Raw genomic sequence first — 71,747 nt, 5'->3', positions numbered from 1 at the left:
ATAGGGAGTATACATATACCTTCCAATCAAGCCCATGTGAAGCCCAACAAATCCAGACTAAAGCCCAAATACTCAAACAGTATATAATCCAGCTAGAAACGGGATTACATGCAAAGAAGCATCAAACTGCCGAAGCTCATATCTCTTGAACCAGGACTCCGAATGCGACAAGTGAGCTACTCAGACGATCAGTGCGACGAACTCTACGCATTGGCAGGAAGTTGCAAAATTGCCAAAAGACCGAACCTCCACTGGACACAACACAAGGACCCACCATGTGAGCCCACAAGATTTGATGAGTCATCATGCAAGACAAAATAATTGGTACAAATAATTGGTGCAAATTTGACACCTTGCATAAATTTAATGAAGTTGGTTGGTTTAGGTGATGATTATCTAGAAAATGAAAGGTGTAAAATGGGGGTTTAGTTTGGATAAGAGAATAATAAATGAGGGGGGAGTGTTTCACGTGGGAGAATAGAAGAAAAAACTTTCTTATGTAAAGGGGAGAAGGCTAGCATTTACTTCCTTGACTTTTATTTTCTTTTTACATTCTTTGTCTTTACTTTTTGGTTTTTAGCTTTTGTGGTTTTTAGAGAAAAGCTTGTAACTCTTTAATGGTGGACAACACTTCTAGTTCTAAATAAAAACTTCTGTTTTCCTTAGGTAATTGGTTGGTTTTTGTATTCATTTCTTCTTTCTATCTCTTTTTACTTATATATATTGTAACCTTCATTTCAACCCATGATCATGAGCTAGACTCTCCCTTTGTGGAGGGTCGTTAATGATGCTCATGTGAGGAATAACCCTTTTAATTTAATTCTAGTAGTTGTTTAGAAACATAAGTTAGACTCTACATCCTACCCCAAAATGGTAGTTGGTGTGGAGTTTAGTTAGGAACTAAGGTGATGATGATAAGCACCCAAAACTGTAATATGAAATCCCATTGAGACATATAAATTTGGTTAATTATGTGTTTAATAATCATGAAATAAATATATTTTTGTACTTTTGTAGGTATTCGCAGTAAACATGAAAATATTGGTTAAACCTGCGTTAAAGCACAGGGAACGACATATATATGAATTCTTCCAAATCAGCCATGTAAAGCCCAACAAATCCGCACAGAAGCATCAAACTTCCGAAGCTCCTACCTCTTGAACAAGGACTCTAAATGCGACAAGTGAGCTGCTCAGACAATCAGGGCGATGAACTTTACGCATAGGTGGGAAGTTGTAAAATTGCCAAAAGATCGAATCACATCGGATCGCATGTGGACCCACTATCTTGGGCCATAAGATTTGATGAGTCATCAATCATGGAGCATCTCAAGACACAAATGCCAAATTATTGGTGCAAAGTTGACACCTTGCATGTAATTAATTAGATTAAGTGTTAATAGTGAAAAAAAAATGCAAGGTGTCACTTTGTTTTAATGTGGTGGGTAAAAATGAAGTAAATGTGGTTTAGTGTTTCACATGGGAGGAAATGAGATTTCTCTCAAATGAAGAAGAAAATAAAACAAGAGGGGGACTATCCATTTACTCCCTTGACTTATTTTCCTTTATCTTGTATTATTTTAGTTCCTTAGTTTTGGATAGTTTTTAGTTTTGGTTTTGGGAACAAAAGCTTGTATAGTTTTAATGGAGGAAACTTTGTTTTCTTCTAGTGGAAATAAAATCTAAATTCAAGTGAGTTTTTATAGTTAGTTTTCTCTTTTTGTTCTCTCCCCCTCTTTTTACATTCTACATTAGTCATCTTTTAGCCCAAGGACCATGAGCTAAACCTCCCTTTGTGGGGAGTTAATAATACTCATGTGAGGGAAAATCTTTGTTATTTGGTTTAGTGAGTTGTTTTGGAAGAACAACTAGACCTACATCCTATCCCAAAATGATAGTTGGTGTAGTGTCTAGTTAGGGATCAAAGTGATGAGCTTAGAGATAAGTCATTGCTTTGGTTCTACATACTAGCATGTATGAGCTTAGAGATGAGTCATATATGTTAGGGACCAAGTTTTCTTTTATTAGGACTTGTCTAAGAGTTCTAGGAAGATTAGATGCACTTACTAAAATCAAATAACAAAAGTTATCTTCACAAGAAGAGAATTAACTCTTCACTTTTGTTTTATTAAAATTTTATCTTGTCTTAGTTGCATGTTTACGTAACTTAATATTTTAAATTTTTGTGTAGTCAAGAAACCAAGTATTTAGTATTTATAAAATCATAGCTATACTTACTCATTAGTTTCCTAAAAGAGTAAAACCAAGTTGTAAGTGGTCCTAGAATTTAGGTTGGTTCGAATCCTTACTCCAAACAATATGCACACGCGCGAAGATCGTGAGTAAGGAAAAATATCTTTGAATTCGCACTTTGGCCAAAGAAGAGATTCAAATCTCTAATATAGCAAAAAGGTGGATATCAGATGACTTAGAGATAAGTCATTGTTTTAGTTTCTCATGCTAGCAACATAATCTTAGAGATGAGTTATGTTGTTAGGGATCAAAATATAATCTGATTTAAAATTTGTCTAAGAATTTTAAGGAAGATTAATATGTAATAACTAGAGTCAAGCAAGAAGGGTGTTTCAAAACATGAGTGGATTTACTCCCTCCATACTTTTATAAATCGATTTTCATTTTATTGTAGTTTGCATGTTAAGTAGACTTAAAAACCTAGAAGGAAACCAAGTAGTTTAGTATAACCAACCATGTTTGTCATAAAGTAAAATAAGAAACTTACTCACTATGTTTCCGAGCTTAGGGTATTAGAAATTTGTATGTTGTCTTTGAACTTAGATTGGTTCGAAACCCTTATTTAAACTATATGCACGAATATGTGAGTAAAGATTTGAAGTCTACACCAAGCGGAATCGAGTTATTCTTATCTCAAGACCGTAGAAGTGTATAGATCACAAACCATAGCAGACTTTGAGGAGGGTGAGAAGCTACAGGCTTTCACCAATGATCTTGTTGATTCAGAACTAGAAGGTCCTACTGTGGAACGTGCAGAAGGCATTGAGAATGCAGAGAACTATGAGTTTGAAGCTCATGATGAGAATCCTATTGCTCATGATGGGATAGAACCTATTGGTATAGAAGATGCATATCAAATGCATGAACCGCCACCAAAGCAAGCAGAAGTGCATCCTCTTGAGGCACCAGCAGATGGGGCAAGGAGGTCAAACAGAGAGAGACTAGCTTCAACCAGGTATCCACCACATATGTATGTTTTACTATTTGATGGTGGGGAACCTATGTACTATCAAGAGGCACTTGAAGATACAGACAAAGAGAAGTGGTTGAAGGCCATGCATGACGAGATGAATTCTTTGCATAAGAATCACACTTATGAGTTAGTTGAGAAACCGACAGGAAGAAAAGTTTTCAAGAATAAGTGGATTTACAAAGTGAAGCATGAGGAGAATAATCCACACCCAAGGCACAAAGCTCGCCTTGTTGTGAAGGGATTCGGTCAAAGGAAAGGAATTGATTTTGATGAGATTTTCTCTCCTGTAGTGAAGATGACTTCTATCCAGGTGGTATTGGGTATGACCGCAAGTGTGAACCTAGAGGTTGAGCAGCTAGATGTTAAGACAACTTTTCTTCATGGAGACCTTGAAAAAGATGTCTACATGGACCAGCCAGAGGGGTTTGAGATCAAAGGCAAGGAGCACCTAGTATGCAAATTGATAAAGAGCTTGTATGGGTTGAAGTAAGCACCGAGACAGTGGTACATAAAGTTTGATTCCTTTATGGCGAAGCAAGGATACAAAAAGTCTACTTCCGATCATTGTGTATTTGTTCAAAGATTTCCATATAGGGATTTCATAGTGCTCTTGTTGTATGTGGATGATATGTTGATAGTTGGCCCAAACATCAACAAGATATCCAAGCTGAAGAAAGACTTGAGTAAGTCCTTTGAGATGAAGGATTTGGGTAAAGCAAAGCAGATACTTGGGATGCAGATCACTCGTGACAGAAAGAGTGAGAAGTTGTGGCTTTCTCAAGAAAGCTACATTGAGAAGATGTTGAAGAGATTCAACATGGATCGCTGCCGGTCGGTTGTCCGTTTTGTTTGGGGCCCGCATGACCAAAGAGATGTGTCCAAATGGTGAGCATGAGCAGAGTCAAATGGAAAAGATTCCTTATGCATCCGCAGTAGGCAGCTTGATGTATGTAATGGTGTGTACAAGACCGGATATTGCTTTCGTCGTTGGTGTTGTAAGCTGATTTCTGTCAAATCCGGGGAAAGAACATTGGGAAGGTGTTAAGTGGATATTGAGATATCTCAAGGACACTTCCAAATCGTGTTTGTGTTTTGGTGGAAGTAAGCCCTTACTTGAAGGCTACATTGATGCAGACATGGCAGGTGATGTTGACTCGATGAAGTCCACCTCCGGTTATCTGGTTACTTTTGCAGGGGGAGCAGTTTCTTGACAATCTAAGTTGCAAAAGTGTGTTGCCTTCTCCATTACAGAAGCCGAGTATATTGCAGCCACTGAGTGTTGCAAAGAGATGTTATGGATGAAGAGGTTCTTTGACGAACTAGGGCTAAAGCAGAAACAGTTTGTAGTTCTATGTGACAGTCAGAGCGCCATCCATTTGAGAAAGAATCCGAGTTTTCATTCTAGATCCAAGCACATACATGTGCGTTATCATTGGATTAGAGAAGTACTCGAAGACAAGTATTTGTGTATCGAGAAGATCCATACCGACAAGAACGGGTCGGATATGATGACCAAAGTCTTAATGGAAGGTAAGTTTGATGTTTGTTGTGCTACTGCCGGAATGGTAGCAGACTCCTCCTGGTGATTTGGACACACTGTTTGGGAGGGGGAGATTGTTGAAGTTATCCCTCACATGAGGAGAAAAGGATTTCTGCTTGCGTACAGAAGCCTGAGCACGACTCGCGCTCATGCCTATTTTTCGGAGAATTCTATTTTTGTGGACTGCGAGTTTGCAATAAAGGTTGGGGTTTTTGGCAAAACGTAATACACGGGAGACAACACAGAAGTAAGAGAAAACCCAATCTTGGAAGCTATCAAGATTGAGAGATAACATTTACAAAAAGACAAGCTTGTAAAGAGAGAGGAGTGATCTAGTAAGGTGAGAGACTGCAAAGAGTGATTGTAATCTTCCTTCCCACTTTATAAAAAGATTAGCTCTTGTAGAAGTAGGCACCATTGGCCGAACCACGGTATATCTTTGTGTTGTGGTTTGCTTTTACTGTTTTACATTATTATATGTTGTTAATAGTTGTTTAACGAGTTGGGCATGTTAGTTTGGTTGTAGGGAATATTTAGATTGCTGTCTAGAGTTGTTATTATTCAAATACAAATTATCTGTGTAGTGGGAAATCGATTGGTATCGGTGTATAACCCCAACACCTTTGGCTTGTAGTATGCATCATTGGGTGGAAGCTTGAGTTCAGTTACCGGCCCGTCAACTTTATTGGTTACAACTACAACAGGAAGACGCTCTTAAATTTCATGGCGTATAGCCCTCTCTGGCGTTACTCCTTCTGCAGCATAAACAACCAAAACCGCTCCATCAGCAAGCAGTCAAGCAGCAGTTATCTCGTTCAAAGATTAACGTGACCAGGAGTACACATAATGTTGCAGCAATAGGACTTAGCATTACACTCTTCCAAAGACATATGCACTGCCTAAACCTTAATAGAAATTCTCCCCTCTTGTTCATCAATCCGAGCACCATGTACCTCATGTGTTTCGCTCCATTCGAATCAAAAGTCGATACATGATGTTTGTTAACTTGCAAAATCATGAATTGTGCTACTATAATTAAGTTTTGGCACAATTCATGATTTAACACAACTAACATATCCATGAAAAATATTTTTCCATGCTGGAAGTGTCCCACAAGACTACAAGAGCTACGTTCCTAACCAAAGTAGGATTCCACATAAGACCAGTAAAAAATCCGTTGAAACATAGTTGACGAATCTTTAACCCCAAGCTTAATATTTCCAACAGGTTTAAAAATTGGTCGTTCACGTGGTAATTCATCTTCATCCATAACAAGTGGTTTTAATATCTTCACCATAAACTTCTTCGGCAGTTGGGTAGTATTTTTTTTTAGGATTAACCAATATTACCCCCACTAGATGAGCCAATTAGGATTTTCCCTATCTGGAATTAACCGAAATTTTTGTGTGTATATTTAGGGGGGAGATCCTAATTTCCCATCTAGTGGGGAAATCCTAATTGGCTCATCTAGTAGGGGGTAACACTAGTTCACCCTTTTTTTTATCTTCAACAATAACTATTGGGTTAGCCATTTCCTATGCAGTAATGCACCCATTCAATGCTGCCTCTTCCATAGTTCCATGGTTTTCGGAGAAACATCATCTTTGTTCATTGTTGTCGACGTCACTTTCTTGATCTCTCATCGCCATAAACTATCATCTGTAGCTGCTTTGAATCCGCTGAATGCGTCTGACAAGTGAGAAGAAGAGAGTTTAAAGTGGCGTTCTAGTGCTCTGCTTATAGAACATGGATCGCTAAAGACATTACAAACACTGCTTTACCACACTGCACGTGCATAATGATGGCCCCGTTTAATTATCGTTTTAGTTTAATTCTGCAACAGCTCCATCTCATTAACAGTCATTCTTCTGTCTTTTGTCGTTGTAGCACTCATTTCTACTCCATTTGGTCTTGTAGTCTGTTACTGTCTACACACACTGAAACCCAGAAAAGATTCTTCGCAGGGAGAATACGGACACGAATGTCTGTACGTTTTTGTAGCAAACGTGTAGAGGAGACCCCAAGTTTTTGCAGGCATAACAACTTGCATGATTTGTATCATCAAATACAAAAAGAAGGAATGAAGTTCATCTGATTTTTCCTCACTAACCTAACAGTACCATAATAAACAATTCTCAGATGAACAAATACGACCCACATCAATACATATAGAATAAACAGAACAAACGAAAAAGGTGCTCTGCTGTCTTACCCTTCGTACTCCCCTTCGTACTCCCCTCTACATACATAATAAATAGACAACAGAACATAAATAACTTGGACCAGCGAAGTGGTGCAATGTCAAGTTATATACACAAGGGCAAGCTACATTGGGAAAAGACGACTTCAAAAAGAATGGCTTTTGAGGGAACTAGCAGTTGATACCACATTGACTGTTGGAAGCTGCTTTTTGAGTATCTGAAGTAAAGGGGTCGATGCGCACCCACAGTAATGAAAAGATTGAAGCAAGGAGGAGCGACCAGACAATGACAATCGTGGGAGTACGGTTTTGCCTACCCAACAAACCCTTCAAGAAAGGATACAGATGCACAATGACCCATATAGCAAAGAAAAGCTTTCCAAAGAGAGGGCCCCATGATTGGTACCCACTGTTTATTGCATACGAAACACCTGCTACAATACCAACCATATTCACAATAAGAACAGTGGTTGGAGGAATCAGCAACGCTGTCCATTTGAACACATATAACTCGGCAAAGTCCCCATCCTCATCAGATGCCTTCGATGTGACAGTGAAGTTGGTGTCAATACCAGCAAGCACCTTCAGCAGCCCCTGGAAGACAGCAAAGAGATGTGCTGATGTACCACCAATGACCCAGAACTGTTCGTTTCTCCACCAGTCATCAATCCCAACTCCACTCCACCGGAGCTCCAAAATTCCAGTTGCAAAGATGGAACAGAAGAGCAGAATGAACCACATGCTAGCAAAGTTACTTATCTGCATAGTTAAGGATAAGCTTTCTAAGTCTCATGCTTTTTTAAGGAAGATGGAAAAAGAAACAGACTAGATGCTCACCAATCAATACTGAGTGAGATACTAATTTCACACATGACAGTAACATGCAGGCGCATATCTTACACGTGTACAAAAAAAAAGATAGAATTGATGTAAAGATTCATCAGATGAATTTTCTCTAACCTCGGGAATTATAAATTTTCCAGTGAGAAGGCAGACAGCTGGAAGTATACAGTAGGCAAGCAGCGGAATGGAGGTGAGTGGGTAAACAATGGTGTTAATGTAGGCCAGTCTCTCCAGCAGCTTAAGTCTTCCACTATAACCATACCATATGGGACAATGCCTACTCAGAAGAATCTCAACTGATCCTAGGGCCCATCGAAGAACCTGATTCAGACGATCTGAAAGATTGATAGGTGCAGATCCTTTAAATGCAGGGCGAGGCGGCATGCAATAGATAGATTGCCATCCTCGAGCATGCATCTTAAATCCAGTTAGAATATCCTCAGTCACAGAACCATATATCCACCCAATCTGATTGCAGTGAAAAGAAAGGCATTAGTCAAATTTGTTTCACACAGGTTACAGTGAGTAACAAGACAGGTAACACTCGGTGCTATTTCAGCTCACCTCTTTGCCCCATTCAGACTTGTCCTCATAACCACAGCTAATAACATGGATTGCTTCTTTCAATAGAGAAGCAGGATTGGTTGATTGTGGAATACCTCCTTGCTCCATGAAGGTGGACGCAATAAAAACTGGAGACTGGCCAAATCTCTTTTCTAAGCTTTTCTGAGACATAAGTAGTGATCTCTCCTCATCATAGCCTGTAAAACATTGTGAATATCATGAACAATTTATCTTGGGTGCGGTAAACATGGTCTAAAACAACATTTTATTCGTAGTTATGTGGGAGATTATTTTCACTAGAAAACTGCAAAATCTGAAAACTCTACCCAACCAGCTCTATATCCAACCTAATGCTGAAGTCAATGGTCCAGACTGTCATAACTTCTAGTCGACTCTTCATAGGGACGTTATAGTATTGGCAAATTTTTGCTGCAGATAATTTCCATGAAGAATGCATAATTATTGTCAGCACACAACCTAAGGTGTTGGTCAAACCACCCACTACTGCCACAGCACATTGCACTAGGACTGCATTGACCAAATATTGGTAGAGTTACATTTCAAATACCAGAACAGCAGTTAATTATAGGCTGCAATATTACAGCATTATTCTCATCAATTTTTTGGACCCATGCTTTTTTCATTCTTTTTTAAAAGAAATGCCTGCATGCAGCAAAGTTTTGTCCAGGGACATATCTGAATAAATCAAATCAACGTTTAAAGAATGCCTTTAAGATGCGAGGAGTAAGGCTCCTTGAAGCTCAAGGCTAACCTTAGAGGTAAGCCTCGGAACTTTTAAAAAATGGAAAAATTCTACAAGAAAATGAAGTTAAATCAAGTAAAGTTACAAACAAAATGTCTTGTGAACAAAGAATAGAACGGAAGATTGAATGTTCTTTTTATCAAAGTCACATGAACACTTCTAATTCTTAGAAAAATTAGTGTCGGACACACAGACACACGGACAGCATACCATTTAAAACCCGGGTTTATTCTATACCCTGAAAGACTAAGAAAATAATATATTAACACAGTTACAACCTCATGATATACCACTTTCATATTTACTTGTTTGTAAGGAACCACTTTGTAAGGTCTTATAAGCCCAAGAATTAGTTGTGTAACTAAATAATAGTAATAGTCATCTTTTTTTTAATTAGTCGTGTCTCCGTGTAATACTTCATATAGGTCATGTGTTGGACACTCCGTATCCGCGTTGGACACCGACACGCGAATCTGCGTCAATGTGACGGCTTTTTATGAAGCAAAGTCGGGGAAACTTATCTACATCAGTGGGTAATTCAGAGGGTCTGGGTTCCCCCATGTCAGAATCTGTTGTTATCCAATTTTTTTACGGTTTTATAGGATAGGGAAAATCTAAATTTATGAACATGAAAAGGTACATATTGTTCTGAAAACCTACCCTCCACACCCTCATCAATGTCTTCCATGTTGAAAATTGGGACAGTGGACTCAGTCCTTCTCATTGCACGCTTCTTACTATCAATGTACTTCTTATTTCCACCTTTCTTCTTTCTTCCTCCACAACAACTCTTCACAATGATGTTTGGTTCCAAGTCGGCCTCAGTTAACACCGGATCATACCCATATAAAGCTTGCCTGTTGAAACAACATCCTGTTCCCACATAAACTGGACCCTGAATGCCATCCAAACCTTTCAAATTGATCTGCGAAAATAAAAAAATAACGCCAATTAGGGGGAAGAAAAAATATACCAAATCGCACGCATGAAAGCGGAGATGAATATGTTTAGATTGAAAGATCGTACATCAAAGAAAACAATGTTGCGATTAGCATATCGATCATGAAGATCAATGCCATCAAATCGTTGTGGGAACTGGACATAGCAGGTTTTCCTTCCCAATGCAGGATCCATCATGAAACACATAGCTTCTCGAATGGCTTTGCTGTTGTTGAAGTAGTGATCACAATCCACATTCAAAAGATAGGCGCCATTGGTAAGAACAGCTGACACTCGAATCTGGATAATAAAGACCAATTTAATCATTTCATGAATAGCTTAGTACAGACGGAATTGAAAGTATTAACACTCCAGTGGAACCTCATCTACACCCAACAACAGTGCATGAATCAATAATCAATGCCCTGATAGTGATGTGGAAATATGGGTTGACCTATTATTAGGGTCAGGTCATTGCTCATCCAAGTGCTACCTCATGGGTAATTTGCAGATATTATGGGGAAGGGTGTAACTGTTGATACTAGCTACCATCAACTTAAAAGTTGGTAAAATGGAAAAAAGTTTTCGAGAACACAATTCACAAACCAATGCATTCATTGCTCCAGCTTTCTTGTGGTGCTGAAAGCCAGGACGCTTTTCACGAGAAACATATACAAGTCGAGGAAGCTCGTTACCATCCATATCAAGCCCTCCACTGTGGCCTAAGAAAACCTGCATAACACAAGCATAAGCATATAACAACAAAGATTAACATACAGAACGACCTAATACTAAAGAATCATAATCTAGTCTTAATACCTGGATCATGCCAGGGTGATCCCTGGGATTATTTCCAGGCCAAGGAGTACCATCTTGCATAGTCCAACCTTCTTCAGGCATTTTCTGAGCTTTGGCTACAAGGGCATTAATTCGTACCTTAAATTCTTCATATTCCCGCTGCAATGGCATCCTTACATTCTATGAGTTGTGAAATTCAATGTGGAGAAATATACTAATAATATAGCATAGATAAATAAACTGAGAAGTGCATTCTAATCGTATTGCAGTCTCAACCTTTTGAAAGAACAATTTTGATTGAATCCGAAGTTGGGTTGTCAAATGATGCTTGTAAAATAGTGAGATCATCTACGGTAAGCAGGATTTTTATTCTGTCGCAAATCAAGTGGTTCCAATTTTATTTTATTGTTTGCTATTTCTCTTTTCAATCTTATCTGGTAAAATAAAGTGGGGAGTTGCTGGTTTTATTGACTTGACACTTTGACAGTTTATGGCTTACCTTCATTGCTCTGCGCTCTTTCACAAAAGAAGGTTGTATTTTATCCTTCAAGTAATCTATCTTTTGGGCAAAGTAGAACTCAGGGGCTCTAGGTTCAATACTGTGCTTCTTGCAGAATGGCACCCACTTCCTTGCGAATTCTGAGGTTTCAGATAGGGCTTCAAATGTCAACATTGCTGATCCATCATCTGAAACATAGCATGAGACTTTGTCCACAGGGTAATCCACAGCAAGTATGGACAACACTGTATTGGCTGTAACAAGCGGAGGCTCTTTAAGTGGGTCAACTGTACTAACAAAGACATCAACTGGAGCTAATTGTGAAGGTTCCCCTTCCCGATCAAACCTGTCAGATTGAAACGTAGTATAAGGAAAAATATATTCTACAAGTAACATAGCACATACAGAACTACAAACAATGAAAAGCATTGTCACATGTTCAAGTTATCTAACCTCAGAGCGAGCCTGTCAAGGTACGTTTCACGATTGACAGGAGACCATTTTGGAAACTGATCGAGAAGCCACGACAAAGCAAACCAAATCTCACAAATAACTGATGTCAGCCACAATGGGTAAGCATCCTTGACAGGGTGGGTTGTACGGTATTGCATGAAGAAACCCAAGATAATAAGCCGAAGTATGATTACTACACGATAAGGTGTGATGTGGGCAGAAGGAATAGGCACCACTCGGCTCATGGGTTGACGAGCATCATCAGCTCTGCAGCGCAGGGAAATAAACACAATGATCAATATAATGGTCATTCATGCAATACATTTGATAATCTTGGCATAATTGAAAATTATCCTCACTCACATTTGCATATCTTCACCATTTGAACCAGTGCCTTCCAGATCTCCCTTTCCATCAGTGTATCTGTTGGTCATTTGCATCATGTTTTTCTCCTGTTTGAGTTTCCATCCTTCAACTCTTTCTTTCCAGTCAACATTCCCAAGGCCATACGAATTCAAGTCCTTAGTAGGGTCAACTATTCTAACTGGAACTGGTTACCAGACACAATAAACAGAATTAGGAAAAGAGTATTCTATAAGAAGCAAAGAACAACTCTTTCTTCTATTCTTTTTAGTTAATATCAGAAACTTCAGCTATTTGAGAACCCACGCCCCAACAATACCTGGTGTGCTTGGATCAATATAAGGAAGTGAATGAACACGCTTTTCACCAGAACCCAAAGGACCTGAGTGTGTAGTTCTAACAGATTGGTTGTCAGGTGTGACGGGCATTTCCCCAGAGAGCTGAAAAGGTAGGATTTCTGGGTAAGTAAAGAGGTGTTTACTTGCATAAATTTGAAGTTAATATCGGAGTATGAAATTTAACACTTCATTTATTGAACATAGAAAAGTGGTGACTGCTTTTACGTCAAGTACAGAAGGTCCTTAAGTTCCCATTTTATTTCTTGTTGTACCTATGATATATCAGAATGAGACGAAAAAGAGAAAAACTAGCTCAAGACCAATCAGGGATGCACAAGGTGAAAATGTTATCGAACTTCCCGAACTTTTTTTTGGACACCATGTCTCAGTAGCTTATGCAGACATGCAGTACCAAGTACCAAGTACCAACTACCTGATAACATGCACATGAAATATTAAAATATATGATTATATGAATAATCAAATGCAGAAGGGAAACTTTAACGCACAGAATCAGATGTCATGTCTAAAATCAATTAGGATAAATGAAATCAAAATTTCACGCCAGTATGTTTAATGAACAATGGCATCATACAATACAAGTATACGACTGGAATGATTTCAGTGAGAAATTATGGGAACGTAAACACTAAACACAGTATGTACACCACATGAAATACACCCAAACACCCAAGAAACGAAATGGTTAGTAATTTGGTCAACCTACCGGCTGTCCGTGGGTAAGAAGTGGAATTGGGTGCTGAGACTCGTGTCTAGAGGAAGAAGAAAGGTCTACATCTTCGCCTTGCCATGCCCGCAATGTTTTTCCATTGTTCAGATTGTAATTAAACTCATTCTCCAAGTCATCAATATCGTCCTCATCATCATCTCCTTCCACTCTAGGACTCCCTACAATTTGCAGATATCATCTACTTAATCTCCAAATTAATGTTTTAGATAAAAAATAAATGCCGAATAACCAATAACGATATTAAAACTAACCATAGAACTTCAGCAAGAAACAGAAAGCTAACCTTTGTGCCTCTTGTATCTAGTCTTGCACTGGGGACAAGCCTGGTTGCCATCTTTTCGTTCATATTCATAACAAGCCCGGCAGACAGGGAAGGCACACTCATTGCACGCGACAAATACATCACCTGCAGCTGTAAACCCAACAGTATCTCCACAGATTTGACACACTTGTCCATTCAAAGGCTTCAAGGTCTTGGTCTGCAATTCACAAAAAGAAAAGATATAAGAACTCATAGCAGACTGATGAAACCAAACATTTGAATCAAAGTCCTGAGTGCAAAGTTGAACACAGGAAGAAAGAAAAAAAATATAAACACAGCTAAACCAATTAAAGCACGATTCATTCACGGGATTCACGGACAATCTATTCCATCTAGATTTACACTAGATCTTTGCTGAAAGTCTCAAGTAAGCATGCATGCAATCAAATAGGGGACCTAGATTCATACTTCTATCTAATTCAATACCAAATACTACATCTCACTGATTCAATTTCGTACTAAAGCAAACAACACAACATCCAAAACACAAGCTGAACTGAATCAACAAATCAAACCAGTAAATGTAAGTTAAATTACAATGCAAAAAGTAGATCCAATCTCAAAACCCAGAAAACATAAACCTCAGTGAACTGATCTATCAAACCTCAACTTCAACTCTTTAATACAAACACATGACATAACAAAAAAAAAAGAGTAAAAACTCTTGAGATCTGAGCTGAATTTAGAAAAAGAACAACTCCCTAAAATAGAAAAAAAAATCTAACTAACAACACTCCATCTTTAACGACTAATGCCAAAACACCAATTACAACAATTAGTAATAGTCTGAGCTACAAACTCATCACAATTCAACAATTAATTAACACCCATTGTCCAATTCCACATACAAGATCCATAAACCAACTCAATTCCCACTATCAAATACTTCAAACACTATAATTTCAAAACATATATGAAAACAGACATAAAGATCATTTTTTTAACAGAATTATTTAATGAGAATGAAAAATTAAACACACCCCAAGTTCTCCTTCGTTACGAATCATAACAAACTCATTTCTTTTATGTGACCCAGCTACCATTCCAGCTTTAGCTTCCATGATCAGATTTTTTTTTTTTTTTTTATCAAGAGTGAATGAAATCAAAAGTGGAGAAATGAGTACAAGGAAAATTAGTTCTTCAATGGGATTCTTCACCCATGAATCAATCAATCTTCCATTTGCTCTCCACTGCTTTTATCTCACTTTTTGTCACTGTCCATTTTTTCCTTTTGTTTTTAAAGATTGAATAATGAGAAAAAGGTTTAACCGGTTGATCCGGTAACTGGGTCCCACTAGTTTATATTAGGGTCCTATTACTGCCGGATCCCACTTTGTGTGGGGGCGAACTCTAAAAAATAAACAATTATTACAAGTATGTCATTGGTTTCAAAAAATCTAAAAAAAAAACAATTATTACAAATATCAATTTCGGCCCCAAAAATTGAATTTGAAAACCTTAAACTTAAACGATTGGCCAGGTCGTTTGACTAAGTCCTAAATGACTTGGCCACACCGTTTGGGACTTATTCCAAACGACCCAACCACACCGGTCAAGAGTCCAAAAAACAGAATTTTGAATTTTTTTTCAAACTTCAAATCCCAAACGACATGGCCACATCGTTTTGAACTAAGTCCAAACGGAGTGACCATACCGTTGGAGACTTAGTCCAAACGGTGTGGCCATATCGTTGGGGATTTTTCTAAGTCCAAACGGTGTGGCCATATTTTTATAAGTCCAAATCTCAAATGACATGGTCACATCGTTTTGGACTCAGTCCAGATGGTGTGGCCATGTCGTTTAGGATTTGAACTTTGAAAAAAAATTCAAAATTCTATTTTTTGGGCTCTTGACCGGTGTGGCCGGGTCGTTTGGAATAAGTCCCAAACGGTGTGGCCAAGTTGTTTGGGACTTAGTCCAAACGACCTAGCCGGGTCGTTTAAGTTTGAGGTTTCGAATTCAATTTTTTGAGAATCAATGACATACTTGTAATAATTGTTTTTTTTTTTTGGATTTTTTGAAACCAATGACACACTTGTAATAATTGTTTTTTTTTTTGGAGTCCGCCCAAAACAAATCGGGGTCCGGCATTAACAAATACCTTATATTATCATATTATAGGGTTATGTAGTTAGGTAAAGTTGTTAATTAATAAAGGTATTTGTTACTGCCGGACCCCAGTTTGTATTTGGCGGACTCCAAAAAAAAAATGATTATTACAAATGTGTCATTGGTTTCAAAAAATCCAAAATAAAAAACAATTATTACAAGTATGTCATTGATTCCTAAAAAATTGAATTTGAAACCCCAAACTTAAACGACCCGGCTAGGTCGTTTGGACTAAGTCTCAAACGACTTGGCCACACCATTTGGGACTTAATCCAAACGACCTAGTCCAAACGACCTAGGTCGTTTGGACTAAGTCCCAAACGACTTGGCCACACCGTTTGAGACTTAGTCTAAACGACCCCGCCACACCGGTTAAGAGCCCAAAAAATAGAACTTTGAATTTTTTTTTCAAAGTTCAAATCCCAAACGACATGGCCATACCGTCTGGACTGAGTCCAAAACGATGTGGCCATGTCATTTGGGATTTGGACTTATAAAAAAATGGCCACACCATTTGGAGTTAGAAAAATCCCCAACGATATGGCCACACCGTTTGGACTAAGTCTCCAACGATATGGTCACACCGTTTAGACTTAGTTCAAAACGATGTGGCAATGTCGTTTGATATTTGAACTTTGAAAAAAAATTCAAAGTTCTGTTTTTTGGGCTCTTGACCGGTGTGGCCGAGTCGTTTGGACTAAGTCCCAAACGGTGTGGCCAAGTCGTTTGGGACTTAGTCCAAACGACCTAGCCGGGTCGTTTAAGTTTGGGGTTTCGAATTCAATTTTTTGGAAATCAATGTCATACTTGTAATAATTGTTATTTTTTTTAGATTTTTTGAAACCAATGACATACTTGTAATAATTGTTTTTTTGTCTGAAGTCCTAACACAAATTGGTCCCAAGCAGATAATAGGACCCTTAATAAACTAGGTATTGGTTACTGACTGACCCCAATTTGTGTTGGGCAGACTCCAAAAAAAAAAACAATTATTACAAGTGTGCCATTAGTCTCAAAAAATCTAAAAAATAATAATTATTACAAGTATGTCATTGGTCACAAAAAATTGGATTCGAAAACCCCAAACTTAAACGACGACCCAGCTAGGTCGTTTGGACTAAGTCCAAAACGACTTGGCCACATTGTTTGAGACTTAGTCAAAACGATGTGCCTACACCGGTCAAGAGCCCAAAAAACATAACTTTATATTTTTCAAAATCCAAATCCCAAACGATATGGCCACACCGTTTGGACTGTGGCCATATCGTTTGGGATTTGAACTTAGAAAAATCCCCAACGACATGGCCACATCGTTTTGGACTCAGTCCAAACGGTGTGCCCATACCGTTTGGACTTCAGTCCAAACAGTGTGGTCATATCGTTTGGGATTTGGACTTCGAAAAATATAAAATTCTGTTTTTGGGTTCTCGGAGCGATAACATACATCGTTTGGACTAAGTCCCAACGGTAATGGCTCGTTGAGATTTAAATTCAAATGACCCAGCGGGTCATTTAAGTTTAGGGTTTTCAAATCCAACTTTTTTTGGAAGAATGGCATATTTGTAATAATTGTTTTTTTTAGATGACACACTTGTAATAATTGTTTTTTTTTGAGAGTTTGCCCAAAACAAATTGGGGTTGGCAGGACCCAACTCATAAACTATTGTATGTAGATATGATTTTGCAAGTAACAATAAGGTCGTGAAATGCGTTAATAACTTAATAATAATGGATTAATGTATCACCAATGGGGAGTTCTTAAACATTTGGGTAGTTGGGTTTGATTGTTTATTATTTTGAAATTTTTGTTCTTGTGGCGATTTTTTTATATATATAAATGGAAAAAATATTCCTTGGGGGCGACAATTTTTTTTAGGACACGAGAAGTATTATTTCGATCAAATTGTTGTTTTCTTACCACAATAATCTGATTCCCAATTGTAACAAATAGGTAGGAATACAGATTGAGACAGGGAAAATTAACTTTCTTTGACAAAAAAACATGGCAATTTTGCTTTTGTTGGATCAAACCCTTCATTCGTAAATGGTTATCAATTCGTTGCAGCAAGCTGCATTTGCCTTACGTACCTGCGCTTGACGGCAAGTTTAGTATTGTTTTATTTCCGAATGATTATTACAGATAAATCATAGGGGTCTGATTGACAGTGATAGCTTAACAAACTAAAAGTGGGATTTGTATAGCCTAGTCCTCTAAACAGCACATCTTATATTATGTGCGCGGCGCGCCTGGGATGATGAGGCTCCATGCTCCAACCTTGTATTTGGTAGCTCAAACTTTTGAAGGGATGGATAACTAAATTACTAACTACACTAAATAATAATTTTAAAAAGGTTATTGCTAGAGACAGGTCGATGTCCTGATACTGTAGAAAATTAAGAAACACTGATGCTTACTTGTTACTGTTTTTGCATATATTATTTGTTCCTTTCTTTACCTAAATATTTGGCTTTGTAGACTCCTTGACTGTAACAGGCTGTATCCAGTAATCCAGTTGAGAACCGGTAAGCTGGAAGTGAGTATTGAGTTTGCCTTGGTCCACAAGTGAGAAAAAATGTCCAAGTGCTGTCGGTGCACTCAATTTCACAGTATTACAAGTTCATACTAGGTTGCGCCGCATAGAAAAAAAATGAGTGGCAAATGTCTAGTTGGAAAATATGAAATTTGTCGGTGTTTTCCATTAAGCCATAGGAAAACTTTAATTTACCAATGTTTGTAAAAAAAATTCTCACTGCAAATAATACTTGAATTTAATACTAAACCATTTTTATAAAATAAAATTGCATAATTATCAACTTAACAAAATAGCTCGCTTTCCTGACTCGCGGCTGGGATTGAATCTAAGGGTGGATAAATCGAAGGCCATTGTTCTGCCATGTCGATTAGGAATAATTAAAAGTATGAAACCCTTCGGAGTGCAAACCCCTTCGTTCTCACTTTCGCCATTATGGCAGTTACTTCTCCTCAGCGGTGGATTAGTTTCTCTCTATTTTTCATCTTCCCCAATATTGAACTTTATCTCTCTCTCTCTCTCTGAGCTTTCATTCTACTTCACTCAAGTTTTTTGGGTGAGCAACTCCATTGAAGAAAAAAGATGCATGGATAACTGTCAATCAAATTATTCTAAATTCCTGTCACGCATGCATAAGTTTTCCCACGAAATTCTCCTTCAATTGTGATATTTCACATATTCATGTTCGATTATGCGATTATTTATACCTTTTAATTTCCTTGCTTGCATATTGTTAAATAAATTGCTCTCACTGCTTGATTCAGGCTTGATTGGATCACTGGGTGTTAATTTGTATCAATATGTTTGTTTTCCTCTTTCACACGTCGGCTTTTCTTATTTTTGGTGTTCCACTATATTTTTGTGGAACTTTTGAGAACTCGAGTATTTCAAACTGTTGGGAATTGGTGCAGGCTTGAACATTTTTCATGAAGATTTGTGCGCTTAATCAATTGGCATGGACATAACTAATGTGTGCTAAATTTGCGATGAATTGATGCATTTACAATGTAAAGTTTCTATCCTCTTTTGTTTTTTTGCTTCTGTTTTGATTCAATTGAACTATTGGGTTTTAAAAAGGATTAAATATGGACGTCACTGAAATTGATCTCCACGTACCTGCAGCGTTTTGATCCAGGTTGGTCAGATAGTAGCGTCACGTGGTTCGTCGCAGAATAGCCCGATTTAGCTCCAGGGGGAGCTACTCATTGTAGATGTCCACTGATTTCAGCAGATGTTTGGCATGGTTCTGATTCGCTTTCAGTTTAGATAGGAACTGAGGTTGCCAGATTCTGATGAGCTCTTAGTTGCACGCAGCAGAAGCATTCGGAGACAGAGATCAGAAAGGTCGTTACAGAGATGTTACCGGGGCATATAGGAGGCCACCGTACTTTCCTCAATCCATTCCGGTGGTGCGTGTGAGAGACTTCTTGAAATATGTCTAAGTGGCGTTTGACCTGGGGTGGGTGCTCTTTTTGTTGCATGGTTTAGAACCCAGGTGAACGAGGTAGGCATTGAGGTTTGAATAATTTGGTTGTAGATTAGAGGTGATGGCATTGAAACTTTACACGCTTCTTTGTAATGTTAAAACCTGTAAATGGAGATACTCAAACTAATTAGAGTTGCATTATCGGCTGAAAAGTGGAATCTTTGTTATGATGCTCAACTTTCTAGCGAGATAAGGCAGATAGCCCGATCGATTTCGATTGATAAGATAGATGCATTAACACTGACCAAATAGTTGAAGTAAACAAACATTTAACAAGAACCAAATTTTATTTTGACTTATCTTTATTTTTTTTTCTTTCTTTCTTTCTTCATTGATTTTGTTTTATTATGGGAAGGTATAAGTTGAGTCAAATTTTATAAGTTGAGTCAAGGAGGGTCAAATATCTTAGTATTAATTTCTATGATAGATAACTCCTTTTGGATTATGGACCAGTTTTATTAAATTCATGTACAATTATACTCTCTGTTCACCAAAGACATGCTTTTGATAGGTCTAAAATTTGGGGATGATGGACTGTTCTTTCTCACTGAGAGCTTAGGCTACAACCAGGTTACTTCTTCTATGTGCTCAAAGAATCTACTCATCTGATTCTCTTCTTGATAGTTTCCCCATTTTCTGATTGCTATGTCAGAGGTTTGTCAATGTTCTTTTTCTAATTATTATTTTTTTCTTTTTTGAATTGCTTCAGGTTGCAAAAGAAGTGGATTTTTCTACTAATGATATAACTGAAGCTCGATTAAAATCTTTTGATGGTTTTCTTCAATCAAATATTGTACCAAAGCCACAACACCATAAACGGTGAAGGGAAGCGAGACAAATTTCAATAGCAAGTTTACACAAATAAAAAATAGCACTGGAAAGCGAACGTTTTACGTCAAAATTGGTAAGCCTCAATAGCTTAAACTTTAATTTATGATTGCTTTTTCTTAGGAACCTTATTAGTCCTAGGATGCTTTGAACTTTGGGAGGGGGTAACGTGGCGTTTTAACTTTGGTCTAATTTCTTTGTTGATTCCATTTTTCAATTGTTTATTAAAAATTCTTTAATAGTTGTTCGGAAGGAGAGAATGGTTCTCGATATTTATTCAATTCTAAAGGGTCTGTTCTTTCAGGTCCTTTAAAGCCTGTAATGTCACAAACCATATAGCTCTTCAGTTTAGTGATTGCGCTCCCATTTTTCTTTAAGGTACATACCTATTATAGACAAATGCCATTTAAAAAAAATGCATCGTTTTTATTTAATTTGTTTGATGTTGAGTCTGTGATTTGGTTGGGTCATATATTATCCAGTCAAAACTGCATAATAAAAAGGTTTTGTATTAAATTAAATTTAAAATTGCAACTTATTTAGAACTTAGGATTAATATGTAGGAAAGTTGACTATGATAATAACATAACTCCATTTTACAAACTGTTTTTGCACCAAGCCAAGAGGTAAAATCAACAAAAAAGGAAAAAAAACACGAAAAATTAAACCACCAAGAGCTACACCTCCCCTTCTAGCATTGCAAAAATGCACCCCTTTGCCAACAGTTAGTTTTATAAAAAAAAAGACTTTTTCCCCACCCCTCCCTCGCCTGCAATTCATTTTGTTTTGTCTTTATTTTTCCCAATTCATTTTACATCTGCTTAAGGGTAGCGGCATAGGAACCTTAAACAGTTTACATCTATCATTATATCATGATGTTGTTGTGATAGTACATCTCCTTTTTCTTATTGGTTATAGTTTATCCATTCTAAGTTGTTGTCCTCTTGAAATTGCATGTGATGCCTAGGTGCAGCGCTGGTTGGCAAAATTGTTGGTGTTACTTATTGTCGGTGCACTCGCTGCAAATCCATCTTATTCCTCAGGAGCGTGTCCATCAAAAAATGTAAGCTGTTTTGCATACTCACGTTGTGCCACAACTCAAAGTTTTTAATTAAAATGAAGGTCTTCTAGATGCTTGGTCGTTTAGCGGCATCATGCATTTTTATTTGTAGACAATGTGTAGGAAAGTTTACTGTTATAATAACATAACTCCACTTTACAAACTGCTTTTGCAGCAAACCAAAAGGTCAAATCAACCAAAAAGAAAAAGAAAGAAAGGATAAATTAAACTACCAAGACCTACACTTCCTCTTTGTCATTCGCAGACTGGCATTGCAAAGAAGCACCCTTTTGCCAACAGTTAGTTTTATAAAAAAAAAAATATTTCCACCCCCTCCCTCGACTACAAGGAGAGGGTCTCTCTCTTAATTAATAAGAACCTCACTAATTTTGTCTTGCTATTTCTCAATTCAGTTTACATCTGATTCAGGGTAGCGGCATAGGCACCTAAAACAGTTTACATCTATCATTATATCATGGTGCTTTTGTGATAGTACATCTACTTTTTCTTATTAGTTATAGTTTATCCATTCTAAGTTGTTGTTCTCTTGAAATTGCATTTAATGCGTTCGTGCAGCGCCGGTGGGCAACAAATTGTTGGTGCTATTTATTGTCGGTGCACTCGGTGCAAATCCATCTTATTCCTCGGGAATGGTTCAATAAAAAATGTAAGTTGTTCTGCATACTCATGTTGTTCCACAACTCAGAGTTTTTTTTTATTAACATGAAGGTTTTTTTGCATATGTAGTTTGATCTTGGTATTTGCATCGGCTATTGTTTTAGCCTGTTATACCACATCATGCAAAAAAGCAACTGTACTTTTCCTAACCGCATCTTCTTAGATATACTTTTCATTGAATTTCTTATCTACTTAAGGGCTTTGGTCAAATTTAATTTCTTTCTTCCTTCGTTCTTATTTTTTCCTCTTATCACTTTTTGTTTCCTTGGCATTCATCCTTATTTTGTTGCTCTTCATAACTGTACTCTTGATCGATTGGAAGCGCACACGGTCATAAGAGTCTTGGTGTCCCTTTGAGGGTGTTTTTTCATCCTGGGTTTGTTGTTTTGCATGCTCAAGTTGCTTATTTGAATTTGGTTAGTCATGTTAAAAGTGGCTACTAAACCTATTGTGTAGATGATAAAAAGAATCTAGGGATTAATGGTACCTAATTCGCCCATTGTATTCACTTTTTCGTTAGAGCCCTCCCCTTGAGTCATTTCAGTTTGCCAAATTTGTTGTTATTAGTTTGATTACGTTGTTTTTTATCCCATTGCTTGATGTAGCTGAAGCTACCCAATAATTGAATTAACAACCAAATGAACAGCCAGGAAGCTGTTGGGGAATTCTTCCATTGCTCAATGTAAGGAATGAGGGTGATATGATTAAATCAGATTCCACATGATTAACCTAATTGGACCACACTGGCGCTGTTCAATTGCGAATGGTTAACCTCAAGTAGTTTTAACATTACAGATCAACTCAGAGTTTTTAATTAAAATTAGGGTCTTTTTGCAAAATGTAGTCTGATCTTGATATTTGCATCGGCTGTTGTATGAGGTCGTCGTACCACACCATGCAAAAAACACCTGTACCCTTCTTTAACTAGGCAACAAGAAAAATATTTCGGTTTGATTTTTGTCTCTGTTCTATTTTCTAACCGCATCTTCTTAAATGTTCTTTTCATCGAATTCCTTATCTACTTAACGGCTTTGGCTAGATTTTATTTCTTTCTTCCTTCGTTCTTATTTTTTCCTCTTATCACTTTTTGTTTCCTTAACATTCATTCTTTTTTTGTTACTCTTCATAAATATACGCTTGATCGATTGGAAGCGCACAAGGTCATAGGAGTCTGGCTCTCCCTTTGAATGCGTTTTCCCCCAAAAAAGGACAAATTAAACCACCAAGAGCTACACCTCCTCTTTGTCATTCGTAGACTGGCATTGCAAAGAAGCACCACGTTTTCCTGTTTGTTTTTACGACATTTCTAACTTTCTTGACAAATTCCTTTACATTACGTTTCGATCTTATTACAACTTTAGGACAACTTTGGTTTCTTTCTCCTCACCTTTTTTAAGTTTTTTACTTCTTGGTTAGTTGTGGTTAGATTAACTCTTAATTTTGTGACTTCTCAGAAAAAGATGGCAGACCCGGTTGGAGGGCACCAGTTTCCTGAAATTGAGGTATACCGTATACGGTGCAATTTTTTCCCATGCCTTTGTTATTAGTGACGCTTTGCAATTTTATCTATCTCATTATAAATACTTTTAATGTGTTTTTGAGGTTGACATTACATTTTCACTGTTAAGGGGAGTGTGGAGATCTACCGGGCAACAGTACGTAACAAAATCCGAACTCAAATTGTCAAAGAAGTTGAGGTATGTGTATAATTCTTATCTCCGCCTTGCAAAGTGTTGTTCGATGCTAGCGTATCTTATCCCAGTTACTAACTCAACCGAAAAACTGCCTACTTTCTTTTTTTACCCATAGTCGGTCTTACATGTTCATCGATCAAGGGCGAGGGAGCAACTTCCATCTGAAGCGGTTAACGACATTAACGTACGTTTGTATTTTTTTACATCATATATTTTGTTAATTGTTTATTCCCTGCACATGTCTTTATTTTGTTTTGTTACCCATTATACACTTTTTGCCTTAAACTATTAATGAACCCATTGTGCGTGTGTCTTCTTCCCCGGTTTCTAAACACACAAAAATATATATTGGATTATTGTGTTGTTGTTAACACAATGTCTTATTACGACCATATCATGTTGTTTTCGATGCTACCAACTCTTATTCCGGTTATAGCGTTTCGTTTAAACTATGCTGACAATAATTAATTGCTATTCAAAGAACTGTGCAAACTCAAATGAAGCGGCACGAGTGCAGCTCCAACGCCAGCTTGCTCCAAGATTTGCTCCTCCTATGCTTTCTCGACACACCATTGCACAACGTGCTCGAAGAGAAAGAGAGCGTCTTTTGTCTTCATCCACATCTCATGGCATGCAACTATCATCTCAAGATATTTGCATCCATTTGAGCCCAATCGTGACACCAAACCGAAAAACACTTGCGTGTCGTGCCCGAAGCGACAGGGAGAAAATGTCCCGCCTTCCTAGGTCAACTTTAATTAAGTGTGCCTATGTGCCACCAAACACTCATCGGGATGCTTGCTACGCACCTATTGTTGGCGGTTCAGCATCAACACCGAATGAAAATCATAATAACAGGAAGAACAAAGTTTTCTGTTCCGCTCCAAAACCACGGCATTACACAATCACGCATTTGGTTAGGTCATCATCTAAAGGGGACTACACACGAGAGAATGACGTTCTATTCTGAGAAAAAATTAAGGATGTTGGCACCTTTGATCAACCCCTGTGTGTTAGTCAAAGAAGACCATCCTCCTCAAAATTCTTCAAGTACGTATTTTCTCTACTGTTCGGATTACCCGCTCAAAGCTTGGTACTATTTTGGAGAAAACTCATATACTAAATACTTTTTCATCTACAGTACCCAGTCTGAGCGATGCTACGAAAGAGCCAATTGTACGGCTGCAAATGCGTATGGGGAAGAAATGTGGAATCCATTTGATTCAGACTGCATTAGCGAAGGCGCTACAACAAATCTCCTAGCGAAACCATTGACTGATTTGCCAGAAGGACACCATTTTCTAGAACGGATGGATGTTTGTTGCCCACATTGTTCAACTTTTCACTGGATGGCTGAGAAATTGAAACAGTCATCCAAAAAAAACCCTAAATTTGGTATGTGTTATCTACAAGGAAAAGTCTAGCTACCATTGCTCTCGCCGTTACCACCTGCTCTCCACTCACTATATGAAGGAAATGATGGGCGCACAACCTCATTCCGTGAGCACATTCGTGCATATAATGCATGTAATGCTTTTACAAGCCTTGGTGTGGATCCGGACCAACGCGTATTGAGTAGACGTGGTCCACAGTCATTTGTCATCCATGGAGAACTCTACCATAGCATCGGGTCACTCCTGCCAGCTCTAGGTAGGGCTCCCATCTATTCACAACTTTACTTCTATGATGGAAACGAGGCTTTGAATCACCGTCTTCGTAGAAACCCTCAACTATCAAAGGACCTTTTGAGCATCATTCAGGACACTCTTATCCAAAACAACCACTTTTACAGGTTGTATATGAATGCTTTTGAGATTTTAAATGCAACTGATTCTGCAAATAACAACGTCCCAGCCCGCCTTCATTATAGCTCCGGGAGTGACCGTCGTCGCTACAACCTTCCGTCCACAACAGAAATAGCTGTGATTTTGCTAGGCGAGGGGAGTGCATTTGCTAGCATGCGAGATATTGTTCTTCGCTTGCGAGAAGGTGGGTTAGAAAGGATCAGTGAGTGTAACCCCGCATATTCGCCCCTCCATTATGTTCTTCTCTTTTCGCGAGGGGATCTCGGTTGGTCCCCTGACTTGCGTTAATGGAACGTCATTAACAATTGTCCCACCAATGTGCGCTTGACACAAGCGCAATACTATGCTTATTGTATGTTTGATCGCCCATCAGAGTATTCCCCTGTTTTGAACACGGGCGCCCTAGGCCAACAATTTTTAGTCGATGCTTGGGCTGCAACAGACTAGAACCGCGTGCATTTTCTTAGAGATCACCAAGCTGAGATTCGTGCAGAGTTGTACCAGGGATTAATAGATATTGCAGCACAGGAGCTGCATCTAGGTCAAGTTGGGCAACGTGTTATCCTGCCATCGTCTTATACAGGCAGCCCAAGGCATATATACGAGATTTACCAGGATTCAATGGCCATCACACGGTACAATAAACATCCGGATGTTTTCCTTACAGCAACCGCGAATCCGAATTGGCCAAAAGTTCTAATGGAGCTTAAGAGCCATCAAAAATCAACTGATAAACCCACGTTAGTTGCGCGTGTGTTTGAGATGAAGCGTAGAGCAATCATGGAAGAAATCACCAAGAAACACATTTTCGGTCGCGCGGTCGCACATGTTTACACCATTGAATTCCAAAAGCATGGTCTTCCACACATGCACACTCTCATATTCCTCCAACATGAAGACAAGATTCGTACCACTGAACAAGTCGATCAAATAGTTTCTGCTGAGATTCCCGATTCTGACACACAGCCGGCTCTCTTTCAAATAGTTATGAAATGTATGATTCATGGTCCGTGTGGTTCTGAAAATCCAAAAGCGCCCTGCATACAAGATGGTCATTGCAGGTTCCAATACCCGCGGGAATTTGCAGAGAAGACAACAATGGATCAAGAAGGATACCCGCTTTATATGCGTCGCAACACCAGCAGAGTGTACAAGCGCAAGAAATATAAAGTTACCAACCGCAATGTTGCTCCATATAATCCGTACCTATCTGAGTTGTTTGATTGCCACATTAATGTTGAGGTGTGTGCATCAGTTAGGGCAGTCAAATATATCCATAAATACATTTACAAGGGTTTTGACAAAACAACCATGGTGTTAACTGGAGCAAATGATGAGATACAACAATACATCGATGCGAGGTATATCGGCCCACAAGAAGCTGTATGGCGGCTTCTAGAGTTTAACATGCACCAAGAGGTGCCCAACGTTGTTCGCTTAGCAATACATTTGCCTGGGATGCATCGGGTTCTGTACAACCCAACCGAACCAATGGATGAAATTCTCGCTCGAGCTGAACATCAACAATCAACTCTAACCGCATTCTTCAAATGTTGTGCTGAAAATCCAAAAACCCACGAGTTAACTTATCTAGAAATGCCTGGAGCCTTCGTTTACAACAAGGGCTTCAAAAAATGGACCCCTAGGTGTCGAGGCAGTTGTTTTGCTATCGGTCGAATGTTTTTTGAAAAACCTAATGCCGGGGAGCGTTTTTATCTGCGCATGCTGTTAACTGTTGTTAAAGGGCCCACATCATTCGAGTCACTTAAATTGGTGGACGGTGTTCCATTCGGTACCTTCAAGGCAGCATGTATTGCGCGAGGTCTATTGGAAGATGATGAAGAGTGGAACCAATGTTTGCAGGAGGCATCTTGCATGCGGACTGGGTATCAACTACGCCGATTGTTCAGCATTATCCTAACAGAGTGCTCTCCAACATGTCCAGAAGTATTGTGGAACAAATTTGCAGTGAATATATGTGACGACCTTCCACACAGGATGAAAACTAAGTTTCTTATAGAGAATCCATCCGAGGGCCCGAAGTTACGGACTCACGGTTTTGTTTTGTTGGAACAACTCCTTCAAGAAAGTGGGAAGGATCTATCAAATTTCCCTGACATGCCCCTCCCACAGGAAAATTGGAGCCATGTAGTTGGAAACAAACTCATTTGGGAGCAGCAACAACTTCACCAGCATGGCCTACAAGAAGCAACGGATGCTAATATTAGCCGTCTCAATGAAGACCAACACAATGCTTTTAATGCAGTGACAGAATCCGTACACAATGGTCAAGGGAAGATATTTTTCTTGAATGGAGCCGCCGGTACAGGGAAGACATTTTTGTATAATACAATTGCAGCGTCATGTCGTTGTATTAGTAATATCATTATAATGGTGGCTTCCTCTGGAATTGCATCTTTGCTATTGTCTGGGGGTCGCACTGCTCACTCAACATTTAGCTTGCCCCTTAACGTCTTCAACGACACCATGTGTGGATTTTCCAAAGATTCATTGTAGGCCAGCCTTTTTAGAGAGGCAAAACTTATAATTTGGGATGAAGTCCCAATGCAACATAGATACTGCGTTGAAGCCGTTGATCGGTCACTTCAAGATATCTATGAAAACAAGAAAACTTTCGGTGGAATAACCGTTATCCTAGGGGGATTTCCGGCAAACGTTGCCTGTTGTACCAAAAGGGGCCCGTGAAGATTTTGTTGCTGCATCTTTGCGTAGGTCTCAACTTTGGAGGCATGTGCACGTTTTGCATCTGTTTCAAAACATGCGTCTGGACATGTCGGATCCAGATAACATAGACTTTGGAAGTTATCTTACGGAGGTAAATACTTATAACATCATTGCCTTTGAAATGTTTTTGGCGCAAATCTCAACGTTGAACTAAGCACTTTATTTTTAATTGATCGTGTAGATAGGAACAAATCCAGCTGAAACAGTTGAGCTGCAAAGTTGTATAGATCCCAAAGACCTCATTTTCTATGTATACCCTCGATTGGACGTGGAGGGCACGACCTCAGCAGAATTCCTCAGAGAACGTACTATTCTAGCTGCAAGAAACGATGATGTCAAGGATATTAATGATATGGCCTTGAGTTTGTTTCCTGGCGAAGTTATCGAATATTTGGCTGTAGATAAAGCTGTTGGTAGTGATTGTAAATCCCAGCCCACAAAAAAAAGGAAAACAAACAACTCAACTCCAAATGTTGCCGACTCTCAGTCTAAGAAAAGGCAGAACAGTGATAAGTCTCCTGCACCTGTTGGCGAATATCCAAGTGAGTTCCTCAACTCACTTGACCCATCCAGTTTACCTCCATTCAGACTCAAGTTGAAACTTGGGTACCCAATTATGTTGCTCAGAAACATTAGACCCAAAGATGGCCTTTGCAATGGAACACGGCTTATTGTTCTTCAATGTGCCCCTAAAGTGATTGAAGCAGTGATTATAACCGGGGAACATGCAGGCGAGCCAGCCCTTTTACCAAGAATCTCTTTGACACCTTCATCTACAGAGATGGCCATTCCAATGACACGCCGCCAATTCCAAGTTAGACTTGCGTACGATATGACAATCAATGAAGTATGTTGGGATAGATTTGCGAACTCCTGTATTCAGCCATGGCTAGTTATACGTGGCACTCTCCAGATGCACATCTTCAAAGAGAATCAGTGTAGTCCTTCCACCAAACTCTTCTAGCTGTACCACAAATATCGTGTACCCAGAAGTTCTGTTATAATCAACTTATGTTGAACTATCTTCGATTATTGTGGAAGTTGCTTAACTTGAAACACAGTTTGTGCCAGAGTTATTTTCTCAAAGACAAAACCATAAGAATTCTTTTTTATTCTGATTATCGTTTCATCATTTGTTTCATATCTATTATATATTAAGTATTGTTTCTTACACCAAGATGGTTTGTCGAACTAGGTAATCTATAGATATATTTTTATGCTTCTTAAATAATCTATTTGAAGCATTCTAAATTTTTCTTAAAAAGTTAATGGGGTTCTTGGTTTCATAATTTGGGATTTCTTTTTCAGTTTTTCATTGTAGTTAAGCAAAGGAAGCAATAGATTGGCAAACACGAGTATGGAGGGCAGAACTCACAGAAGGAAGGTTTGTACACCTACTTTCATATTCTATCACATGAACTTCATGTATAAGCTAGTATTACAACCTATAATCTCACAAGTCTTTCTCTCGTCCTCTCTTACTTCTCTCTCTCTCTCTCTCTCTCTTTTTCTCACCCTTCTTTCTTTTTATCCCCCTTTTTCCTCCATGGTCCCCTCTCCCTCCACGTATCGCGGCAGTTATCTTGCAGTTATGGTTCCGCTTTCCTTTCTCCACGTCTCGCAGCAGTTCCAGAACGGTTGGGATACCGCGGATCTGATCCTGTGCAACCTGTCTTCCCCAGCTCTACCGCATCCGGTCCCATAGTTACCACTAACCTCCTAGGTCATGTATACGTCCTATACAGATGCCCTCTCTCGATCTTATTGATGGTCTACGAACGACAATGGGGCCGAGAACTACCCTTTCTCGTTTCATACACCTTCCGCGGAATACTTCTCTTTCCTGACCCTCCCACTCTGTCCCCTTATCTTCTTTCGCCCAGCACGTGTTCCATGTGCTTTTTCTGTACTGCCACCTGTAAATACGGCGCACGCGCCTCATACTTTGCCCCTTCAAAAATTGAGACTATACGTGTCCCCATTTCCTTGGTTCTTTGTTGGTTAGTACCCTTTTGTTCCTGCCCCTTCAAATCCCGCTCAAACCTCTCTCTTCTCTCAAAACCCTCAAAACAGTAAACCCTCACCATCTCTTCAACTTCCTTTTCTTCAAATTCTTCCCTCACCTTCCCCTCGTCATTTCCTTCGGTAGCTCTCCAGCACGGTTTGGTTCTATGACCTCCATTGCCTTGGCCCTCTATCGTTACAGGTTTGTCTTACCCTTTAATTTGTTTTCCTTTCCTCTCATTATTTGTGTTATTCACTGTTTTTGGGAGGGTAGTTCCTCACTTTCTTCCTTTCTAAGATTGCGTATCTATCTTTTTGCAAACTTCCCTCTTAGCACTGTTTCCATCATGTCTTCATCGGAATGTGAGGCTATCTCCTCCACCCAATCCTCTGCCACCAAATCTGATAAATATGGATCCTCTACCCCTAGATCTAGCCATCACTCTGCGGACCGATCTGAATCCCCGGCTTCTGACTCTACCGATCCCACCGCTGTTCCATTTACTTCTGGTAGGAAACCTTCTCTGCCTCCACCGCTGTCCTACTACCGCATACCCAATCTAGATGCCGTTAAAGCCGCTTATGGCATACCTGGTGACATTATTCTCGAACACGTGTCTAGCGTCACCCACTTTCCTCACTTGGTACCACCGCGCCCCGGTTATCTCGTCGCTACTGTAGGACAGATAGCGGCTGGTCTGTGCTTCCCCTTGACTCTTCTTGACGTCGAGGTCTGTAACCATTTCAACATTCCTCCGTGCCAAGGCATAGGTAACTTCTGGCGTGTTATGTATGCCGCCAACCACTACAATGAGACTCACTCCCCCAAAATCCAACTCCGCGATATCCTTGCCCACTTCTATATAAAAAAAAGTACTAAACTGGGGAGTGTGGGATATCAATCCTTCTGCACTCGTCCACAAAAGAAATCTTTCCTTCTTCACATCACCACTTCTGACAAGGTGTGGCACCGCATCCGTTGTATGTAATGCGGTAGTTTTTATCCGCGGACCTCCCTTCGGAAGTTTCTCTGAGGCATCTCCATTTCCTAACAAGTGGTAAGTAAGCCTTTATGAGTCGCGGTATTTATGTCTCACTTGTCTTTAATTTGTCTTTATTCTTGGTGATGTAGGTTGGAGACCCGATTCGTGATCCCAGATATACAACGGTGTTTACTCTGAAATTTTCCAATCCCTTCGCGCAAACTAGGGAGTGCACAGTGCGAAGTCCTCGGCATTGATCCTGAAAAAGCCACTCCTCTCTTACTTGACCCTTCTCTAAAACACATTGGCAAATACCAAGGCCCCTTTATCGCCTCAAATTTCAAAGAAAGAAAGAAAGCCCAAACCATCCCCTCCTCAAAAAAGAAAGCGCCCGGCTTACAAGTCTTTCAACTATACCACCAAAATCTTTCATTCACGAGCAGTTGCCCAACGTGCCGCTGCTGCTAAGACTAAGACTACTACCGCGGACACTCTTCATCCTTCGTACTCTCGTGTTGCTGAGTGATAAGAGCCCAAAACTGTAGTTTTAACCCCTTAATAATTATACTGTTAGACCAATTATGTGAATAATAAGTAAGAGTTAATACTGATTAAGTGTTTTTTATGCATTTCAGGCTTCAAAGTCCATTATGTGCGAAATGTGCCATTTTAGCGAGATAAAGGAGCAAAAAGTTAGAACTTCGAATGCCATATCTTTGGACTCAGACCTCGGAATGAGGCCTACCTTATGTCAAAACGACCGGCTCGGGAAGAGCTTTCCAATGGTCCAAGCCTTGACCCAATCAGAGGAGCAGAAGTGGACGAAAAGTCTGTGGAAGCCAACTGCAGCTGAAGAGGCCTTTTTGGATTTGAAGAATTGGGTTTTGGGCCCGATTTCTCGCCCAAAACATGGCTCCAAGCCCATGCACGATTTTTGGATCTGAATGTATAAAACAAAAGCTTAATTCTTTGTTAATGGTAGATAAAATAGTAGAGAATTAGGGTAGATAGCTTAGAATAGAAAGTAGCCATTAAAATAGCTTCTAGATCTAGATTTAATTGTTTTATTTAATTAGTTTCAAATCCTTTATTAGATTAAACCTTTGGATCTTGTTCTTCAATTTGATTAGATCAATAAAGTAGTATTCTTTATCAATTTCGATTTTGTCAATTCCAATTCTAGATCTAATTTCAATTCATGTCCTTATTTCTAATTTAGTCATTAAATTAGATTTCATTATTGTTAAATTAAGTAAATTTCAATGCTTTATATTATGTTTAGTTTTAATCTAAATGGAAATGATTATGGAATGATTCAAGGCTAAACCTCCATTAGAGGGGGTTGTGAAGCCTTGATGAAAGCTTGATTCGATTATCGTAAAGAGTCGCCGATTTTCTATTCCACTCTAGAAATGATTAGTTCACCATGAGAATGGGTTTAATTGTTCACATGCTAGTTATGAATTGGTAGAAATGCCATGTATAATTAGGGATTAGGAATAACCAATTGTTCTCGGGAAGCGATTCAATTCGGATTACGATTAATTCGTCGTTAGTGGATTAAGTTGAGTTAAGGTGGAATCAATCCCCTCTAACTCCTTATCATAGAATCAACGTAGCCTTCCCATAATTATTTAGATAATCGACTAGTTGATCTTGTGGGTAGTTGCATCGTAGTATAATTCCTTCAGAAAAACTCTCATAGACTTAAAACGACTAGTTAGATTAGAAAACATCCATGCTAGAGCACTAGGAGTGGAACGAACTTATCTACTCCACTATATCTCATAGGATTGAGAGTAGAAATCTTTGATAATTAGTAAAATTATAAGTTTAGTTTACTTACATAGTGAATCAATAGTTCATTCAGAGGTAGACTATTCATTTTACTCTTATCAAAATGGGCTATGCCATCTTAGTTGCACTTTAGTATTGTTTTCATAATAGAATTAGTAATTTTAAGTCCCATTTCACCCACCCACCCTTGTTTGATTCATACCGTGGTTGCGTTTCAGTTTTGGAAAAATTCGAGAAAATATAATCGAAGGCCACGCTTCAAAGAGAGCGACCCGCTATGTTCTTGGAATTTGATCAATACACCGAGCGACCCCGCTAAGTTACTGGACTTTCGAATTTACATAGAGCGCCAGCATAAGATAAAGGCCGCTCTTAGAAATTTCGGATTTCCACAGGTTTGCTTGAACTTCGAGTTGTCAAGTTTTTCAGTGTTTTATTCTCTTATATACACCGAACACGCTGCATACAAGACGCTATTCATAAGCGAAGCAAGGACCTTAATCGGTATTCCTTTCTTCCACACCTCGCGATCTCCTCGTTAGAGGTTTATACTAGTACATCAGAATTGTTTGGAGTGTTGCATGTTTAGTTAAGCTCGACTTAGCCTTGCATGAGATTAAGGTTTGGCGAACAAAACACCTAACGTAAATACACAACAACATCAACAAACAAGTCTATCTAGTATACCACAAACTACACCTCTAGCTACTATATCACACACACCACCGATATAATGGGGAAGAAAGAGAGACTCCTCTCTCGGACTTCTACAAAGCCTTGGCGATAGCCCCAAATCTTGCATCGTTCTAGCGGACCTACCGGGGATTTCAGAATCCCTCCAAATATTTTAATTTGTTACCCGTGTTTCATGGTTTAGACCATGAAAACCTTACCAAAGACACGCGTAGGATTGAACAAGTCTTAACAACATTCCACCATCCTACGGTTGGTAACGGAACAAATTAAATTAAGGGTATTCCCTTTCACCTAGCCCGATAAGGCGGCGTCTTGGTTAACCGCCCAAAGCCCTAATTCTCGTGGACTCGTGGGCTAAACTTGTTCAAATTTGTTTATGGAACATTTTACCCACCCCTAAAGACGGATGAGATGCTTTCCAAGATTCATTTCTTTTTCGACAAAATCCTCATGAATCATTTTTGAGGCTTGGAATCGTTTCACCGACCGCTTATAGAGTGTCCACACCATAACTTAGCAAAAGACACGTTAGTTCGTGTTTTTCAAAGGACTTCAAACATCACCATAAAGAAGTCCTTGACATAATGAATGGGGGTAGTTTCTTAAGTAAAGGAGCCTCTGAGGCTTATAAATTTTTAGAGGATCAAACTAAGCTTAAATAACAACTGGGGGTAGTGATGATATCCCCGCCCCGGCTAGTTCTTCTTCCACGATTAAGGCTACCGGTATGTTTGAGGTTAAATCGGATCCCGAGCTTAAAACTCGATTGAATCCCTCACTAAAAAGGTAGATGCCATTTTACGTACAACAAAAGCCAATCCCCGTTATGAATGTAAATTCAAATCCATGTAGTTTTCTGTTGGAGTCCCGAGCATCCCGATTCCCATCGTCCCTATAGCCTATGAACAGGCTTGTTCCATTAATAGTGAACCTAACGCCGCGGAGACAAAATCCCAACTTCGGTTGGAGAAATAACCAACAAGTCACACCTCGCGGTACAATAATCAATATGTTAGGCCACGCAAAGCTTTAACCAAGCCCCACCAAGACAAGGATAGTGGTCGGGGTAATTTTAATAATTATAACAACCAAGTGCAACCTCGACAAGGTCAAGCACAAGGTCAAGGTAATTATAATAATTATAATGCTAATAGAGGTATCGTTCCGTAAATAATAACTATCAAAATCCACCAATAAATAATTCACGGAAATAGTTCCAAAGAATAACACCCGTGAACACTACACCCACCCAACCGATCGCCTTGACACCTTCATACAAGTGAGCCAAAACTTTTCCAAACCATGGCTCAATCTAACCAAAGCCTTTCTACAATCCGTTAATAATTTAACCCAACGGTTGGCTCAAGATAAAGCCCAACCCAAAGGTGTGTTTCCGTGTAACGCATAATACCTAATCCTAAAACAACAAACACAACCTTTGAGGTCACCGATAATACTAGTAATGAATATGAAAATGTAGGTGAGATAAATGCCATCACCACTCTCCGCTCCGGCAGAGTGGTTGATAACAAGGTAACTATGCCTATAGTTACCCCACCAATAGCAACTACACCGCTATTTTACTAGATACGAAATAGAAACTCAAGAGCCTACCACCGTAGAGGTACCGCCACAACACAACCTAAGAAACATAAAGCCACGTTAAACATCCAGTGATACCATTGCTAAATATAGACAGAAACCACCGTTTCCACAAAAATTAGCCATGTTAACTAGGGATACAAATTACGAGGAGATTAGGGGACGTTTTCAAGAATCTAACTATAAACCTTCCCTTCCTCGAAGCTATTAAAAGCTACCATATCATGCTAAGTTTCTTAAGGAATTTTGTACTACTAGGCGTAAGATAAATATACCAAAAGACGCCTTTTAACGTAACAATTCCCAACCTTATCTGAACATAATGGAATTGTTAAGTACAAGGACCCCGGTCGCCCCATCAGCATAATGCACCTTAGGAGATTCCTATACGACGACGCGTTATTAGACACGGGGCTAGTGTTAACTTACTCCCATTTTATTTGTATAGACAAATAGGTCTAGACAAGATGCAACCCACTAAAATGACGTTTGCAATTAGTCGATCGGTCTATTAAGTATCCTAAGGGTGTAGTCGAAAATGTGTTGGTAAAAGTTCGGATTTCTACTATCCGGCTGATTTTGTAGTCCTCGATACGTTAAGTCGCTAACGACTCGTCCCGATTATTTTTAAGGCGCCCTTTCCGGCAACCGCCAACGCGCCATTAATTGCCGTGGATGGTTCAATGTCCATGTCTTTTGGCCATCTTTGTTGAAGTCAATGTTTTAAAACAAGGACACACGATTACCCGATTCGCCTATGGATGGACAGGTTAGCATGATCGAGAGCTTTGCTCGAGATTATTTCAACAACACGTTCCCCGATAGTCATATGCCCAAAATTCTTTCCTTTGGAAAGTCAGACTCCAATATTTCCATTCCTACACTAGTCGATACACATATTATTGATGAGGACGGGATAGATGACTTTCTCAAAGATGTAGAGGACTACCATAGTAATGTGGATATAACCAATCTTGATAAGGAATTTGATGAGTTTCTTCGAGTAGGTGACAATTCACCCTATCAAGAACTAACTTGCACAACATCCACCTCGATTCCCCTCCTTCCACCCTTTCAAAGGAATCTCGAAGTTTGCACTCGATCCTTTTGTTTCTCCCCCGTGGCTTCATAATTTTTAAATCCTCCTAGCAAACAGATACTTCGAAGGACAAACTATTTGACACCTTCATTTTCAGAATTGAGACAGCCCCTACACACACAATGAATGAAGTTCGATTGCCAAAACCACATCCTCATCAGGCATGTGTCGCTGTCTTTCTAAAACTTATCCATATCCACCATATCCTCCACAACCATTCACTTTTTCCACACTTATTTACTAAAACACCCACGATTCAAAAATGAAAAGAAGGTGCATGATAAGTTACACAATAGGGTTATCCCGACTTCGTTTGGATTCCACTAGGTCGGTCGAGGGAAATCTTGGTGCTTCATTGTGTTTGGATATTTTTTCTGTGATATTTATTTATGGAATGATCCACAACTATTTCGGTTGTTGATATATGATCAACTGCATGTTCATACATATGTTTTAGATAAAGTCTTGAGTATCTGACTATAAACGACTCAAATTTTTGTGTTGGTGCATTTCCTTTCATTCCAATATATTGGTGAGTGCACCATTAAGGTAACCGGGCCCTCCCTATGGAGTGTGTGGCTGTAAGTACCGGATCCTAAGTCCACGGTTCACATAGTTCACGTTTTCCACTCTTGCATGTTTTTCTCGGATTTTTGAGTCATGTTTTCTATGGTGTGAATTATGTCTTTATTGCTTATTGTTTTTTCTTCTAAAAAATAAATAAAAAATAAAAAAATAAAAATAAACATAGTAATCTAGGAAGTCTCGAATCGACTCTAAAAGACCATCGCTAAAAACAAATTTTCTAAGCTTCTTCACAAAAAAAAATTTGTTTGGGGTGGGTGTTCGTGTTTCCGCACTAAAATGTTTTATGTCCCATTAGAGTTGCTTAGGCCGTTTTATTGTATTACGATTCGGATTGACATGATCTATTTAGTTAGATTTCATTCGTTCGCATAACTTACGTCATGCACGCACTTCGAGGCATTTTCCACTATCTCGTATGTCATCCGAAGTCGGAATAGAGTGTTTTATGGATCATTGGATAGGAAACTCTCTCCTGATCATTTCCATATCTCATTCGCAAAAATCGGACATGTAACGAAGCGGGAATTTTGATTTGAAATTCACGAAAAAAAAATCGAAAAAATCGAAAATTTCGATTTTTCATTCAACAACCCAACCAGCGCACATGGAGAGGCGCTTTTACCTTCTTTTTTAGCAACAGTTCATCATTTTCATCTTCCACCGCCATTAACAAACCTCCAAACCTAGAAAATAAAAATTAAAAAGAAATACCATAAACCCACGCCAAAAATCAAATCCCAACCCCAAATCGACTTCAAACAACAACCACCACAAACCCCACCGATTTATACCAAGAAAACCACCGAAATTTATAAAAATTGGTGCTGCGCCGCCACCACTCCATCACCACCACTGTTCTTTAGGTCGGTCAAGCTAATCCACCACCACCACATCAGATTTAGACCCTCACTCCATTCCAAACACTAGATGGCTCAACGCCGAATCATACCGGAGCAAGTTTTCACTGCCGACCATTTCGCGCCGTTTTACGGTGACGAAATGGCTAGTAGAGACTGGAATAGTCTCTGGTACTCGACCGAAGACTTCTACCACGAAGACTTGGTCCGACGATTCTACAACACTAGGGAGTTGGAGGGGAGTAGGATTTTTGTGATGGTCAGGAAGAGAAGCGGAGTTGACTACGGGTTGTTACCGAGATTCTAGGCATTCCGCCTAGAATCAATCTGGATGCCACTTTACAGGATCCTCAGTTTGACGGGGTAGAGCCGTTGATGGGCGTTACTGTCATCAATGGGAGTTACAATCCAAACTCCCATTGTTCGCCAGCATCCCCGGGACCAACCAACCGGCTTTCGCTGGATTGGTCGGAATGTCCTAGGCAAGGACAAGGTCAGTGACATCGGTCTGACCTGCCTCCACGTCCTATGGGTACTCCAGGAGCAGAAGTATGATTTCTGCATCCTGCAGTTTTTGCTGAACATTATTAGGGGGTTCGGAAGGTCTTTGGCACCTCTCCCTGTGCTTATTACTAAGATCATGCTGAAGATGAAAGCAACTCCTGCATCTGAGAGGATTTACATTACCCTGCACCGTAACCCGCGTATCTATAGGGAGTGTGCCCAACAAGTATGGAGGAGGGCTGAGGATAGAGAGGAAGAAGAAGAGGAGGCTGGGGGACAGCAGGATGATTCGGAGGAGGATGAGGAGGATGGCACTTGCTTTGATACGGATGCCTTCCAGAGGTGTTGGTCTGATGCTGAGCGCATGACTATGCTTCATAGGGGCATCGTTCACTCAAACACTCTCTCGGAGACCTCCGGACTCGACAGGCCACCATTCATCACAACTTCGAGATCCGCACCTGAGGGAGGATGAGAGATGGGAGAAGGCAGGGTCGAGATGGAAGCCCAGCGCCAGTTTAGAGTGGATATGCTAGCACGCTTCCCACCTCATACGGACTCGCCTCGAGGACACAGCCTACGAGGCATGAGCGCCGCCGACGGCGATCCATCGCTGCCGGACCTTCCGAGCCCGAGGAGCCACCACTAGAGACTGTGCCCTCAGCCACCACTGGCGAGGAGTTTAGAGAGGATGAGGAGTGATAGTGGTAGTTATTTTTGTTTTATAAGTTGTTGTTTTTATTTATTTTTGTTGTTTTTATTGTAATGAAATTTTTATTCTCGTAATTTGAATTTTGTAAGTGAAAGGACCTCCGAATGAAAATTATAATATAAGGGGTTATTTTCAGTATGTGTGCTTGTTTCATATTGATCCCACCTTCCCAACTTGTTTGGGGGTGGTTTTATCATTTCAAGCTGTATTTTTTTATAAAACCCTAGTGTTAGAATTCATCATGCGAGGAGTAAGGTGAAAATATGGAGTTTAGGCCTATCTATGATTGAGAATCATTGTAGGATGAAATCTAGATTAAATAGGTACATTCAATCATAAAATCCAAATAAGAGATACCGGGTTTGAATTAGAATCCGTGATATGAGTTGTTTCCGCTGAAGTTTGGAAATTTTAGGATTTCCTAAACCGCCAGAATTAGTTTTGGCAACTTTTCCGATCCATTCTAGCAACTTTAAACCTATATAAACTTGATACAATCTACCCTCACAACTCACACTACACCTAAACCCCATCACTCACCCCTTCACACCCGCGATTCCCACGCTTCGCCTCCATTTTCACAAAATCGCAACTCGCTTCTAGTTGAAGGGCTCTACACTTCACGTCGAAAAATTTGCTCAGAGCGCCGCTTCAAGTCAAGCGCGACCGCTTAAGTTACCGGAATTTAAAATACAAAAGCGCCACGCTCTAGTTTGAAGCCACCGACTACCGACTCGGGACCAGAAAAATTTCAGTTTGTCGCGTTGTGCGTCAGCCCGGTCGCTTTTGCAGCTATTCCGTAACGTAGTTTTGAGATGACATCTCCCATAATAATACCGAACAGTCTTTTCAAGATTTGTTCCAAAGCACTACTTACGGTGCTTGGTTTCATGAGGTGATCACATACGTTGGTCGGGAACCTCTTATGGTAAGACCCGGCTGAACTTTATTCTCCAAAGACTTGCATCTTATTTTTATAATAACGCATTTTCTTTGAGAGACCGGATGGAGAACAAGTGTTCTCCATCACCATTGGATGAACCAATGGAAATTACCGTGTTCTTGCTAGCATTTGTTCTTGGACTTGCTATGCCCGGCCGAGATACAAGACCCATGGTGCTATTGGGTCGAAAATATGCATGTCTATACTTATGAGTCTTTGCACGAGGCTTATGGGGCGTGCATTTTTCAGATTGAGGACCAAGGGGACTATAACGTTGTTCTTGGTAGCCCGGTCCATGAACATAGGAACTGTTATGTTTTGGATTATGCTAAACATTTTAGGGGAATGGCGCTTTTTCTTTTCCGTGAATGACGCCACTTGCGCCGTTTTCCTTGCTTTTAGCCAATGGACGCCGGTTCTATGACCTTCCCGTGACTTTGATGTCTAGTTTAGCATGAGCCCATACCATGAGGCATAAGTACCTTCTTATGCCCTGTTCTAATTTCAATGATTATGCTATATTTCTTTCCTGCTTTTTGTACACGCTTTCACGGATTGGATTAAGGTAGACACGGTGCGAATTCCACCAATAGTATTATTCGATCTTTCCGCAATGACTTGGCATGGGTGGCGGATACAACCTCACCAAGTTGCACCCTACACCCCATCAGACCAAGTGGCACTTAATAGGTTAGCAACCATAGATGATAAATGGCGTGAAGCCCGCAAATTATCATAGCATGGCAGATCGCAAAGGAACCTCACTTCTTTATAGAAGTAGAGGATGACTAAGATGACTTAATAACAACGGGAGTGGAGGTAAGTTTTAGTTCTTGTTAGTGTCTGCTTATGTCCCAAGCAATTTAATTAGGTTAACCCCATAATGGGTAGAACTCTTATAGAGTTGTGTCAGTTTTTATTTCCTATATTAGTACGTTCTAACTTTGTTTTGCAGATGTTCCTGAATTTCACGCGTTTCAATGGTATTTTTCCTACCCTCTTTATTTAAATGCTTTGAGGACAAAGCATGCTTTTTGTTTGGGGGGCATAGAAACACGGTAATTAAGACATCCGTTATTTATATAGATAGACATAATATGCATTTGTTTTCTAGTTAAAATTTCAAAAATTTAAAATTATAAATAAATAAGTCATGCTATACACTTAGGAATATTGGTATTGTTTCTTTCTCCATGCTTTTAACAATCTAGAAGTCTCACATAGTCGCTTTGATCGTAATAATTGTTAGAAACTTAGGTTAATACGTAGGTAATAATCTTTGCATCTATCTATAAATATATTACATGAGTATCTATGATTGTTAGTGAAGAAGTTTCAAATCTAGGCTAGAGTACTTATTCTACAAATCCTGTGAGAATATAGCCTAAAGCTTTATATGAAATAAACATTTGAGAAATGACACAAGGGAGAAGTAAAATCCGGATAGAGAAATCACACGCCCACTTGCTTGATCACTAAACCATATCCTAAGTGAGAATTTAGGCCGCTCTTTGGATCGATATAGCCGTAAATTCAAACCTATGAATTATTTTCCGCTAGTCGCCACTCGAACCTTTCATTAGCCCTTCCATAAACCACAATTCCTTTACCCCGTTACAAAACAAAAAAAAAAAAAAAAAAATAAATCAACCTACCCAATTTAGAATAAGTCCGAGAATAGAATGAGTGAAGAAAGAAGAAGAGAAAAAACCGCGGTAAACAAAAAAAATTGTTAGTTGCTTCGTAAAATAAAGAAAAGAAGTTTCCATCCAAAGAAAAGAAAAATAGAAATAAAATAAAACTCCAAAAAAAAAAAATAGAATAAAAGGGAGTCAAAAGCCAAAGAAAAGAAAAAGAAAAATATGGCTAAGGATGGAAACAAAGTATAGAAGCAAAAGAAAATAACAAGGTTTTTCTAAGTTACATAAACTAAGACTCTATTATCTCGGACTTGTCTTTTGAATATCCATTTCCTTCCTTCTTAAACCACCGCCTAATCCCCGTGAACACCTAATAAAAGACCTCTAGCTCAATTAGGAATAGGTTAGTGTGATAGTAAGTGGCGGATGTGTTTGATCCTCGCTTCCTTTGTTGTCATTGAGATTGTAAGGTAAAGTGTACCCACCGCATTAATCGGAGTAGCAAAACTTGAGTGGAAAAATCGAGTGTTGTTTCTTGACTATTATTGTGAGAACCTACTTAAGGACTCTTATTCCGAAGTTTTCGTAAACAAACCCGCTAAACATTTGATAGTACTACATCATTGTATATATGTTTATTGTAGATGATTGATTATTACGCATATATTAACTTAGGGTTTTGACCGGGTTATTCTTATGTAATTGCTAGAGAGATGTATAGATAGTTGAGCATGAATAAGGAAACAATAGTTTTATTTTCTTAGTCGCCAGAAGTATAGATGAAGTTTGTGAGTACCTTCATCGAAAACTCTCACGAGGTTATAACTCGCCCACTAGGGAATTCCTAGTGGTTTAAGGCCTTGTTGCATATGGTCAATGCAATCGCACTCAAATAAACGAGATTAGGTAGAACTCCATTTTGGTCACTTATTCTAATTTTCATCTTTGCTTGAGGACAAGCAAAATTTCATTTTGGGGTGGTTTGATAAGAGCCCAAAACTGTAGTTTTAACCCCTTAATAATCATCTTTGTTAGACCAATTATGTGAATAATAAGTAAGAGTTAATACTGATTAAGTGTTTTTATGCATTTCAGGCTTCAAAGTCCATTATGTGCAGAAATATGCCATTTTAGCGAGATAAAGGAGCAAAAGTCGCAGAACTTCCGAATGCCATATCTTTTGGACTCAGACCGGAATGAGGCCTACCTTATGTCAAAACGACCGCTCGGGAAGAGCTTTCCAATGGTCCAAGTCTTGACCCAATCAGAGGAGCAGAAGTGGACGAAAAGTCTGTGGAAGCCAACTGCAGCTGAAGAGGCCTTTTGGATCGAAGATTGGGTTTTGGGCCCGATTCTCCGCCCAAAACATGGCTCCAAGCCCATGCACGATTTTTGATCTGAATGTATAAAACAAAAGCTTAATTCTTTGTTAATGGTAGATAAAATAGTAGAGAATTAGGGTAGATAGCTTAGAATAGAAAGTAGCCATTAAAATAGCTTCTAGATCTAGATTTAATTGTTTTATTTAATTAGTTTCAAATCCTTTATTAGATTAAACCTTTGGATCTTGTTCTTCAATTTGATTAGATCAATAAAGTAGTATTCTTTATCAATTTCGATTTTGTCAATTCCAATTCTAGATCTAATTTCAATTCATGTCCTTATTTCTAATTTAGTCATTAAATTAGATTTCATTATGTTAAATTAAGTAAATTTCAATGCTTTATATTATGTTTAGTTTTAATCTAAATGGAAATGATTATGAATGATTCAAGGCTAAACCTCCATTAGAGGGGGTTGTGAAGCCTTGATGAAAGCTTGATTCGATTATCGTAGAGTCGTCAGATTTTCTATTCCACTCTAGAAATGATTAGTTCACCATGAGAATGGGTTTAATTGTTCACATGCTAGTTATGAATTGGTAGAAATGCCATGTATAATTAGGGATTAGGAATAACCAATTGTTTCTCAAGGGCGATTCAATTCGGATTACGACGATTCGTCGTTAGTGGATTAAGTTGAGTTAAGGTGGAATCAATCCCCCTCTAACTCCTTATCATAGAATCAACGTAGCCTTCCCATAATTATTTAGATAATCGACTAGTTGCATCTTGTGGGTAGTTGCATCGTAGTATAATTCCCTTCGTAAAACTCTCATAGACTTAAAAACGACTAGTTAGATTAGAAAACATCCATGCTAGAGCACTAGGAGTGGAACGAACTTATCTACTCCACTATATCTCACAGGATTGAGAGTAGAAATCTTTGATAATTGAGCGTAAAATTATAAGTTTAGTTTACTTACGTAGTGAATCAATAGTTCATTCGTAGGTAGACTATTCATTTTACTCTTATCACTGAGTGGGAAGACGATTTTGTCCAAACTTCCGCCTCCCCTTCTGCTACCGAAATGGATGTGAACAAGTACAAGCTTTGGGACAGCGACTCTGATGGAGATGCGCTTGTCGAAGTGTCAAACAAGAGCCCTCCCACCAAAAGGGCTAAAATCTCTTCCACTACTCCTCCACATACCACTGGCCGCAATGAACCTTCGCGGTCTGCTATACCTTCGCGCCGCCCCAGACAAGATTCCTCTTCAGCTGGTCCTTTAACATCTGGCCCTGTCGAAGTGTGGCATCCCAAGTTCAAGGCTAGGGACCGCGATGTCACTACGCGAGACTCAGCTTTGGAAAATCCAGCTGTTGCCGCCTCCTTATTTTTCAGCTCTTATCTCCCTCGGGATCAAGCTTATGGAGATTCTGGTACCGTTGCTTCCCATAGGGCCTCCATTTACACTAGATGGGAAAAGGTATGTGTTATTGACTTTACTTGCTCATTATCCTTTGTGCTACCCTTTATACCCAATATGTCTCTGCAGCTGAGTCTAGATATTGGCTATGTGTCGCAGCGGCCTTACCAAAGACCGCGTGGGAGAATTTGGAGGCAGCGAAGCAGGAAATACATGGCCCTGATGGCTGGAAAACAAAGTATGCTAAGCTGGAGAAGGATAGGGACGAGTTGTGGATCAAGGCAGTCAAGGCCCACAAGGAGCTCCAGGTGGCTGAGGATAAGCACCGCGACTATGTAGCGGGGGTCAATTCTAAAATGGAAAGCCTCAAAGAGACGGAGAGACTTGCCACTCAAGCTGCAGTAGATAAGGCCGTCAAAGAGGCTGCGGAGTGATTCCGGAGTCTCGCTGCGAAGAAGATTGCACGCGAATTGCAACAACAACTCGATCAGCTTAGCGCTGCAGGTCGACTTCTTCCATCGCCTCCTTCTGTTGCAGATACACCGCCCTTGGTATCACCAACTGTGCATCCTGAAGCTGCCGAGACCCTTACCACTGAGGTGACGACTCCCATTACCAGCGTTGACCCTTCTCCAGTGGAGACGAATGAAGACGCTAGCATCGCTGTCGGTGAAGATGAAAATACTTGTCATGAAGAAACGACGACTGATCCTCAGCAGAACCCATGTCGGATTTCTTTCTTTGCAGATGTCTTTGTAATTTAGTTTGAACAATTATCGTTGTGTTGTGAGGAACAATGTCTTTTGTTATGTGTTTGGACAAACACTTCATTGACACACTACATTTGCGTAGTATGTGTCAATCGACTTTTGTGTACTCTTTTCGAATTGTAATTTACTATCTGTCGTACTTCTATTTCGCTATGCATTGGAGCCATTGATCTATATGGTACTTTGATTCAATCTCTTTTTCATTTTCATTTGCTAACTCAGTTAGCGTGACACTAGATAAGGTTGCCCCCATGTTATTCGGACGCACAGTCGGCGAAGAGATCTTCCCCGCCCGCTCTTTTTAACAGCTGTGAAGCTAGTCACGGTTGCCCCCAGTTTGATTCGGACATGAAGTCCGCGAAGGGCTCTTTCCCCCCGCACTCTCTTTTTGTATAGTTGTGAAGCTAGTTAGGGTTGCCCCCATTTTGATTCGGACATGAGGTCCGCGAAGGGCTCTTCCCCCCCCGCTCTCTCGTTGAACCGCTGTGAAGCTTGATGGGACAGTTATATTCATCTCTTATTTTATTTCTATTATCTACTGCTAACTCGTTTGGAAGAAGTGCTTGTTTATTTCATAGTCATAAAAATAAACAATACAGATAATGCGCTATCAAATACGAAAAGATTAAACAAAGGTCCTAGACATGGAACTCTTTCAGCATTATGATATTCCACGATCTTTCTATCTTTTCTCCGGCTGTGGTCTGTAATCCATATGTTCCAGATGTACCCTTCTTACTGATAACATATGGACCTTCCCAGTTTGGCCCCAACTTCCCGTCGTTTTCCTTCTTGGTGGTTGGAGTAACACGTCGCAGCACGTAGTCACCCACACTGAAACTCCGTGGCTTCACTCGTTTATCATACTGTCTCTGCAGAGTCCGATGGTATTCCTCTAACCGAATACGAGCCATCTCTCTTTTTTCTTCCACAAGATTCAAATCCGCGGCTAATATTTTCTCATTCAGCTCGCTTTCCACAGCTTGAGTTCTCGTCGTGGATTCTATCATTTCAACTGGAATGACGGCCTCTACTCCGTACGCCATTGCGAACGGTGATTCATTAGTGGATGCTCTTGGTGTAGTTCGATATGCCCACAACACATGAGGTAACTGTTCAGCCCATGCTCCCTTCCGCTCCTCCAGTGTTTTCTTAAGGTTAAGCATAATGACTTTGTTTGAAGCCTCGGCCTGTCCATTTCCCTCCGGATTGTAGGGGGCTGATAACCCTTGCTTCACTTTGAATGCTTGAAGGAAATTTCGGACTTTCTTCTCGGTAAACTGTGTCCCATTATCCGCGATGATTGTATGTGGCAATCCAAACTTGCAAATGATATTCTCCCATAGGAATTTGTTCACATTCTCTTCCTTGACTTGTTGCAGCGCCACTCCCTCAACCCACTTGGTAAAATAGTCTATTGCCGCTAACATAAACCTCCTTTTACCGCTTTCCATGGGCAGCGGTTCAACTATATCCATTGCCCACATGGCGAACGGCCACGGGCTGAGCACACTGTGTAACGGCTCAGCCGGCGCATGAATCAGCGGTGCAAACCTCTAGCACTTTTCGCATCTTTTGGCATACTCTGTGGCATCTCTCTTCATGTGTGGCCAAAAGTATCCCTGTGAGAGCAAACGGTGTGTGGTTGTTCGCCCCGCTGAATGACTTCCACAATCCCCTTCGTGCACTTCGGCTAGCACTACATGAACATGCGGCGGCCCTATGCATTTTAACATTGGTCGGCCGAAACTTCTTCTATATAGGTTCCCATCTAGCAAAGTGTATCTTTGGCTCAGCTGTTCCATTCTACGCCTCTCCTGTGTGTTTTCAATCTCTACCCCCATCAGGAAAGTCTTGATGGGAGCTATCCAATCAGGATCAATTTCGGTGGTAAGACAAACATACTCTCCTTCCGTGGTACTGGGATTGTTCAACACCCTTATTTCAATAGATCGCCCCTCCGAACCTGGTAATACCGCCGCAACATAAGCTAATGCATCGGCATGTCTATTTTCTCCACAATTTAAATGGGTAAACTTGATCTTACTGAATTTGCTTGCTTTCCTCTGTAGGACCTCCAAGTATCTTGCCATCCTCGGGCAGCGAGCCACAAATCCCCCATTCACTTGGCATACCACCAGGTTAGAATCAGAGTAAACAGATAACTCGCTCAAGCCCAGATCTTGTGCCAAATCTAAACCCGCTATTACAGCTTCATACTCTGATTCATTATTTGAAGCCGCGAATCCCAGTTTCATTGATAACTCCAGCCTAGTATTCTCTGGAGTTACCAGGACTACGCCTATTCCGTTCCCTGTATTAGTAGCGGAGCCATCCGCAAAAACTCTCCACCCATTCCGGGCATCCCATGGGTCCAATGGGTCGTGGTTAGGCTCTCCTTCGTGGTCCATTACCATCTCCTAACCCCACATCGGGTCCTCGGCTGGGAACTCTGCCAATACCTCCGCCATCGCTTGTGCTTTTTCTGCGGTTCTGATGTGGTACTGAATTTCATAGCAACTCAGCATTACCACCCATTTTAGCATTCTTCCTGACTTTTCTGCCCTCAATGCCTGCTTGAGAGGCAGATTTGTTATTACTACCACTGAGTGCACCTCGAAATAAGGTTTCAACTTTAGGGCAGAAAATACCAAAGCCAAAGCGTATTTCACAATTCGGCTATATCGGGTCTCTGCTTCTAACATGGTCTTGCTTTGAAAGTACACTGGCTTTTCTACTTTGTCAACGACGCGCACCAAGACCGAACTCACCGAGTACTCCGAAACTCCCAAATACAAATATAGTGTTTCCCCCTGTTCCGGTCGCGACAATAAAGGCGCCTTCCCTAGATAATTCTTCAACTCTTGGAAGGCTTCTTCACATTCCACGGTCCACTTGAAGTCTTGTGTTTTCCTCAATAATTGATACAGTGGTCGACATTTATCCGATGATTTTGAAATGAATCGGTTAAGTGCTGTCACTCTCCCTGCTAAACTTTGCACCTCCTTCACATTTTGAGGGGACGGCATTTCTATCAACGATCTGATCTGTTTAGGATTTGCCTCTATACCGCGGTGTGTAACTATGTAACCTAAGAACTTTCCAGAAGTTACCCCAAAAGTACACTTCTCGGGGTTGAGTTTCAGTTTATGTGCCTGCAGTATACGAAAAGTTTCCTGAAGACTTTCCAAGTGTTCCTCATCCGACATGCTCTTTTCCACCATATCATCAATATATATCTCCATCCCCTTTCGAATCTTCCCTTGAAACATTTTTTCTCCTAATCTTTGGAATGTCGCCCCAGCATTTTTCAAACCAAAGGGCATCCTGGTGTAACAGTATGTGCCCCCCTCCACTACGAACGTGGTCTTTTCCTGATCTGGGCCATGCATAGCGAACTGATTATACCCCATGGACGCGTCCATGAAAGAGAACACTTTGAACCCTGCAGTTCTGTCCACTAACTCGTCCACCCGCGGCATTGGGTAACAATCCTTTGGGCACTCCTTGTTTACGTTCGTGAAGTCAACACACATCCTGACCTTGCCGTTCTTTTTCGTGACCGCGACTACGTTAGATAACCATTCTGTGTATTCTACCTCCCTTATTATCCCCGCCCCTTTCAATCGTGCCACCTCCTCGCGAATAGCCTCAGCATATTTGGGACGTAAGCTTCTCATTTTTTGTCTAACCGGCTTGGCACTTTCATTCATGTGCAAGTGGTGACATGCAAACTCTGGGTCTAAACCCGCGATATCCTCAATCGCCCACGCGAACACACTTGAATTTTCTGTCAAGAACCGTACTAGCTTCTTTTTCCATTCTTCGTGCAAATCAGTCCCTATGGATGTAAATTTCTCTTTAACTCCCACTCCCAAGTTAACTACTTCAATTGCATCCAATGTCTTCGGTCCGAACGGCGGCTCGCACCCTTTTGTCACTGCCGCTTCCTGTAGTTGCTACGCAAATCCTTGTTCCTGAGATGGCCCTTTCCCATTTGTTCCTCGGACCAAACTCTTCACCGTGATCTGCTGGATGTTTTGCGCCCCTTTGATCCCCCCTGATTTCATATGTTCCCTCATTCGTGGGGAAGCGGATCACTTGGTAATATGTCGATGGAATGGCTTTCATTTCATGAATCCATTTTCTTTCTAAAATTGCGTTATACTGCGACGCAGTGTCCACCACCATGAATCTAGTGAATACCGTCGACGAGCCTACAGTCACCGGCAGCGTTACTTCCCCTATGGGCTCTGTCATACTACCGTTGAGCCCATACAAATTGGTTTGAGGAACCTTCAACTGGTTTCTGTCGATGTTCATCTCCTCCATGGCCCCTTTAAACAACAAATCAACTGAACTGCCGCAGTCTATCAATACCCTCCGAACTAGATAATTCCCCATTGCTATGGTAATCACCAAGGCGTCCTTATGCGGCGAAATTATCGGATTCAAATCTTTCGGGGTGAACATAATGATCTCGTTGGCCATCGCGGCTCTGCTAACTAACCGCGGTACACTCACCACCTCATTCACCTGTCGTAGGCTTGCTGTCTTCCTTACTTTGTCCCTATGTGCATTCCTCCCCAGAGTCTCTCCACTAAAGATGACATTGATCGTACCCAAAATCCTAGCCGGCGCTGACACCCTATCGGCTTGACGCACCTCAGTGACAAACTCTTTGAGCATTCCTTTTTCAATCATCCTCTCTACTAACCACTTCAAGGCATAACATTCGTTCGTTGCATGGTTTCTGATTTGATGATACTCGCAAAATGGTTTCCCTTCTATCTCCCTTGGGATACTCCACGGCCCCTCATAATATTGGTGCTCCTTAATTAGAGACAAGATTTCCTCTAATGGTCGGTTAAAAGGAGTCTGTTCTATTTCGCGGTATGGCCTTCTCTCTCGCACCTCTCTTCTGTTCGGATCTAGTGTTCTCTCTGGCCTTCGTTTCTCCCCTCTGTAAGATCCTCTTTCTCTGTCCTCTTTCTCCCAGGAACATCATACAACGAAGCCCATCATATTTATTCTCTTGCCATAACGGCATCTGCTGCCGAAAATGGTGCAAATGATCAGTGGGGTCTCCTTTCCCATCATACCGTTCAAACCTGGGCTGGGAGAACCTCTTAGGTACTTCGGAATTCCATATTGAATCTGCCAGCGGATTTTTATTGAGGCTCGCCACCTCCTTCTGCGCTGTGCTCTGGTTCACTCTTTCTGCTACGCGATTCACTTCCCGATCTCTCTCGATCATAGCTTGAACCACCCCTAAAGTAATGCCCACTGTTGGTTCGACGTCCGGTAGCGGGCACTCTACATTCTCCCCTTCCGCTTCACTGCCCCTGGGATCCCCATGCTCCGTTCCACCCCGTGTAATGTCCCTCTCCTTTCTCAACTCATCATTCTCCTCTCTTAACCTAACTATCTCCTCCTGCAGAAGTCTGGTGGCGTCTGCCGCCACATTTGATACTTTTTCCTCTCCTACCCCTTCCATCTCAGCACTCTCTACTTCCTCAATGGTTTCTCTGACTGCTCCCTTCTTAGGTCTTCCTACTCCTCTCTTCACTACTGTAGCCATTTTCTCTCAGATTCCCCACAGACGGCGCCAAAATGTATAAGCTAGTATTACAACCTATAATCTCACAAGTCTCTCTCTCGTCCTCTCTTACTTCTCTCTCTCTCTCTCTTTTTCTCACCCTTCTTTCTTTTTATCCCCCTTTTTCCTCCATGGTCCCCTCTCCCTCCATGTATCGCGGCAGTTATCTTGCAGTTATAGTTCCGCTCTCCCTCTCTCCACGTCTCGCAGCAGTTCCAGAACGGTTGGGATAACGCAGATTTGATCCTGTGCAACCTGTCTTCCCCAGCTCTACCGCATCCGGTCCCATAGTTACCACTAACCTCCTAGGTCATGTATACGTCCTATACACTTCATTTAATTGAATCAAAATTCATACTTCCTTAGTTTTGAGAAACCTACACCTCTTTTCTTTTTGTTAAGCTATTTCTTTGATTCTTTGTATACTTGATATGACTTATTAGTTGACGCATGTTTTTCTTTGTCATTTTTTTTTCATTGTTAAATCAAGGTTAATATCAACATGTTTTGTTTAATATCCTTAGTTTAATATGTGCTTTCATAAGATTTAATTTTCTAATTAACGGGTTTATTTCTATTGCTTAGAATGTAGGATTTGTGTTGAAAAAAACAACAAAGAATTGGACTTTGTCAGTAATAGTTTTATCTAATAATTGTTGGAAAACCAAGAACAAGAAGAAACCAAGAACAAGAAGAACAAGAACAAAACCAAAACCAAAACCAAAACCGAAAGGTTTCAATGGTCTTCTTTAAGGTGATGTAGTACTGATAACATACCCAGAAAAAGCAGAATGAACTCAAATTACTATAAATTTCTGAGACACCCCAGGGCTGGGATTCAAATCTTTGTTGTTTAAATTTCTTCTTAGGGTTAGCAGTGAGGTGGAATATTAGCAAAAAAGTATGTAACAAGTGATGGGTACTTAAACTTTAATTTTTTCTCGAGTTTATTACTTCAGTGGCAGTTTACGACTCCATGCTTTATTTACTTGCTATATTAGTTATTTTGAAGATATTTTCCTACTCCACTTAGTGGAGTAATTTCTTAACAGATCGTTTTTCAATTAACTCTCCTCTTAATGGTTTGTGTTTGGACGGGAAAGGTCAAAATGACATAGCAAGATTTTACCAGGGAGTCGAATCATAATATTAATAGGAGTAGAAATACCAATCACCGAGTATCCACTTCGTATGATAGTAACCCTTTGTTTCAGACATTAACCTATGAATGTATTTCCTTTTTGTGTATGCTATCGTTCTCACTTTTTCATTTTTCCTTATTTGCATCGACGACACTTAAAATCAGAAGAACCACATGTAAGAAACTTCTGGGAACAAGTTCTAGGAACAATTGTATTCAATATCACTAATGTGTCACATAGTTTTGCAGAGGCAACTGGTCGTATATGTTTATTAGCTTTGTATTAGCTTCTGAGTTTGTTGTTACTTGCTACAGGTTTAGAACTCTTTATCCCAGTCTAATATACATTTTCCTATTATGAATGTACAATCACCAGGGTACAACGGTACGCAACATAAATGCATTGGCCAAGGATGCTAGAGCAGATTTGACACGGATGGCTGAGGATCCTGATGTGTGTTGGTATTCAATCCTTAATCTATTTTTCTAGATATAGATTTGTCTTTAGCTTAATTCACCGGTATTGAGAAGGAAGAGTGGGAATGCCAACTTTTATTTATGAATGCATAGGAATTAGAATTTCATTCTGACCTTAGGATATTCATCTAATCTAAACCATTGCAATTGATTTGTCAAAAGGTTTCAATGGTATTCTTTAAGGTGATGTAGTACTGAGAGGGATAGGATTCAAATCTTTGTTGTTTAAATCTCTATAAATCGAGGGTCAAGACTTAAGACACCTGGATAGGCACCTCGACCATTTAGAATTAAAAACGCCAGCTATTAAAATGCCCGCCGAACTTCCCACCAATTTAACCAGTCTAAACTCTTCGTTTTCCATCTCCCACTTTCTGCCCCTCCATCTACCCCCGCTCAAGTGGATTTCGGTTTTGCCAAGGAAGGTGAACAATTTCTGTAATTTGAGCGTGGTTGTTTCACTCATCTCCTTACTTTGCTCATTGACATTGTCAGCAGTGGACTTCACACTCAAAACAAGTACTAACTCGGTAACTTTGGTTCTCTCTTTGCAACTCTCAGTGTTGTTTGTCAACCCTGTGGTTATCTGAGGTATGCCTTATAATGCATATTTCTCATAAAAAAATACGTAGTAAAATGGATTACAAAGCAATAGGCAGGCTTGGTTAATTGTTTGTGCAGGATTATATTCCATAAAAGCGTGTATATATTTTTTTTTGTTCATGTAATTTGAAACTCATTTCAAGTCTACAATGGTGTATTTGGATATCACAAGTTGTTTCAATAGCTAATGATTATCAGTCTCATCCCTTGGTCATCCACGAAGGGATGCAAATGCATGATTTAGTAGAGGCATGTATATATTTGATTTTTTTAGAGTTTCATTGCCCTTACATTTTCAATTTTTTTTGTTGAACGGAAAACAGGAAAACAGTTTTACTTAAGTCGATATGAAGTAAAGAATATTATTTTTGATAGGTACGTAATGTACTGAGTTATTAGTTGCTTTTGGAGTCTAAATTCAGTGTTTCAGACCTATATGTAGTTGGAAATATAAAGCCCAAAAAATACTTCATGTAGTGTAGTTGTAACTATGACCAACGATGGTGGTCTATGACACATCTGAAATCAACTGAAATCGACATGACCGTCACAAAATGAAGACAAGTAGGTGATGGTGCAATACTAATCTCACCATTTTATAGCAAGTCGCTACAGTGTTCTATCTCAATGACCCTATTAGGAACAAATTTTAGATTCCCGGCCATGGAAGAACAATATTTCATTTCCAGTGAAGGAGTACCAAGGTACTGTGATTCTTGACGTCTTTGTGAACTTAGCATTTCAGTTTAAGTAGGTAACTTATGCATTTCTTTCATATTGTTTGCATGGATAACTTTCTTTTTGGCTTATTATCTTAGACAATCTATTGGGTTGTATTTCCTGTCTATGTCTACAAGGTATTGACATTTGATATACATCCTTTAATTATAATGTACTAAATTGCTGAATCGGCGATCTTCAGGTCCAACTCATTTAAGGAAAATGGTCAAATCTTTGTGTGCAATTAGCAGAATAGTGTATTTTAGTTGGATGATTTTTTAACCTATTGTGCTCACACAATATTCACTCAAAACTTACTTGCATAAATGAAGGATTTGCCTTTCAATACTACTCTTGCTTGGTTGAATATCCTGATATCGTTCTTTGCCATGTTCATTTTAACAATTACAAAGTTTTTTATGTTATCTTTTCTGAAATTGTTGAGGTACTCCGTCTGTTGCATTTTTTATTTTTGTTTTTGTTGTAGGTGGATGTTTTATTAATATTGCAAAACATCCTGATTCATGGCTCTCTTCTTTTTGTATGTGATTTAACTTGCAACCATACTTATATTCAGTGAAGAAGCTGCTATTGATAAGTTTCTTAGCACTTCAAGACAATTGATAAGAATGTAGCAGACAGCATGGACATGGAGCTTATATATAGAGATGAAAAGAGCGTGAACGAAATGGTTTATGATCATGCAACAACAAGCTTTCTTTAGGAACACCCCAGAAGAGAATACAATTGAAGTGCCAGGTTAGGATGCTAACCAACACATCACGGTGTCATGGTTATTTATCTCTTTGTAATGAACTCTTAAACCTGGTATGTGGTTGCCTGATGTTTGCAATCATTCTTTCATTTCAACTTCATGCTACCAAGAGGAAAAATAGATAATTCAAGGCCGATATGAAAGGTACAAAATAGGGTTTAGACTGTGAAACGACTACTAAAGTGTCTATGTTATGTACGCCAATAATTTACACGTATACAGGCCTGTACTTATCCAATTGTTTATGCCAAGAGTAGATTTTAATTACTTTATCTCTTCATTCCTTTTATTTGATCTCATTATTTTGCGTGTGTGCATATTTATGTATTTGAAGCCTTAAATGTAAATAGCGTTTTCCTAAGGCATATTTCTCTTTTGCTTTTGCGTGTAATTTGAGAAGGGTGGTGCAAGAATTATCTTTCAAAGGCTCACACAAGCTTGAAATTTAGTTGCTTTGAACTGAAAAATATGTGGGTCATAGAATTTTAAATACCAAGAATTAGAATTAGATCGACCAAAGTTTTTCATATATTTTGTAGCAAAAGTTGATTGTTTGACCTTTCGACAGTATACATTTTTCAAACCGATGCTATAATAATGTTTGTTTAGCAAAGGAATCAAAAGTGGTACACGCTAGAGCTGAGCTTAACGGTATTCAATTTCTAAGGGAACCAATATGTAAAGAAGTTGGTATGTGGTGGTTTTCTAAGGGAACCAATATGTAAAGAAGTTGGTATGTGGTGGTTCTCAAAAGCTATATATGGCAATGGGCTAGCATGGTGTTCAGCTTCACCAAATACTTCAATGACTTCCAAGGACAGATAACAAGGGCGCCCAAGCACTCAAGCCCGGCTATTAATGAATTATGGACAGTTGCTGAGCACTAAGGGTGAACGAACCTGCCTTATTTTGATGATGTTGCCTACAATGTTAGCAAATGTAAGTTCTAAACCTGATTGTGTATCAACTGTGCATATAAACTAGATTAGGTCATCATGGACCAGATACTAAAAACAAAAAACTACCAAGTAGTGTGCAGGTGGCATCCTCCATCACAAGACTTTGTTAAAGTGAATTGTGTTGGAGCGCTACTAAAGGCAGCTAAAGACTTGCTGGTGCCGGGGATGTCTTAAGAGATTACAAAGATGTAGTCATTGGTACTATGTGAATAGACCTAGACCACACTACCAATGAACTTGCTGAATCTTGAGTGTCATTGAAGGTGTTCATTGGGGGCTGTCACACAAAGTTGGACTAGATTGTTGGTCAAATTTGACTCAGTGGCAGCACGACAAGGACTTTGAACAAATCTTGCGAAAGATCGTCATTGTCAATAAGATGTACATTGCGTTCTGAGAAGTGTTATTAGATTATACCATGTTGGCGTTTTATGGGATTTGTTTAAAATGGAGTTGTCACTCCCTTATAGGGCGCTTAACCCATACCAATTACAGACAAATTCATGGAACAAGAAAATGTGGTTACCATTGCAACTTCCCTCATTACAACTATGTGATCATGTATGTATTATGTATGGTAACAATGCAAAAACTGTGGCAATGTGTTTTTATAGGAAACCATCTTCCTCTCCTCACTTAGTGCAGCGAAGCTCCACATCAATTTGGCAAACAATGAAGTCAGTAATTTCAGAACTCGGTAAGTTTTTTTTAGTCTTTTTAGATAAGTTAGTAAATGTATTGATCCATAGTTCCATTCTCAGTCATGAATGTGTGGTTACAAATAATTCATGCTATGTATCTTTGCACTTACCAGCCGTTAACAAATCGGCTATATTCCATGATACAATGCCTGTTGTTGTTCATAGTTCGAATTAGTTAACAACTATTCATGTCATGTTATTAATGGATGGAACTTAACAATATATTTCTCCTACGCATCTCTAATTACTGTTGTCTTCAATCACCTAGGTGGTCGGTCCAGTAAGTGCTTCCTGTGCCAGCTTTTCCAGGTCGTACGCTGAGAATGGTTCTACTTTAAGCCTTGCCTCAGCATCCCTTGGCTGATTGGCTTAAGAGAACATATATTACAAAAAAGTCGAAGAAGGATACTGAAAGAAATGCTGCCTTCAACAATGCATTTGACTTTGGGATATTAGCTCATAGTGTTCTAGTGTGGACCCTGACTGTGGTGATAAAGCATACGGTTTCCCATGTACTTTGTTATGTGTAAAAATAATTGCCTTGGAGCAATGTTGCAATGTCTGCTTTAACTTGCTAAATTCTCATGTACATGGTTTGTTATTCACTTCTCAGAATGTCTTTGAGAATGTGTTAAACCTTTTGTATCTACGGCTATTGTAATCCTATTTTCATTCTTATAAAACACCTGCTTTTACCATGTTTGGGCTTCCTTCCTTTGGTTAATTCCCTATACACCAACATCTTTCTTATTAATTGGTTTTGAACTGCAGCTTTGGTTCGCTTACAAAATCTGTCTTACACAGCCCATTTTTTGTTCACTGGCCAATGTGGACCCGCACCTTCAACAAGCTTTTCATGTCTTCATACTATTTCGCATGTTTCCAGTACCTACTGACCTACTCTATGTCTGGAAGTTCTTCTCAAACTAACGCACACCCGATAACAACCATTACCTCAGCTGTGCTTATAATATAATGCGCACGTATTTGTTCGTCAATCCACATTTGTTTGCTTCTGCCTTTGCAACGTCGGCTTCCCATGTTATAGAACCACAAGATTTGTTAATTAGCTTGCCATGTTTACCCGATTTTAGTTTTACAGCCTGATCGAAATCTACGTTTGTGGTGGGAGAAACACTTTGTTTTAGATAGTGTACTAAAAAACTTAGACGTTCATTCTTTTGATATCTTACTGAGGCATCATGTTCGTTAGGATTGTGTTTCCCTCGGGGTCAGATATCATGTTCCGACTTTTGAGGTGTTCCTATATTAATACACATATCTTAACTTCTTAACGCTTGCACCAGACACTTCGTCTCCCCTCCCCCTCCAAATACTGTTCATTTCCTATTCCTCTAATTAAATTTTGTTAGCAACTCTTTAAACAGTTTTTAATGGCTTTCAACCCATGACTTCCCAACTATGTATCGTTACTCCAAGGTCTCCTCACTTACTATAAATACATGGGAGGAGTTAGTTCATTACCAGCAAGTTGTTCAGAATTCTATCATCTCTTCCGCGAGGTTCGTTTCTTTTTCCACATACAATGGCAAACGGCAGCACTATTGCAATTTCTTTTAAACTTTTGCTAAATGGCATTACCCATCAGGTGGGTTTACCACTACCAATCTATGATGCAGTCTTCAGTTTCGGCCGTTACGAGTCTTGGGTCGATATACAAACGCTTACATTCATCACTACTAAGAAGAGATGTTTCGGAGATCCATCTATTAGCCAAAATGGATTTGATGAGGTTGCCACCCGGAGAGAGATCGAATACCTTCGTACTATCTACCATTTTGATCTTATTGACTTCAACTCAAGGGAACTATGCCAAATGCGACTTCATAATCAACAGCTCCAAGCCGAAACTCAACAACTACAAAACGATAATGCGACCCTCCTTCAACAAATTGCAACTCTCCAAGCATAATATGACATTCCTAATGTTATCGTCATTAGTGATGATGAGGAAAGCGTTGCTGACAACTCTGACTATGTGCCATCATCGATGGACATGGGGGCATCAAGGGACTCTTGAAGAAAAAAACGTCAATTAATTTCTTCCTACCTATCACTTATTTTGTTTCCCTTTGCTTCCTCACAACTACTTTTGCAACTTGCTTTATCTTATCATGCTTTGTTGATGTTTCGTACATTATGGAGCGCCATTTATATATCCCATGTTTGAACAAACCTTTGTCATTCTCGAATTTAGTTTTTGTTTACGCCATTTTTTACCATTCATTTACTTTGTCATTATTATCTGAGCATCATCAACCAATATATATCTTATACTTAGTTAATTACTGTTTGCTGTTTCTATTAAACTACCGTCTCTACTTTAGGCAAGATTGACAAAGCCTTTTACCAGTTCAAGCCATAAGTCAGGTATACAACTAACCATTTCAATTACAATCTAGCCAATTCATTTTTAATTTATTTGTCCTTCAGCTCATAAGTCCAACAAGCATAGCAAATAACAAATGGCATTTTCATTCAGTTGGAATTGTGGTGGCACACGGTTGAGCAATGAAACCAAGCATCTAAGCAAATCAATTATCGACTAAAAAATCCCAACTTATCGCCACTCTCCAATTGCTCTTGAGAGCCCGCAATGTGTGGCACTTGAAATTGGAATCATTGCCAGATTCAATTTAAACGTTGGTTTGCATTGATACACACAAACGCATGCGTTGAGACAAATCAATCATTATCATTAGCAGGCCGGTAAGCTAGGCTGATTAAATTAGTTGTACTGGGTATCATTACTCACATTATATTCAATTACAATTCTTTTCAAGCAAAAAAAAAAAATCTGCTTTGTACATAATCTATCATACATAGTTAGTATTAAAACTTCTGCAATTATTACATTAAAAACATTTTCCATGATTCTTGTTCTGACTCACTTAAGCCTATATGTATATGTAACTCCCATACTCAACAATTCTCCAACCTTCTACATTTACTTACTTCCTTCCCCTATAAAAAATTACCCTCATTTCCCTTCCAAACCTAAAACTTGGTGTCTATTTCTCATTGCCTCGCCATATAAGCAAGACTTCTTTTACCAAAAAAATAATCCACAGGTTCGGTTTCACTTGCTATTCAGTTTCCATCATCTAATTTGTATATTGTCATCTATTTTATGTGCCTAATCTTTGGTCATTTCTCATTTATATTTTGCAGCCAAATGGCAAACTTACCTAACAAAGGTCTAGATACAAGCAAGCCACTAACTGTTACGAAACCAACTTCCCAATTTATAAGCCCCAAACCACACCAGGAATGGCAGGTCTTAACGCAATGATGTATGTTTCTGATCGTCTGACCGCGTCACACCTCAATTATCTTAAACCAAAACTTAAGGTTGAAGAGACACCTACCAAAAACAACAAGACGCCTATCAAAACCTCCTATGATCACGAGTTTTATCCCACTTCCATGGATGACATAGATTAGGTTGTAATACATAATGAGTTTAACTCAATCCTAACTTGCCACCGTTCCCCTTCAATAATAAATATTTTGTCTGTTTAGTTTAACAATTACTAATGATTTCCCTATTCAAAACGTTAAATGCATGAAATGTAATTGACCTATTTCCCAGTGCTATCTATCAAATACTGCCTAAATTCTAAGTTTTAACCTAATCTACATGACTCCATCCGTATTTTGCTTTCTTCAACATCAACTGATCATCCATGTAACTATATGACTTAACTGCTTTTTTATAATTGGTTGCCACTTATTTTGAACAGTATGCTATGCCACTATCTCCTGCAGAAACTGTTGGAAGGAGACCCCCCTTCTATATCAGTTATCCTTTAAATTTATGTCGTCGTTAGGGTTCACACATACATTGCAATTTTCATACGCAATAATAGGCATGCCTTATATACTTTTACCAGCCATGTTGCAGATGTGATGTGCCCTTAGTTTTACCTTCGATCAACACATTCCCAAACATGCAGCAAAAACAAAAAATTATCATGAACTATTAACCTAATACAATAACACAAGATCTAATCATAATACAGGGCTGCCACCCATTATCTCCAATGTACTCGGCAGAGGATTATACAGGGCTGCCACCAATATCTCCAACGTACTCGCCAAAGGATTAAAAACAATATTGGCTGCATTGCTAATTAACAAACTTTAAGAAAAAAAAAACCTTGGAGTCACAATGTCGCAAAAAAACAATGCTCTCTGAGGCCCTTCACGGGTATATTTTCCGATTAGGACGAAATTCCGAGAGATTTCAGCAAACTTCAATGTGAGGCCGTTGGGGTCACTTTTTTTGCATATCGATTAATTTCCTTTGTCCTTAACAGTTCCCAACCCTCTTAACATTCCTTAATAATAACCTTCTCGCACTCCCCTTTTTTCTATACCTCCTCCACAATTCAATTAAACCCCTGCGTCTTCAGTAACCACATCCTCATCAACACTGTAACGGATGGGTTCTTCTCCTTCTCCCTCATTAAGTTTTTTTTCCCAAAGACTATAAATTTGTTTTGGATTTTCATATCCACCACATTTGTTCAGCTTCTTCATATCAATCAAGATACAATTCTTGTTATTACATCAACAATCAGGTTTTGTTCTTATTCTTAGATATTCCTCACAAATGCCCCATGCTTTATATGTGGATGCGAATTCGGTCTTCTGATACATGGATTATGCAATCTCTTTTTTGTCTAATTCCTTACTGGATGCAGGCTACTCCCTACTTAATTTGTCCTTTGTATTACTGATTCATGTGTTATGCCTTCTTAGTCTTCCAAATAAAAGAAGTACTTAACATGATTGCCTTGCGCATCGCTTAATTTAGTTACATACCTTTCCCTATTGGGTTGTTTGTGTTATTTAAGCTGCCCGTATATTATTCCATAATTGATGCTACCCATCCAAACCCAGTTGTAAGCCCAGCAAATAGTTATTTTAGATGGGTTGGGTTAATAGTTGTAGCATCTCCCTTCACTGTCGTTTAATCGACACACTTTTTTACAAACCACACTTTGTTGCTGTTTTGGTTATAATTTATCTTTCTTTTCACCTACGTTCTTTGTTTTTTGGTTATACTATTCTGTTTAATTTGGGACTTTTCCTACCCTTGACAGCTACAGCTCCCGATGTCGATGCAAAACTATCAAGACCTTGACAAACTTCATAACGGATCAAACCGATATAAAGTAAGGGGCCGCATTACAAGGTTGTGGGAATCAATTCATTTGAAATATAAGAACACACTTAGTTTGGAGTTTCTTCTTTTAGATGCAAAGGTAATTACAATACTATGTGTACCATCTATTTGCCACAGCCATAACATAATGGATTGCTGACTTTGCTGTCCCCCCCCCCCCCACCCAATCATAAACATGGTGCTCACATCCATGTTGTTTTATTGAAGAAATATTTTGATGCTTTTCACACTTTGCTTAAGGATAATGTGTTAAAAGAAGGCAATATCTACACTATGGAGAAATTCGACGTGTGGGCTTCAAAAGATTACCTGCCAGTTGTTAATGATCACAATATTTTTATTAATCCTGGAACAGTTATCACACCAATTGATGGAGATGGTATCCACATTGCAAGGCACAAATTCAACTTCTCCCAATTCGACACCCTTTCCGGCGGAGTTCACAACAAGACTCACCTTATAGGTAATAGTTTGCTACAAGTTTCAATTTCACCTCTTAATAAACTCTTAAGGATTGTTTTCTAACATTTATGTCAAAAAAACAATGAAGATGTTATTGGTCTACTTAAGCGAATCGGTGAGATCACAAACAAAAATGGAATTGTTTTTCAAGAGATTGTGCTCATGGATAAGAGGTAACTTGCCGACGTTCATCTCTAATAAGCACTATATATTTCTTTTCTAACATAACTGATCCTATATTCAGTGCCGCAGAGTTGACAATTGCTTTATGGGGTGCTTTAACCGAAAAGTTTCCAAATGATCTTTTGACACAAGAAAATGTGATTGTCATTGCCACTTCACTTAATCCAAAAGTTTTCCAAGGTACATATTTATTCCACCATTGTGTAATTAGTCCATTTTTTTGGGCTTTCCTAAGGAAAATAATGCATATTTCGTGTCTTAATGCTATGTTGTAGGCAACTTTTCTCTTTCCTCGCTTAGTGGCACAAAGGTCTACATAGATTTAGACACACCGGATGTTATCGACTATAAAAATAGGTCAGTGGTCATCTTATTATTCGTCTTTACCATATTACCTACTAATCATGTCATGCGTTACAAAATTTGTCATTCTTAATTATATAGTTTCGAGGATATCAAAGTGCAAATAGCAAAGCAGGATTCATCTACAAAAGAGGGCTTTTCTGAGGATGAACTACTTAGAAATCATAGGGTTTCACTAGACACTTTAAAGGAGCTGGGACTAGATGAACCCAATAAGGTAACATTCAATCCATTAAAGACAACTGTCTTCCATTGCCCAACATTCTATTAAAGGTCATTATAATCGTAAAACAGGGAGCAACATACACTTGCAAAGCAACCATAGGATATGTCTTCGACACGAACTGGTATTATACTTCATGTAGCAACAAGAACTACAACAAGAAGGTTGTTGATTGTGTTTGCCCGGAATGTCACCTTGAAACCAGAAACCACAATGAGAGGTCAATCATTAATCCCTTATCAAATTTTAACTTTTGCTAGAAAAACTTTTTAAATCTTTTATTTGGGGTGTACAGGTACATGCTAAGGATGGATGTGGAAGATTTGTCAGGGGTTACTCAATTTGTTGCATTTGATCGAGAAGCTGGATACCTAATTGAAAAGCCCGTTAAAGAATTGGTGGACTCCTACAAGAAGGCAACGCCCTATAACTTTTCATATCTCTATTTTTGCTTTTTAACACTAAAAAAACATAATTCTCACTAATTTAAAAAAACTAATGCTTAAAAATTCAGAAAAACGGTCCATAGATCGTTAAGGATGCATTGCAACAAGTTGCCGGAAGAGAGTACATCTTCCAAGTGAAAATCAATTATTTCAGTCGGAATACCAAGGAAACCCAATCTTTTGTTATCTACAAAATTTTCCCAGCTGCTATGGATGTTGATGACACACTTACAAAAGAAGTGCTTGATGAGGTATACTTCTGTTCCCTTTATTTAAAAAACATTTCTGTTTCACCTTCATTAAACTTATTGTGGTTAAATACATGACAAAAAAAATGGAAGCACCAATTTAGAAGATGTGGTTACTAGAAAAGAGGTTTCAAGCCAAGATATGGAATTTGAACTCCACCAAGCAAAAAAATCAAGGGTTCAGTAGTGGGTCAGAACTTATTCAACCTTTTGGTCCATTCCATTATAGTTTTTTTTTGTTAATCGTTTAGAAATGAATCATCATCAAATCACATGAGTGTGTTCTCCCTTATGCAGGATGTGTGCTAGGCAACTACCCAATGCTGTCATTTTCTTCCTGCTTCACAGTTTGGGCTTCTGTGCTTCGGAGTTGGAGCTCATTTTGCCTTAGTCGTCTACTTTTCAGTTTACTATTTGTTCACAACGTCTACATTTACAGTTTTCTGTGTGATTAGAACTTTCAGTTTTATGTGTGTTTTAGAACTTTCTATTTTGAATGTCGTGTTGGCGTTATTCATTTAACTTGAACAAGATAATGAATTATGATTGGTTAAATTTTTCTAGCAAAGGGTACCTTTTCCTGTGTGTACTTTACTTTGATGTGCATATGGGTTCTGCTCATTGATGCTTCTACGTTTCCATACAGCCCCCCCCCCCCAATTCACATTGATTGAATTGAAGTGGATTTGAAGTGGTGGAGATCTTCTACTTTGATGTGCTTGGCATAGGATTCAATTGAAGGCAACACCCTACGTTTCTTCTACTTTGATGTGCTTGAATTGAAGTGACTTTTGAGGTGGTGGCACTAATTTTTCACTGTAAGTTAATTTGTTTCCTTTTATAGTAAAATCGTGTTAATTTGAGCTGAATTTGACAACTTTTGGCTTGATAACTATAGATTTGGGTTGTGTTTGTAATATATTGAAATGCCATGGAAGTTAAACTGAAGGTCTCGTGAAGATGATGTTTTATTGTTAGGTGTGTGTGAATGTGCTGGTGGTGTTGTGTGTTTGTGCTGGCTAGTATGTAACTGTGGTGTTGCGTGTGTGCTGCAGGTGGTGGTAGTGTGGTGGTGCTGGCCGGTGGTAGTAGTGTGGTGAGTGTGTGTTGGTTGGTTTTTGTGTGTGTGGTGGGAGGTGGTGTAGTGGTGCTGGTGTCTACTACTTGGTGTAGGTGGTGCTGGTGAGTGGTGATGTGTCTACTACGTAGTGGTGTAGGTGCTGCTGGTGCAGTCTTGTTGGTGGCAGGTGGTTTAGTGGTGTAGTGTTTGGTGTGTGTGGATTGATGTATGCTGCTGCTGCCTCATGCATGCTACCTCCTGCTGATGCGATCTGGGCGGCTTATACAGATCTTTGCATCGATCTTCGATGATGTTGTTTCTTTGCCTTTATTTGTAACATTCGCTTCGCTGCGCTAATGCCGATCTTTGCTTGTTGTGTTGCTTGGTATGTCAAATGATGTTACCACTTAGCAGAATACCAGTTACCAAAAAACCTTTTGGAGTTTGCCTGTGTGAAAAATATATGGAGATTTTGAAATTTGGTATACCATGTTTCTATTTAAAGTTGTTATGAACAATAGTAATGTACTAACTTAGTTGCCCTGTTTTTTCGTTGTATTCAAAGTTTCACATCTAATTGCTTTGAGAGTTGCACTCGATTCTTAGGTTCCTTTTTAAAAAAAAAAATAGTATTCTAAGGTTCCTTTGGATTGGTATATTGTTGGTGTTTTTCTCCCTTGATATCAAACAATTAGGTCATTTAGTTATAGAGTATGTGAGTGACACACGGACTTATATTGTATGGCTAAGAAACCTGTGGATTGGCGTTGGCGCTGTTATTCACCATTTTCCCGTTAGCACGAGTTGTATGATGGGTTTATTACACTTGCTCAAATGCATCATTAACACAGAACACAAGTTATAACCAGTTGAATCCCACCCTACTCCACCAATCAAAAAAACTTAAAAGAACTTCGATGCGCAAAAAAAAAAAAGAATTGCTCCACTAGGCATGCGTCAACTGTACCAGATAGGCAAACTGTCCTACAGTTCATACTATTACAGGCACACACACACTGCCGGTTGATTTAAACAATCAACATAATTCAATAACAAATAACTTGCCTTTCTACATCAAAATATGCTAACAACTTACAAGTGCACTAAGATATTTTTGCACAATGTTTACCACCCAAAATGCACTAAGATATTACATTCTTTTATTGAGCTGTCTCTTTTCAGAAATGCCATGCCATTCATTATGCACAATGCCTTTTTTAATGATCTTATTTCTACGCGCAATGCCTTTTTTGAAAACAATCTTATTTTGGAAATGAAGTGTTTGCATGCACATCTTTCTTTGCTATTCTTTTTCTCCCTCTCATTTTATTTTAGTAAGTGATTGCTCTTGGCATGTTGCCGACTCTCAGTCAACGAAAAGGCAGAACAGTGATAAGTCTCCTGCACCTGTTGGCGAATATCCAAGTGAGTTCCTCCACTCACTTGACCCATCCAGTTTACCTCCATTCAATAAATTTTCATATCACAACTTTTGCTTTTAGACACTGAAAAACATTCTTCTCACCAATTTAAAAAAAAATGCTTCAAAATTTAGAAAAATGGCTCACAAATCGTTCAGGATGCATTGCAACAAGTTACGGGAAGAGAGTACATCTTCCAGGTGAAAATCAATTATTTCAGTTAGAATACGAAGGAAAACCAATCTTTTGTTATCTACACAATTTTCCCAGCTACTGTGGATGTTGATGACACACTTACAAAAGAAGTGCTTAATGAGGTGTACTTTTGTTCCCTTTATTTAAAAAACATTATTGTTCCACCTTCATTAAACTTATTGTGGTTTAATACAGGACAAATAAAATTGAAGCACCGATTTAGAAGATGCAGTAACTGGAAAAGAGGTTTCAAGCCAAGATATGGAATTTGAAGTCCACCATGCAAATAAATCAAGGGTTCAGTAGTGGGTCAGTACTTATTCAACCCTTTGGTCCAATCCAGTCAAGGTTTTTTTGGTTTATCGTTTAAAAATGAATCACCATAAAATCACATGACTGTCTTCTCCCTGATGCAGGACATGTGTGCTAGACAACAACACAATCTTGTCATTTCCTTCCTACTTCACGGTTTGGGATTTCGTGCTTCGAAGTTAGAACTCATTTTGCTTGCGTTGTCTGCTTTTCAATTTACTATTTGCTCGAGTCGTCTACATTTATAGTTTTCTGTGTGTTTAAAACTTTCTGTTTTGAATCTGGTGTTGGCGTTATTCCTTTAACTTAAACATGGGAATGAATGATGATTGCTTAAATATTTCTAAGCGAAGGGTACCTTTTTTGTGTGTACTTTACTTTGATGTGCATATGAGTTTTGCTAATTTATTCTTCTAGGCTTTCATATCATACACTACTTTATCCCCTCACCAACAAAGAACCACTACATACAGTATTGTCCCACCAGTCGAACATGTTATTACAACTTTAAAAATTCAGGATGTCTTTAAAATTTTATTGTTGGCCCTGAAATTTATTGAACTATCTTTTACCACAAACAAAACAAATTGTCACGGCTACCAAATTGACTCATCAAGTTAAATACATAGGGGTTTTTTTACTTCCAAGCTTACTGGCGTACCTGCAACAAACAATACTCCACCTTCCAAAACCAACCCTTCAAGTTGTTATAATTCTTCATTATAATGAAACTCATTTGTACTTATGGTAATAGTAACTCATTTGACATGGGGTTACACTTTTAATTATAACGTTACGCTTTGTCCACCTATATAAATCGCATGGTCCACAAAAATCAAGTGAATTGGTTTAAAAGGTATGGTTCTCTATTAATTTTTTTTTTCCTACTACTGTAAAACATCTTCCCTTCAATCTAACTTTTATTTTATGTACTGTTGTGCATAGATTAGATGCATTTCATCACAATCCCAACACAATCAATTCATAAACTTTCTTCATCGTAACAAAGCCATGGTTTTCCATTTTCTTATGTCTTTTTTTCTTTCTTATCATACATTTTGCGCACAATTATAGATACCTTATCAATTTAAAGAACATTACTCAATATATATATATATATATATATATATATATATATATATATATATATATATATATATATATATATATATATATATATTTTCTTAATTCTTATAATCCATACGATACTTAATAACAATAGTCAGGTTTGTACAATATTTACTTGCTTTTTTTGTCTGACCTCAACCTGATAAATCATTCCTTTGTATATTGTATACATTGTTTCCTATGTAACTATGTTGCTTCCACTATAATTAATATTCCTTATTTATTCATTTATTTTATTTATTATTATTTATTTTTTGCAGAAATGGATAGTCTGTCAAACACCGATAGAATTACAAACAAGACAACCACAACATCTTATGAAGACAGATTTCTAATTTATACTACTCTAAGCAGCTCAAAACATAAAGCTTTTCTATATCTTTATGACTACATCTACAAGTTGCACCTAAAACCAAAACTCACCATTGGAGAAAACCCTAACAAAAAGGTGGATACTTAATGATATTCGAACTGTGGGGACGATATAGATTAAGTTGTTGTACATCACAGAGTTAACACCACCCCGATAGTCGCTTACCACAATTTCTACATGAATAATTTAGTTATTATTATGTTTTCAAATTATTTTGTATCGTACATTTCCCCCTTCAAAATGTTAGACATTACTATCCTACTTCAAAATGGTTTCAATTAATTTGGCAGGAAAATGATCAGTGTGACTTAATCTACACCATTAAATCATTTTTTTCTTTTTTGGCGCGCATTAATTAGACTTACTCATCAAGTTGGCCTACTTATCATTTTTTTGTTTCCCTTATAATTAGGGAAATGGTCAATGTATGTGGAATTTTAACTCACATTATCAATGATGTTTCTTTATGGAATCCGTGCCGAAGGAACGGGCATTAACTAGTAATTTAAACAAAGTCAGTCAAAATAAAGCTTTATAGTATACAAAAGGTATACAAAGATGCAAAGAGTAAACAAAATTCTGAAAGATGTGTTTAGAATTTATAATTCATCAAAACTAATTCAATTGCACAAATCCTGAGCAACAAGAATGGAAGGATTAATGTACGTTAGAGGTGGCCAATGGATGATGATAATGAAGAATTTGGTTGTAAAGTCGGCAAGTGTGATCATGAAGCCTAGTTCTTTTACAAAATGTAAAAAAAAAATCCCCAATTCATATATACTCCTACCATAAATACATAGCAACCTAATGAAACTTAGGCTGTAATGGATCGATCATGTGTTTTGGAAATTTTCCTTGCAAAATTCTGTAAACCCTGATATGGGACTATGGGAGTACAAGAGCTTATGCTTCCAGATTCATCTGGGTGGGACGGTGGTACTAGATTGGCACAAATTGTCCCTTCCTTGATAGTAGAAGCTATTAAAGATGTTCAAGTGCCGTGGACTCGTGGGCATACTACAAAATATCAGGATATGAGTATTTATCAATATTCAATTTATGGTTATGTATCGTAGATATATCTCCTTCTTTGGGGATATTTGACATTGTTTTACATGTAAATATTGTAGATATATTCAAAATATCGACAAATATCATGGATATTGTGATATTTCTTGATATATCATGATACATAATTTATATTTATTTGAAATATAATGGTAAATATTAAATAAAATTGTTATATACACAAAATATAGCCAAATATCGCAAAATATCTCTAAATATCACAAATATCGTAAATATCATAGAAATATCGCTGATATTTACAGTCGTATATATCTCTGAACATATCGTGATATTTATATATTTTTCTCTGAAATCTGGATAGATATCCCCAAATATCGCGATATATCAGGATATTTTGTACTATGCTCGTGGGTAGTGTTAACCCCAGGTTCAAGTCCTAGCAACTTATTATTTTCAGTTTTTAATTTTTATTTCGAATTACAAAAAAGAAAATTAAATATGTTCGATGTGAGAATCGAACTGACTACCCCAAGCACGACACCACTACACCAACATAAGGTGAATGCTCAATTTTTCTAGGAACTGATTTTCGACTGTAGTACCCCTCAATTAAAGGTCTTTCATTTTGCTTTTCTCCTTTAACCATACCTCTAAAATAATGACGTGACCCTCTATTTTGAGGGCCAGCATTGGTGATGCCCTTACTTAGGAGACCTGTCCACCGGTTATGTCCTTTTAATAACAATGATGAAGGCAGGCATAAGGCTTTAGTTTTCTTTTTTGTAGATTGGATCCCTAATCCATGTCCTCTTCAGGTGTACTAGGTAAAATTAAGGACTATGTTTCGCTCTTCATAGTTCATAGTTCATACCCAGCTCTAAGAGTGAAGAGTGAGTAATATCGTGGGCAAATATCGTAGCTGGTATTCCAGTTTTTTTGTTTCTTTGAATATCGAGATATCGACATAAGGGTTGATGTCTCTCTATAATTGAAATGTTGCAGGTATGAGCGGGAAGAAAGTAAGGAAGAAGAAAAATGAACACGCGTCATCAGGTGATTGGAGCAAAGGTATTTGAAAGACTATATAAAGACTGATCCAGGAGAGAGAAATCATTATCTTCTCCCCCCCACACAAAATTGTAAACAAGAGCAAAACAAAGAGATTGTAAAGAACACCATTGTTATTCAATAATTAAAGTTTATCTTATTTTATATCGAATCATCATTCAATCTTCAATAATTTGTTGGAACTTTATCAAAGTCTACTTGATCATTACATTGGCGTCGTCCGTGCATCAGGAGCTTGAGAATTCAAGTTTGAATTCTCTCCCTTGTGGTGTGCGATTTATTTGATCAGTTTGGAGAGATTTTGTTTGAAGATTTGCGTAGTATTGTTGTTCATCAAGAAAGGATCATTTTGAAGTGTATAAAGAAAGTCTCTTTTTTAGAATTAGTTTTTATAATCTAGTTTCACAATGGCTCATAAACGTGCACCAACTAGCAAAGCAGTAGTGAATGAAGAAATCACATCTAAGAATGAGGAAAGAAGAACTAGAAGATTAGTAAGCAGAGTAAGAGATGAAATCGAAGAGATACAAGAAGAAAAAGTTTCTTTACAGGCTTTATTGAGAAAATTCAATGAATTGGAGAAGCAAAATAAGGAGTTAATGATAAAAATAAGGCTGTCAGAGAAATGAATGAGAAGCTTACACATCAAGAGTTCTATGAAAAAGATGGGGTGGAGTAGACCTCGATCACCCCTAATAAGCACAAAAAAGTATAGTTTAAACCCCATAATAGTATTCTATTTAGGCCAATTATGTTTGTAATAAGTAAGAGTTAGTAATGTTTACGTGTTTTTGTGTATTTTCAGGTCTTGAAGCTGTTTATGTACTTAAAGATGCTATTTTGCATGAAAAACGAGTCAAGATGATTGCAGAGGAAGTTTTACGTTTAAAGCCCAAGAATCATTAAGAAAACTTTTTTCAATCCCAGTCAAAGTCAATTCGGGTAGGAAAAGAACAGAAAAGTCAACAGAACGTCAAATGGGCGTATCTTTGGACTCGGGCCTTAGAATTGAGCCTACTTTATGTCAAAATGACCCGCTCGGAATAAGCTTTCCAATAGACTTGGCCTTGCCCCAATCAGAGCTGTAAAAGTGGACAAAAAAGGCACTGAAGTAATTTTCAGCAGTTGTGGCCTCTTTAGACTTAATCTAATAGATTTTGGGCTCACATTAGAGGCCCAAAGTCCCCCTTTTTTACCCATACATGAAAATATAACCCTAACCCTCTCCTTTATAAAGAGGGTTAAGGCTAAACTTATCCCTTCCTTCCTCCCCTTAGTCTTTAATTAGTTTAGTTTAGTTCATCATATTCAATTCTTGTTTTATTATTTATGTCTTTAATTCACTGTTTTAATATAATGATTTCGATGACACTAGGCTAAACCTCCATGTGAGGATGATTGATTAATTAGAATGGCTGTTGTTTAGAATAGAGTTTCAAGTTTGATTCTCATGGTTGTTTAGAGATAAAAACCATAAGAGTTGAACAAGAGTTTAGAGCAACCATCAAAAAGATTTGTGGTGGAGCTAAACTCTCATGCCAGTGGAACCTTGATCGAAGAGGACTTGG

The 71,747-nt window shown here is 38.8% G+C and overlaps 6 protein-coding genes and 1 long non-coding RNA gene across 7 annotated transcripts; 4 read left to right on the top strand and 3 right to left on the bottom strand.

The window, feature by feature from the left end:
* Positions 1 to 6,790: 6,790 nt before the first annotated feature.
* Positions 6,791 to 14,832, bottom strand: LOC147510506 (putative cellulose synthase A catalytic subunit 1 [UDP-forming]). The gene is made up of 14 exons (XM_086602454.1): positions 14,579 to 14,832; positions 13,560 to 13,755; positions 13,253 to 13,434; positions 12,507 to 12,627; positions 12,188 to 12,374; positions 11,825 to 12,091; positions 11,372 to 11,717; positions 10,894 to 11,031; positions 10,681 to 10,806; positions 10,162 to 10,374; positions 9,796 to 10,060; positions 8,373 to 8,569; positions 7,926 to 8,276; positions 6,791 to 7,724 (listed from the first exon to the last, which is right to left on the bottom strand). Exons 1-14 carry the CDS (start codon positions 14,657 to 14,659, stop codon positions 7,137 to 7,139), a joined length of 3,258 nt encoding a protein of 1,085 aa, XP_086458580.1. The 5' UTR covers positions 14,660 to 14,832; the 3' UTR covers positions 6,791 to 7,136.
* An 8,918-nt stretch (positions 14,833 to 23,750) lies between these two features.
* On the top strand, positions 23,751 to 28,306 carry LOC147510505 (uncharacterized). Its single transcript, XM_086598159.1, has 4 exons — positions 23,751 to 23,792; positions 23,919 to 23,987; positions 25,409 to 25,991; positions 26,283 to 28,306. Exons 1-4 carry the CDS (start codon positions 23,751 to 23,753, stop codon positions 28,304 to 28,306), a joined length of 2,718 nt encoding a protein of 905 aa, XP_086454285.1.
* Positions 28,307 to 28,568: 262 nt separating this feature from the next.
* On the top strand, positions 28,569 to 29,498 carry LOC147510504 (uncharacterized). The gene is made up of 2 exons (XM_086598158.1): positions 28,569 to 28,625; positions 28,716 to 29,498. Exons 1-2 carry the CDS (start codon positions 28,569 to 28,571, stop codon positions 29,496 to 29,498), a joined length of 840 nt encoding a protein of 279 aa, XP_086454284.1.
* Positions 29,499 to 47,034: 17,536 nt separating this feature from the next.
* LOC147510503 (uncharacterized) lies at positions 47,035 to 47,895 on the bottom strand. Its single transcript, XM_086598157.1, has one exon. It carries the CDS (start codon positions 47,893 to 47,895, stop codon positions 47,035 to 47,037), a length of 861 nt encoding a protein of 286 aa, XP_086454283.1.
* A 1,471-nt stretch (positions 47,896 to 49,366) lies between these two features.
* LOC147510502 (uncharacterized) lies at positions 49,367 to 50,182 on the bottom strand. Its single transcript, XM_086598156.1, has one exon. It carries the CDS (start codon positions 50,180 to 50,182, stop codon positions 49,367 to 49,369), a length of 816 nt encoding a protein of 271 aa, XP_086454282.1.
* A 5,649-nt stretch (positions 50,183 to 55,831) lies between these two features.
* Positions 55,832 to 56,883, top strand: LOC147510501 (uncharacterized). The gene is made up of 3 exons (XR_015216803.1): positions 55,832 to 56,133; positions 56,367 to 56,449; positions 56,722 to 56,883. It is a non-coding gene; the product is annotated as an uncharacterized LOC147510501 (long non-coding RNA).
* A 5,055-nt stretch (positions 56,884 to 61,938) lies between these two features.
* LOC147510500 (uncharacterized) lies at positions 61,939 to 64,961 on the top strand. Its single transcript, XM_086598155.1, has 10 exons — positions 61,939 to 62,128; positions 62,216 to 62,300; positions 62,372 to 62,490; positions 62,586 to 62,667; positions 62,755 to 62,890; positions 62,968 to 63,020; positions 63,192 to 63,312; positions 63,426 to 63,593; positions 64,646 to 64,686; positions 64,838 to 64,961. The coding sequence occupies exons 1-10, from the start codon at positions 61,939 to 61,941 to the stop codon at positions 64,959 to 64,961; spliced, it is 1,119 nt and encodes a 372-aa protein (XP_086454281.1).
* The last annotated feature ends 6,786 nt before the right edge of the window (positions 64,962 to 71,747 follow it).

Source organism: Coptis chinensis, chromosome 3 (genome assembly GCF_015680905.1).
Source record: "Coptis chinensis isolate HL-2020 chromosome 3, ASM1568090v1, whole genome shotgun sequence".
In the NCBI taxonomy this organism is placed as follows: Eukaryota; Viridiplantae; Streptophyta; class Magnoliopsida; order Ranunculales; family Ranunculaceae; genus Coptis; species Coptis chinensis.
Note: the sequence above shows the minus strand (reverse complement) of the source record. Positions and strands in the feature narration are given on the sequence as shown.

Bases quoted from the DNA above. Each gene is read 5' to 3' on its own strand.
- LOC147510502 (XM_086598156.1), bottom strand. From the start codon at position 50,182: ATGATTGAAAAAGGAATGCTCAAAGAGTTTGTCACTGAGGTGCGTCAA.
- LOC147510504 (XM_086598158.1), top strand. From the start codon at position 28,569: ATGCGTCTGGACATGTCGGATCCAGATAACATAGACTTTGGAAGTTAT. The intron at 28,626-28,715 runs GTAAATACTTAT...TTGATCGTGTAG, and splicing joins TTGGAAGTTATCTTACGGAG to ATAGGAACAAATCCAGCTGA.
- LOC147510506 (XM_086602454.1), bottom strand. From the start codon at position 14,659: ATGGAAGCTAAAGCTGGAATGGTAGCTGGGTCACATAAAAGAAATGAG. The intron at 11,718-11,824 runs GTTAGATAACTT...TCAATCTGACAG, and splicing joins CTTGACAGGCTCGCTCTGAG to GTTTGATCGGGAAGGGGAAC. The intron at 8,570-9,795 runs GTAGGTTTTCAG...AATGTTTTACAG, and splicing joins CATTGATGAGGGTGTGGAGG to GCTATGATGAGGAGAGATCA.
- LOC147510500 (XM_086598155.1), top strand. From the start codon at position 61,939: ATGGAGAAATTCGACGTGTGGGCTTCAAAAGATTACCTGCCAGTTGTT. The intron at 62,129-62,215 runs GTAATAGTTTGC...AAAACAATGAAG, and splicing joins CAACAAGACTCACCTTATAG to ATGTTATTGGTCTACTTAAG. The intron at 63,594-64,645 runs GTATACTTCTGT...TGTGTGCTGCAG, and splicing joins CAAAAGAAGTGCTTGATGAG to GTGGTGGTAGTGTGGTGGTG.
- LOC147510503 (XM_086598157.1), bottom strand. From the start codon at position 47,895: ATGGTAATGGACCACGAAGGAGAGCCTAACCACGACCCATTGGACCCA.
- LOC147510505 (XM_086598159.1), top strand. From the start codon at position 23,751: ATGGCAGACCCGGTTGGAGGGCACCAGTTTCCTGAAATTGAG. The intron at 23,793-23,918 runs GTATACCGTATA...TTCACTGTTAAG, and splicing joins ACCAGTTTCCTGAAATTGAG to GGGAGTGTGGAGATCTACCG. The intron at 23,988-25,408 runs GTATGTGTATAA...GGAAAAGTCTAG, and splicing joins AAATTGTCAAAGAAGTTGAG to CTACCATTGCTCTCGCCGTT.